Source organism: Sturnus vulgaris, unplaced genomic scaffold, assembly GCF_052056855.1.
Source record: "Sturnus vulgaris isolate bStuVul1 unplaced genomic scaffold, bStuVul1.hap1 Scaffold_195, whole genome shotgun sequence".
In the NCBI taxonomy this organism is placed as follows: domain Eukaryota; kingdom Metazoa; phylum Chordata; class Aves; order Passeriformes; family Sturnidae; genus Sturnus; species Sturnus vulgaris.
This window is the reverse complement of record NW_028276170.1, coordinates 11608807-11679276: the sequence shown is the minus strand read 5'-3', so window position 1 is coordinate 11679276 and position 70470 is coordinate 11608807. Positions and strand designations below refer to the sequence as shown.

The 70470-nt window shown below is 53.4% G+C and overlaps 1 protein-coding gene across 1 annotated transcript; it reads right to left on the bottom strand.

The window, feature by feature from the left end:
* Positions 1–21499: 21499 nt before the first annotated feature.
* LOC148218086 (uncharacterized) lies at positions 21500–69815 on the bottom strand. The gene is made up of 4 exons (XM_088158046.1): positions 69745–69815; positions 65801–66974; positions 41935–41943; positions 21500–22005 (listed from the first exon to the last, which is right to left on the bottom strand). Exons 2-4 carry the CDS (start codon positions 66945–66947, stop codon positions 21500–21502), a joined length of 1662 nt encoding a protein of 553 aa, XP_088014172.1. The 5' UTR covers positions 66948–66974; positions 69745–69815.
* Positions 69816–70470: the final 655 nt, after the last annotated feature.

Sequence of the window (70470 nt, the reverse complement as noted above, 5' to 3'; positions counted from 1 at the left end):
ACTGCTTTCAATCCCTCCTTTTCTCATTTTCTCAAGAATTACCTTTACAAACTTTTAATTTCCATTGACTCAATCTCTTTTCCTGCGTCCTCTTTGGCGCACGGTGTCTTCCATGGTAAAAAGCTGAGAGTTGCTGCAGCACGTCAGAGGAGGAGCAGCCTTCGTTTAAGCCATGGTCTGCCAGGGAACCACGAAAACGTGTCCCATTCCCATCCTTTCTCCGGAATACGAGCTATTTTCATATTTCCTTTGCTATCTGTTTAACCACTTTTCGGTTATCATCTGTTTGCAAACAGCCGTTTGCGTCATTTAATTTTCCACAAACTCCTCCTTCTTCTGTAAGTAGATAATCTGATTCCATCCCATGGTGAAATGTCTCGTTCCTCATTTCAGCGGCTTGGTCAGCAGGAAGGTCAGGAGCTGGAACTGTCTGCTTGGTTATTATTTCAAGGATACTTTTTAACCTAATTATGCCACTCAAATTATGGATGGGTTTTCTGTGTCCTGATATGAATTCGTTAGGGATCCCAGGGGCTGGTCCATGGTGTTGTAGCATTTGTTCTGGTGGCCGTTCATATTTTTCCCTTTTTTGGGTGCTCCCTCCATCCAGGGCTGCATCAATTGACCACTTTTATCTTATGAAATGATAAAATGTTTGGATTCCCAACTCATTTCTCTGGACTAGCAAAAACACCTCAGTGCTTTGGGGAGAGGGATGATCCCCCCCACACACACACTTTTTTCATGAAATTTGCTCAATATTCTCCGTTTGCTGTTTCCCTTTGCAGCTTAACCGATTTCTGTTGCAGTCAGATATCCTCACTATGGGCTCTGCCTTTAGTTGTGCAAATTCCATCTGTGCAAGCAGGCAGAGCTGGGGGTGAGGGGCAGATGGACTCAGGGAAATTCCTCCCCCTGGCAAGAAGTCCCTGGGGCATTGTCCACACATTTCCAGAGCAATGGTAATTTGCATTTCTAAGACTCCTCTCCTGGCTGCCTGGAACTAGGATTTTCTTCCAGAGCAGCCCTTAGGTGATTCACACGTCCACCCTCCCAATCGGCTTTATTTATTTTTTTTTTAAAACTATTTTGTATTAACTATTTATGTGTTAAAGCCTTACGATTAATACTCTTCTAAGTTTGCAAAATGCAACTTAAAGGTGAGCATTGAAAAACCCATTCCGAAATTCTGCCATCATTAAGAGTCAGCCACAAATATATAGAAAAATATTCCAGTGCAAGCAAGTCTTTTCTACATCTTCTCCTACGAGTAAAAATTGCTTGTCACACCCCTGGTCCAAACCTAACTGATAAAATAAAAGTAGGATTAATATGAAAAATTTTCTAATTGTGTAATCTTGTCACTGGAACTGCAGGAAAAACAAAAACTCTTCAATAATGTATTTAGTGTTAGAGTCAAAGCATTACTTGATTCTGGTCAGGATGAGCAACAGAAATAATTTCATCCACACATAGCCCTGGTGTGCAGAGAAAATCATTCCATGAGACGTGAATTTTACTAGAATTTTCCTAAACGTTTTAGAGTCTGGACCCATTGAAATCCATTGGTTTAGTGTTTATTCCTTCCAGGTTGTGTAGTTCTTAGTATTTGGTTTCCTATTGCAGGCGGATTTCTCCTCTTCTGATGTTAATTAGATCCGCATTCCTGGATTTCTTTCTCAGCCTTTTCCAGACCAGGTGTCTCCATCTCGGCCAGGGGCAGTGTCTGGGTGTTCCTTGATGGTTGCTGATGTTTCATTGATGTTCCTTGATGTTTATTATCTTTGTGGATATCTTTTGGGCTATTCCCAGTCTGTTGAGATGTTAAACTCATCTCTGTTGAGTGGTCTGACAGTCCATAAAAAATACCTTTTAAAATTTCTTTCCTAAGACAAAGGCAAACCGAACCTGACTAGTAAAATGGAATATTAAATAAATTTAGAGTTGGTGTATTTTGCAACAATGGAATCGCAGGCAGCCCAGTGTGTGAGTGTAATTGAGAGGCAGAGTCCTGGGTGGATGCTGTGAACAGCAAAGTGCCAAGGCAGGCTCTGTGCCAGCCCAGCTTCCTGTGGCAGAGATTTCACAAGAGACAGGATTCTGGCCACAGACTGCTTGAAATATACATCCCTTATCTCCAGCCCGCACTAGGTGGAGAATTCCCAGGGTAAGGAATTGCAAAGATCAATTCCAAGGGAGAGAATTGAATATCTGCCCTGGCTCTGGCCAAAGGTTATAATGGCCGGATGCTTGGCCTTCAGCCAAGGGCACACACTGACTCAGAAAACACTTCCTAAATGCAGCAACATGTTGCATATTCATAGACCTTCATGCATTATTCAGAATCATTCTCCCCAACCTGTAAATCATTATTTTTTCCCTCCCTGGGGTTCTGCTGTCCCAGAGTCCAAGAATGTGAAGAATTTCCTGATTATCTTTTTTACCATTCTCTGAGTTAGTAACATGAAGAAAACCTTTTTACATCAAAATTTTGTAGTCCAAAAAAATATATTTATCACTATTATTTATAAGTTCTGTTAATAGCAAAGCTAAAAGAAACTGTGTTCATGCTGCAAAGTTTTCCAACATAGAGCATTCATTTTAATATTTTCAAACAGACAATAATATAATATGTACTTATAACGCACTTTGGATTCAGATTTCTGAGTATGGAAGAGCCATAGCTGGTGCACCAATCATTTTATTCTTTTTAATTTTCTCAGGCTTTTTTTCCTTTTCTTCTGTCCATACCACAGCCTTGAGGTTTTTGGGGTTTAGTAAGTAATAAAATGTTATGGGTAGAACAGAGAATCCTCAATCCAGGTCCTCAAATTTCCTATTAATGCTCAGAATTCTTGCACTCCCTTTTCAGTCCTGTTTGACTTCTGAGCTTCTCCAGACCCTCTCTGGGTCAATACACCACAAATCTTCAGTCAAAATATGTCTCAAATATTTTACCTTTTTCTCCAGCATTTGTGCTTTTTTTTTTTTCCAAATACTCAAAAATGCTTTTTAGCCTGAACATTCAGCCATTTCACAGAGGCTTCTTCTGCCACTTCTTGTCCTCCTGATTGCAGCAAGTCATCCACATCCTGCATTAACCCAATCCCTGGGGGTGGAGTAAATTCTTGTGATATTTTCTGCAAGGCTTGCCCCAATAAGGCTGGTGCTTCCGTGCATCCCTGCAGAAGGACCGTCCATGTCTTTTCCATTTTCCCTTCTACTTCTTGTTCTCACTCAAAGGCAAAATCCAGTTTACCATCCTGTGTGAGTGGGCATCCCCAGAAAGCATCTTTGCCATCAAGGACTGAATGGTGTCAGTGTGAGGAGGGCACCTGGTTGAAGATGGTGTAAGGATGTGAGAGCCCCTGGGTGCTGGGGCCCCCTTGGGCCCTGGGGTTCATCCCTCAGGGGCTGTAGAAACTCTGCCATGGCCTTTGCCTTCCCCTTGGCCTTTTCCTCATCCCTTCTTGCATTCCCCTGCTGTGCCTTTGTGACCAAGTGCTCCAGGGGCTTCTTCTGCCCCTCCTGCAGCCCCCTCAGTGCCTGGGGGTGCTCATGCTCTGACAGCTGCTGAGCTTTCTGCTAAATCATTCCTTTCTGCAGTGACCCAAGGAAAATGCTTAAAAGCTGATCTGGATGCTTGCACGTCCAATGCCCATTTCCCAGCTGTTCCTTCGTGCTGCTCCTTGTGCTGTGGCTGCCGTGGCCAGCCCGTATCCCAGAGCCGGTGCCTGTCCTGCCGCAGTGTCCAAACGCGGCCCCCCCGGCGGGCAGGGCCGGCAGCTCCACGGGGCCGGGCAGCGGCCGGGGCGTCCCGCAGCCTCCTGGGGGCCGGGGGCCACTGCCGGGCCTGCAATTGCCGGGGGGTGCTGGGCTCAGGCAGCGCCCGGCGCTGAGCCCCGGCTGCCCCACAGCCCCGGCCCGGCCCCGCAGCTCCCCACAGGCCCCCAGCCCGTGCTCCCGGTGCCGCCCCTCTGCGCCCGCTCCTGCCGCTGCCCAGCACAGAGAAACCCCCTGCAATCCTGACCTCCTTGTGTGCCTGTCCTGGCAACCGGGGATACAAAGGATCTGCAGCAGCTGGCAACTTCTGAGGATAAGAGCCCGCTGACAAGCATCCCCATCCTCAGCATTTTTCTCTTCCTCCTCTTTTCCATCACCCTTTTTTTCCCACATAGATTGCTCCTGCTTCTTCTTGCCTGAACCATATTCCTGCACACTCCCCTTCACACAATCCCTTCCCAGCACACCAACACCATCCATCCCCTGTTGTCTAAATCCCTTCTGGACTTCCCTTATTGCCCCCCTGGGTGTCCATGTCCGTGATACCTCTGGTAGAATGTGCAAACTCCCTCCACATGCTGCCAAGGGACCCTTCAGAGATATTTTGGGATCATCAGCCCTTTTCCAGGGTGCCCTTCCTGGCTTTCCCTTTCTACCCTCCATGGGTGCCCTGCCATGTTTAGTCCCCGAAGATGCCACTGTAGTCACTGCTGAGATTTTCAGTGCTCTCTGGCTGCCGACTCTTCCCAGCCCCCCTGATCTGTCACTCGTCTGTCTCCTGGCCCCAGCGCCCCCCGGCAGGGGAATTTGGGGAGGTGGGAGGGGGGGAGCGCCAAGGCCGGGCCCCCCCGCGCTGTGGTGGCGGCAGCGGCTGCAGTGGGGAGCGAGTGCGGGCGGGAGCGGCCGAGAGCCCAGCGCTGCCCCAGCCCGAGCTGCCCCAGCTCCATCGCTGCCCCTGCGCTGGGATGCTGTGGGTTTGGGGGGAAGAGGGAGCCGGCAGTGGGTGCTGGGCCTGGGGGCAGCAGGAGAAGGAAAGGAGAAACAGGGTTGAAGAACAAAAGGATCAAACGATGTATGTGGGAGGAGCAGGTGGGATTGTGCAGGCGAAAGAGGAATAATGGGAGGAAGAGGAGTGTGAGGAAGAGCAGGGACCCCAGAGGAGGGTCAGAAATGGGAAGCAGCACAATGTTCCACCCCTCCCTGTATCTGTAGCCTCTACCCCAGCCCCAGGAGCCTTGCTCCCACCACGTGCAGCAGGTGACTGAAGAGGGGGATCCATGATTTTCACAGGGGTGAATCTTGGTGTTTGTGAGCTTTATTGGGATAAATGTTGGTGCTTTGATTTTTGCTGGGCGTGAATCTTTATATTTTGGAAGGGATTTGGGCTGAAACTTGCTTTTTGGGGAGATTTTGATCTGTGTCTTGATGTTTGGATAATTTTTGTGCTAAATTATTGTGTTTTGGAGGTTCTTATAGACACAAGATGCCCAATGACTTCCTGAGTTGCACTTTGGCAGGAGAAACCCTCAGCCCATGGTGCTCTCTTGTGTTTTCCTCCAAACCAGGATTTGTCATTCCCAAGTCCTGGATGGATGGAGGAGGAGGACAAGTCCCAGGGATCCCACAGGAAGAGGGGCTGCAAATCCAGCCTGGGGAGCTGCGAGGAGGAAAGACCCTCCCTGAGCCGGGAAGGCGGCCGGAGGTCCAGGGAGAGCTCAGAGCTGATGGAGAAGCCTCATGGAGGGGAGAAGCCCCACAAGTGCTTGGAATGTGGGAAGGGTTTCAGCTACAGGTGCAGGCTGATCGAACACCAGAGGATCCACACTGGGGAAAAGCCCTATGAGTGTGGGAAATGTGGGAAGAGCTTCAGCATGATCTCTGGTCTGATGCAGCACCAGAAGATCCACACAGGGGAGAAGCCCTATGAGTGTGGGAAATGCAGGAAGAGCTTCAGGACTATTTCAAGTCTGATGCAGCACCAGGTGATCCACACAGGGGAACGGCCCTACACCTGCTTGGAATGTGGGAAGAGCTTTGGCTGGAGCTCTGACGTGAAGAAACACCAGCGCATCCACACTGGGGAGAGGCCCTACGAGTGTCCTGAGTGTGGGAAGAGCTTCTCACAGAGCTCTCACTTGACCCAACACCAACGTAGGCACCACTAAGGGAAGCCCTGTGAGTGCCCCGAGTGTGGGAAGAGCTTCTTGCTCTGCTCCAGCTCCGTCCTCCATGGGAGGATCGGTGTTGGATGATCCCCAGTGACCCCCGTTGGGCAGAGCCCTGGTGATCCGTGGTCCTGGTGATCCGTGTTGGGAAGACACCTGGCTGGGGGGGCTCCACATCTTCCTGTCTCCCTGTGTGCACCTGGATGAATGCAGGGACAGGAACGTCCATCAGGATGCAAACCAACCTTGGCAATTCCTTGGGGAGAGTGGATTTGTTGCCATTCAGAAAATCTTCTGTGTTCAATCCTATCTTCTGGTGGTGCCCTGCTGGGCAGGGTGGAGGAAGAACCCCCGGCCCGTGGCTGGAATTGAGTGCAGCGGGCGCCGGAGAACAGCCATGAAACCAGAAACTCATCACGGCTCCTCTGACTAAACCCTACAGTCCTCACCCAGCCCCCAGCGTGGCCTTGAAAGACTCTTTATTATAAATAACTCTGACTGCCCCACCTGGGAAAAACCACAAAAACCTCTGCTGCCCCCTGGGCAAAGTATTAACTCTTTCAATGCCCAGAATGAAGCTTCACAGATGCTTTATTCTGTCTCTCCTTAAAAAAAAACAAACAAAAACCACACAGAAACAATATAAAAACATCAAAATCAAACAAAAAGAAATGTCAAATCCCAAAGAACTATAATTTCTCTTTTTTTATGATATGGCGAAAAACCTCTTGTTTCCTCTATAACACATAAAAATATTACGAACTGAATATGACTGTTCTAACTGTAAATATAATCAAAGGCTGTAATATGAAACTAAACACGTTAAAATTGCTGTAATCTCCTAAGTTTAAATAATGAAAATCTCCCTGGTGTTCCACAGAAAAAAAAAAAAAGAAAAAAACCCCTCTGTTCTGAAAAATAAAGTAAGTTTTTGTTTAATCTGTTATAATCCTTAAAGACTGCGTCATAAATTAATATAGTCCGTAATAAAAGTTGTGAGAAAAACTGTTAGTCTGAAAAAAGGGTTTTTAGATAGTAATCAGATTTCCATTACCTTAATCACTGTAACATCCAAACAACAAGAAAACTGTTTGTTATGAAGAAACCTCCATAGACTGAAAAAAAGTCTCCTCTTTGAATTAAATTAGTAAAAAACTATTTTAAAGATGGTAAACTACCTGAATAGCTTTTGTATGTTTTCAGTATTAAAAAAAAAACTGTGTGGAAGAAAAAAAAGTTGTCTCAAGTTTTATTCTAAGTTTATATTTCTTATAGTTTCTAGTAATAAATTTTCTCTTTATACCATTTAATGTTAAACCTGTTTTTCGTCTACTTCTTAATCCTCTCTCACCACAAAAAAAGTTTCAAATGAATAAACCAAAACCACTACATCAAACCTCAGTGATTCCAGGATTTTGATTTCCTATTACCCAAGGGTGTCTTCTGCAGCCAAATGGTGATGGACTGGGACAAAGACCAAGATTTTGGAGACAGTGGGGTGGAAACACCTCCAAAAATGTTCTTCTCTCCCTCCCTCCCTCCCAAGCACGTGGATCCTCAGCTCACACAGACACAGAAATTCTTTTATTTTGGCCTTGATTTGCTTTTCATTTCTCTTCATCCCTTTAAAACATCCAACACTGTCTAAAAATAAAGACACTGAACTGAGACATGGGTGGGGACATGGGAGGACAATGACATGGGGGGACACAGACATGGAGAGTGACATGGGGACACGTGGACATGGAGGGGGACGTGGCCATTCGTGGGGACATGGGGGGACACGGGCATGGATGGAGATGTGGGGGGCAGTGACAGGGATGGAAACATGGTGGGGACACAGCCATGGGTGAGGACATGGTGGGACATGGCCAGTGACATGTGGGGACACGGCCACGGCCGGTGCCATGGGGGGAACTTGCAGGGGCTGTGGGGGATGCTGGCTTGGAGGGAGTTGAGGGTTCCTGGCAGGGACTTGGGGCTCGCTGAGGCCTTTGGGGACCCCAGGCCGAGCAGCTCCGGCTGCGCTGGGAGACCCTGGCGGAGGTTCTGGGGCAGCTGCTCAAGGACCCCCTGCCCTGGAGCCCCAGCCGGGCATTGGGCTCCTGGAAGGGAATGAACGTCCTTGTCCCCAGCAGGGAAATCCCAGCACCCCCACGTGTTTGTGGCAGCTGAGAGGCCACAACAGGGAGAGGAAAGCCAGACAGAGCTGTCCACCTCCAAAACTGCACACTATAAATTGCAATACTTTGGGATTCCACCAGAAAGAAGATTTCAAGAGGTGCCTGAATTGAAGGAAAGGGGAATGGGACTCCCAGAGATAGCAGGAGGGGCCTGGAAGCCTCAAAAAGAAGCATGAGATCAGGGGTGGTTGAGTGGGGGGCAGTGTAAAAGGGCTGGAAGAGCATGGGAAAAGAGGGGGCTGGTACCCCTAAAGAATTGGTCAGGGCCCTGGGACCGCCAAATTGCATTAATTGATGTCCCACTCCTCCTCCTTTCTAGTCCTGCCTCCTCTCCAGTCCTCCCAGTCCTTCCTCAGCCCTCCTCCATCCCTTTTCTTGCTCCCCCTGGGCCCAGCACCCACCCTTCACCCCCCCGTTTTTCCCAACACCATCACATCCTGTGGTAGGAGCTGGGATGAAGCCAGGGCAGGTCGGGCTGGGGCAGCACTGGGCTCTTGAGCCAGCCTGGGCACCCCCCCCCCCCATGCACCCCCACCCCAAATTCCCCTGTTTGTTTATTGGGGTCCTGGCATCTTTGGGTTTGGCACGGTGTCGTGTTGGGGTTCAGGGTCCACCCAAGGTCCCCCAGAGTAGGGTGAGAATGGGGGGACACCACCATTCCTGGGGGTCCCCATTCCTGATGCATGCTGGGGCCAGTTCTGCGACCCCCCCCAATCATGGCTCCCCCTGCGGGGTCCCTCCAAGTCCTACCCCACTGTTCCCCAATAAAAAGGACCAGGCAAACTGGGAAGCTTTATTGGGAATACTGGGAGCAGCTGTTCGGGGGCAGAGTGACACCGGGCTGGGGGTCCCCGGGGGGAGCACACACGTTCACCCGAGTCCCGCTGGCCCCCAGACAGGTGAGCTCCCAGCAGCACCAGTAGCACCAGTAGGGCCCCAGCTCCCCCGACACGCCCCATGCCCAGCGCCGGGCGGTGCCGCCAGCCCCAAAGCAGCCGCGCTGTGCCCTGGGGGGGTCCCCGCGGCCCCGCCCCACGCGGCACTGGGAGCACCAGTCCGGACCAGTTGGAAGCGTGGGCGGGCGGCACCAGAACCCACGGAAGTGAGTCCACCACAAGGCGTTTAGAACCCCCAAAATTGGCGGAAAGCATCAGGATTCTCCCAAAAAAGGGGTCACATCTGCCCCTAAACTAACCGGGAAATCCCCCAAAGCGTTTATGACCCTCTAAAATTGGTGGAAAGCACCAGGATCTTCCCTAATATCAACTTCTGTGCTAGTTACACCTGGGGAGAAGAAGCTCAAGAGAGAAATTCTCTGTGTGAGAACTCCCTCTGGGAGTTGATGGGACCAATTGGAGGCTGGTTTGGTTATTGACAGCCTGAACAACCAACTGGAGAAAGTTAGTTCGCTCGGTGAGCACACATTTTGAAGGCGGTAACCCAGGAAAAAACTCTCTTTTATTTCCGGTGGCTGAGCAGGCAACAACGGCCCAGCCCGGGCTCCCTCCCATGTGGGGGGAGCTCGGGAGGCCGCTGGGCCCCGTTTGCAAACCAGGGAACCCGATGGCCGGGGGGAGGAAAGGCTCATTGATGAGACCTTAGCCCGGCTTCCTCCCCTACGAGCCCGCGGCTCTGGGGGGGCCCGGCTCCTGCTGCTGGCCCGGAGCAGCTTTGGAGGGGCCGAGCCCGCCCAGCCCCCGCACGGCCTGGGGGAGGCAGCCGGGCCCTGTCTGGAAGCAGGGGTGGCCATGGGCAGTGTGGGGCTGCAGCAAGCTCCAGAAAAGCTGATTAACATCTCAGCCGCCCCCACACCCAGCGCCGTGACTTCTGTGGGAAACTTTAACTCTTTAGTGCTCAGGTAAGATTTTGCAGACCTCCGGCTTTCCTTTGAATATGAGAGGGGGAAAGGAGATGCTCCAAAGTCAGTGAAGCAAGAGCTAAGTTTCTTTAGATGGAAGGAGAATGAGGAGATGCTGTGAAGATGGCTGAAAAATCCTTTTGTAAGATTTTAGGGATGAACTGATGAATATTCCTAGAAACCATGGAGAAAGACACGGGGAGGTTGGACATGATCTATTTGATAGATTGTTAATGAAAAAGCATCTGTGTTGAGAATCCTTTGCCCCGAGGAGAAAAGGGGATCTCTTTTTCTGGAGATGAAACATGAACAGAGAGAAAGAGAGATAAAGAGAATTTTAGTTTGGAACAGTTAATTCTTAAAATTAAATACCTCATGGGTTTAACATGGCCCATAAGCACAGCTTTGGGAAAGCTGTGAAAAGGGGAGGAACTTCACGACTTTGCAAGTTTTTTCCCGGGCAGATGCAAATCGTGAAAGTGAAGCCACGAGAGGACTGTTTTATCCCTTCTTGTGGTGAAGTCCCTATGGCCTGACAAGAGGAAACTTCTCTCTCCAAAGTGAACTGAAAAGGACTATTTAAGTTGGGAACTGACTGAAGTAGTTTTTTGTATGTTTATTTTGTTGTTATAAAGGTTGGGAGAGGGAAGGAAAGGAGTGCTCTACAGATCTTCTTCTGAATTTGCTTTTCTTTCTCTTTCTTTGTGTAGTTAATAAAGTCTTGAATACCCTTTTTAAGTTTTAGTCCTGCCTTGCTCTTTTGCTCCTGGTTCTGTCTCACAACAGAAAAATGAGTATATTTAAATTGGCAAGTCAAAACTATAACAATGGAGGAGAGTGTCAGCAGCTGCAGCTATGGGCTCGTGTCCCATCAGAGTCTCTAACGATGGCACCAACGCTGCTGCCTTGCAACAGCCGACTCTGGAAGGCGAGTGTGCCCTCGAGCAGAGCCGCTGAGGTCAGTCAGGGGGACAGGCTGCAGCTGAAGCTGCCAAGCGTTGCTGTGATTCTGGCAAGTCAAGAGAAAACCATGGTGACCACTTTCCCTTACACCCTTTGCCAAGCCACGAAAAATTGTGCACACAGCATCCCCTCTTTTGGCATCCTGTCTGGTGTGCATGTCTTCCTGAGGAGGTACAAGCCTTCTGGGTGCTGCTGTTCCTGTGCACACTCTGGTCATTTTTCTCTGGTGTCCAGAGCCACGTTGACAGCAGCAGCTCCGCAGGCCAGCTCCAGGAGACATCGTTCTTGCCATGGTGGCAGCAGCTCTGTGGGTCCCGAGCTCAGTGTCAGGGGAGTCTTGGCCACACAGCACAGTGGCCTGGACAGATCTGGGGACCCGGCCTGATCGCCAGCGCTGCCACTTCCCACTGCTCCTCGCCTGCAGCAGCCAGTGGCCGTGCTCCAGCAGGGCCTCCTTGTCCCTCCCTGCCCCTCCTTGTCCCTGGCCAAAGCAGCCAGTGGCCACCTCGGGGCTGTCCCCACCGTCCTGCTGAGGCCAGGCCTCGAGGGCTTCTGCCACAGGCACCAGAGACGCGTCAGGGATGCGCCAGAGCAGCCGGCTGGCAGGAAGAAGGTGGCTGTCTGGGGGCTGCTTATGGCCTCTGCCACCCAGTTCCTCAGGGCTTCCCACCAACCCATCCACACAAGTCCTCCTGGCCCTTCACAGCCTCCCGCCACCCAGCGCCACACGCATCCCCCTCACGCCTTCCCACTGCCTTCTCCGGGCAGGCCTTGGCAGCACCGCAGCCCTTCATGGCCTCCCACTGTCCCGTGCCCTCCAGGCCTCCCCCAGGCCTGCCTGGCTGCTGAAGGAGCTCCAGAGGAGCCGCATCAAGAGGCACCTCAGAGCCCTCAGCAATCCAGCCAGCAACACACGGGCAGGACACAGATGGCGCTTCCAGGCTGGCAGAGGGGTGCTGGCCATCTCCAGGGACCGGTCTCTCAGGGATCCCCGCCGCAGCTCCGGCCTCTGCCCGCCCGCTCTGTCAGAAGCCTTAAGGCTTCCACAGAACCACCAAAGGCCAAGGGCCTTTTGGCCACTTTCCCTTCCACTCCGCACGCTTGGCCAACTTGGCGAGCACAAGCACCCTTTTTGCCCTCTTCCCCATTGGCCTGAAGACTCTGGGCACCAAAAGAAAGCTCCTGGACCTCTGTGTATGACAACAGCAATTTACTAATCCTACGGTGGGGAGAAACAAAGTGCTTGCAGAGCAGAGGTGTTCCCTGCAGGCTCAGGTGGCCCCAGCAGACGCAGCCTCCCAGATCAGTTCTCCACGGTGCTCACACAGGACAACCAGCCCCTGCGACACAGGGAAGGCCACGACTTCCAGAGGCAGCGGAATCCATCTCGCATCTGCTGGAGTCGGGAGGAGGGAATGCTCTGTACAACTCTGTTGATGTACAGAGTCTGAAGAGCCAGGCATGAGATGGCAGGGCTGGTGTCATCTGTCATGTCCTGAAGGGCTGGAAGAGAGAGGAACAGAGCCAGAGTCAGAGCCTGCATCTGCAGGGACCTGGGGAGACCCTCCTGCCCCATCCCTCCCACACGGCAGCTCTTGCCATGGCCTGGAGGAAGCAGGAGACAGCAAGGATCAGCTGGAAGGCGCTGGCCACGAATGTCCCTCCCGCAGGCCCCTGGAAGGTCTCTGTGCTCTGCCCACGCCGCCCCTCGTGCACGCAGGGAGCAGAGCCCTCCCAGCCGGGGCAGGGAACGCAGCTGCCAGCGCCAGCCCCCGCTGACAGCCCGCTGGCCTCACTCACCCCTGCACATGAGCTGCAACTCTCGCTGCTGCTCTCTCAGGAACCGCCCGGCCATCCCTGCCAACACAGAGCCTGTCACGGCCCCAGCCGCACAGCTGCCCCGCAGCGGCGCTGCCAGCCCTGCGGCCACAGCAGCGCCTTCCCCTGCAGGGCTCAGGCCCGGCCCTCGCCGCATCCTGACGCCCAAGGACACGGCTGCGAGAGGGCGGCAGCGGCGCCGAGGGCAGGCGGGGCTCCAGAGCCCCGGCCCGGATGGCGCTGCCGGGGCAGCAGGCGGGGCTGGGGCCGAGCTGCGGCGGGGCGGGGAGGGAGCCGGGCTTGTGGCTCACCAAGAAACCTGAGGGCCGCCTCTCGCAGGGGCTCCTGTGGGCTCCGCAGGTACGGCAGCGCCTGGCGCAGCAGCTCGGCCGCTCGGCTCCTGTCCTGTGCCAGCTGGAGAGAGCGGCAGGGCACGGAGGGAAGGGTTGGCGCGGGCTCTGTCCCTTGGCCCCGGCCTGCCCTGCCCGCACAGCCCTGAGCGGGGCAGAGGGCCCGGCAAGGCGCGGGCTTGATGGAGCTCGGGGCTCCATCAGCTCCGGCCCTGGGGCCAGAGGAGCCTGGAGAAGAGCCCGCGTGGGCAGCCCAGGGAAGGGAGCAGCGTTCTTACCAAGCACTCGCACAACCTCCACATCTGATCCGCCATCAGCAGGTGCTCAAGATCTCTCCTCTTCAGGAAGCTTAGTGCTGAAAGCAGCGTTTCACAAGAGGCCTGCAGAGCAGCAGAGACCCAGAGATGGCACCGCAGCCCAGGGCACAGGACCTGCCTCCCTGTGCCAAGGCCAGGAGGAGGCTGGAGCCCATGAGGTGCCCGGGTGCAGGGAGACAGCTGAGCCCCCTGCCAGGAGGACAGCAGCACCCAGGAGTCCTCACCTCTGCCACACGCATGTTCTCATCGTGGCAGTTGAAGAAGAGTGGCAGCAGGCTCTTGCTCACAAGCATCTTGAGGGGCTTTTTACCCTTGGCCGCTACCAACCTCATCACCTCTTGGAAGAGGCGAATGGAGAGCAGCTGCACATGGCGGTTGTCCTGTTGGAAAGGAAGCAAAAGCCCTCCACATCAGCTGCTCCAGGCCCCTCTGTGCACAGGCCCAAAAATCCACGGGGCACCACACTTGGGGGCAGCACCCAGTGGCCGTGGCTGGGGGCACAGAGCCTTACGTTGTCCAGCAGTGGCCAGAGCGCGCCAGCCAGCCGCAGGGCGATGGGGCTGGGTATTGCGAGGTGTCTGTGCGAGAGCAGAAAGCTGAGCACTGCGACGGTCATCTCAACGATGTCTTCATCTGCATCCCGCAACAGGTCCACAAGGCTTTCTGTCAGGCTGTACATTCTAATGCTCTGCATGGAAGACAAGGCAGGGCAAACCCACGCTGCTGCTGCTGCTGCCGTGGAGCCCAGGGGCCGAAGGCCTGTCCTGAAGCACTCGGGCAGCTGAACAGCAACGCAGGAGAGCTGGGAGCAGCTGCCACAGCTCCCAAAGCCCAGCCAAGCCCAAGGGGCTGCTTTCCCCAGCCCCACGCTGCCCGCACAGCTTCAGCCGCTGCTGTCTTCTCACCATCGAGGGGTCCGTGCTGAGCTGCACGAGGCCTCTGAGCACCAGGCGACGCATCTCCCTGGACGTGCTCTGCAGGCGCCTTGCCATGATCTCCAGGAGGCTGTCACCCCATTCATTGATGTCCAGGAGGTCCAGGACCTGAAAGGCACAAAGCAGTGACCGGGGTGCCCAGCTGGCAGGAGCTCAGAACTGCACAGGGCTGAGCCAAGGCAGCAGCACAGGGCACGGGCACCGTCCCAGGCAGCTGCGGCTGTGAGAGGGCAGAGAGGTGGGAGGCAGCTCAGCTGTGCTGCCCATGGGGCTCACCTCCACAAGGAATGCCATGGCGGGCAGCTGCCAGTCTGAAATGTCTTGGCTGAGGAGCTCCAAGAGGCAGGAGATGAAGCTGCAACACCAGATCATGGAGACACAGCGCATCTCCCTGGTGGGGGGGAAAAGGCATCATTGCCCCTAAGCCGAGAGGGCAAAGCTCTCCCAGGAGTGACCCACGGAGCTCTGGTCTTTTCCCAAGCACCCCGTGGGCGCTTTGGGAGGCGGCTGTTCCCGGGCACCCTCCTGTGCCAGCCTTTTCCAGTCTGCTCGTCCGTCTCTTTGTGACAAAGCCCTCTCACCCATGCCCATGGGAACTGTGTGGGGCACCCAGAGCACAAGTGCCGGGGGCAGCAGGGAGAAGGGGGTCTCACCTGGCCAGGAGTCCCACTGCATAGTGGTGGGTGTCAGTACAGAGCAGCGTGTCCCAGCCAGCCTTGCCTTCCATGGCTACCACAACACGCTCACAGTGCACTCGGCAGAGCAGGACCTTCAGGGTCTGCACCGCAAACCTGTGTGCAGAGCAAAGCCCAGGTGATGCTGGCAGCCCTGGCTCCTGCCTTGGAAGGGATGGGGAGACTGGGAGGACTGGGATGGAGCACCTTTGGGGGTTGGTGGCAAGGCCCAGTTGCTCCTGGCACCCCTTCCAGAAGGTATCAACCTCCTCTGGCGTATCCAGTGCGCTGATGTAAACTTGGAAGAGCAGACACAGAAAGAGATGGGGAAAATACTCCAACACTATAGGTGGGCACCAGGTCAGGTTGAAGACCCTCCACAGTGTCACGGTTGCCTGCAAAAAATGAACCACCCAGAGACAACACTCAGTGCCAAGACATCCGTGTGGCAGGGCCCGAGCATGCCAGGGAGAGGCCGGGGGAGACACCGCGGGGTCACCCAGCCTGGTGCCCCTGAACCTTGCCCCTAAGGCAGGTTTCAGCGCAGTGCCTGAGGCAGAGAGATGCAGCTGGGGGGAGGACAGAGAGCTAGCTGCTGGAGAGGTGGCCTAGGGGCAAGCCAAGGTCAGTTGCAGGAACTCACAGCCAGGGCAAAGACTCCTGTGCTGTCCCCATCGGAGGTGTACACACTGTCCACTGGCCAGGCGTTCAGCACATTGAGGAGTATCTGCAGCGCCGGCTCCGCAGTCCCAGTGGAGGACATGATCACTCCCCACATGGCCGTAGCAGCTCTGTGGGGTCAGAGCTCTGTGTCAGGGGGGTCTGGGCCACAGCACTGTGGCCTGGGCTGCTGCAGGGGCCCGTGCTGGCCGTCAGCCCTGCCTCTGCCCACCGGCCCTCGCTGGCAGCACCCAGCCAGCCCACGGGGGTGCAGGCATCTTGAGGGGCAGGGAGGGAGCGTGGCAGCACGCTCAGGGGCTGACATGGCAGCACTGGCAAACGGAGGAGCCAGAGGCTCCTGGAACTGTCCCCCTGTCTGGCAGTCACCAGGGACAGGCTCTACAGGGTAACGGGCCGGGGAACCCTAAACCCTCAAGGCAGGTGGGGCTGCCGTACCTGTCACCCGATGGGGCCCAGCGCAAGAGAGTCATCAGCACATCGCAGGGGTATTCCCTGGTCAGCTCCAGAAGGGCCTTGTCCAGCCTGTGCCCAGCAGACTCATTGGCCGTGAGCCACTTGTGGATGTACCTCACCATGGCTGGCACCTGCAGAAGGCCCGGGGAGACTTGGACACCTGCCCGAGCAGCAGGTTCCCCAGCTTCCCTTGAGAAGTGCTGCCCTTCCCACCCTATTGGGCTGGGTCTCAAAGACTGAAGGAACCCAGCAGAGCTGGCTTGAGGTGCCACACAATTCCTGGGGTGATCAAGCCCTGGCCACAGGCTGCTTACTTGCTTTGGATTGGAGACACCCTTCTCCACAAGCAAATCCAGCATGGCTGCCCCGGTCTCAGCAGTGAAGAGGTGGAAGTTTGCCAATAGCCCAGTGCCCACACCGGTGGTCTCTTCCCGCCAAATGCACATGATGAATTCATAGATCATCTGCAGGAGAAGGGCAGGAAGAGAGGGAGAATCCATGGAGTGTTCAAAGCACGGTGATGGGCTGAGCAGTGCCAGCAGGCCCAGCCCAGGTGGGGATGGCTGCAGTACCTGCGCTGTTCTGCGGAAGCGGCCACGGGCAGGGTCCTGTTCTTGTGTCGGGTCCATGGCAGCACCTGGCAAAGAGCGAGCACAGCCAGGGCTGAGGGGCTGTGGGAGAGGCCGGAGAACACAGGCCAGCCCTGCATTCCCAGGCAGGGACAGCCCTGGGATGCTCCAGGGATGGGGAGTGGCTGCCAGGGGGTTCAGCCCCAGCCCCTCTTCTGTCCTATCCATGGGCATGTTGGATGGGATGGGATGGGATGGGATGGGATGGGATGGGATGGGATGGGATGGGATGGGATGGGATGGGATGGGATGGGACGGGGCTAAGCTGGCTGCAGGCACCAGCCCTGTGGCCCAGCTCTGCTACTCACCCTCCTGCAGCAGCTGGATCTGCTCCAGCTCTTCAGGCTGCTGTGCTGAGGGAGCTGCAGCCTCCTCCTCCTCCTTCACCCAGGCCAGCTTGGGCACTCTGGGTGGTGTCTGCTCCATGTCCGTGTATGGAGTTGGGACTGCTTGCAGGAGAGATGTCTTGGAAAAGCTCCAGATGAGCAAGTGCTGCAGTTGTGCCTTGTAGGCAGCTGCAACAGAGAAGCCTTGGGAAGGCTACAGGACACCGTGTCCTGCAGTCTGTCCTCGAGGCCACCTGCAGAGGAAACGCTTTGGAAAATCTCCGGGTCAGTAGGGAACAAGCTGGCTGTGTGGGGGCTCCTCACAGCACCGCTCTCTCCGTCCTGTCCCGACGAGTGCACCGAGCACTGTGGTGTGGCCGTGTCACCGCCAGCACCTATGTCACGACGTGTCACAAAGGGTCACCCTTGTACGCTCTGTCCCTTTCCTATTGCACGGTGACCACGGTGCACTGTGTCACAAAGAGCCCTAGGACACACCTCCACGTGCCCTGGGGACACCCACACCCCCCAAAGTGGCCCAGCTTGCAAGGAAGACGTTCCCCCAAGGTTCGAGGACAGCCCAACAGGAATTTTAGGAATGGCTCAAACAACAAGCAGATGCTCCTCTGCTCTGCCTGCTCAGGGCAGCAGAAGGAGCCCCCACGGTTGCCGATGCAGCTGCAGCAGGAAGGGCATCGGGGCCTTCCACAGCAGCTGCCAGGGCCTCTTTGGGACAAGACCCGGTGCTGGGTGGCCGTCACACACACAGGAGTGTGACACAGGCACGGGACGTATGGCCCAGGGCACGAATGCTGCTCTGAGTCCTGGGAGCAGTGAAATCAGCAGGTGTGGCAGAGTCCCTGCCAAAGGAGACCTGCCGCCCCCAAGGCCTGCCAATGCTGGTGCCTGCTCCTGCCACAGAGACCTGTGTCCCCTGGGGACTTCTCTGCCAGAGGACAGCCAAAGCCCGCGTGCATTGGTGTGTGTGCTCCTTTCTGCAGGCGGCTGTTGGCAGGAGCACCTGGTGGCAACACTTGGTCTCTGTCAGAAGCTGTTACTCCTTCCTGGAATGATTTTTGCATGGAAGTGATTATGTGCAGTGTCCACGCATCTCCCCAGCCCATCACTGCCTCACACACGAGGTGACCACCAAGCCACTCTCCGGCCATCTGACCCGCAGCTGAGCCCTTCCCAGAGTGCCCGCACCCGCAGGGAGCGCAGGGCTGGATTTGGCCGCCAGAGAGTTGGTGACCCTCGTGAGATCCTCGGAGCATTTAGTTCCTACAGGAGTGTGGGCACCGCTGGGAAATGATCTGCATGCCTTGTTAATTGGATGTTCTTCCACCGCTAGCCTGGGGCAGGATCTCTCCCGGTCCTCCTCTCAACTCCCGGGCCTCTCCTCAGCCAATGAGAGAAGGCACCAAAATAATTGAGCCAATCAGAGCGTGCGGCGCTGATGACTCCTCAGGCAGTCCCAGAGCGCCCAGAGCTCCTCACCTGGACTCCACCCGCGCCCCGCCCCCAGCGCCCCCCGCCAGGAGAATTTGGGGAGGGGGGTATCGCGTTTAATCTTCTTTTGTGTTCTTCCAGAGTCGGGATTAAATGCTCGAGAGACGGAATTTTGTGTTTGGACTCAGATATTTATTAATTCTTATCTATATTACAGTGAGTTCTACAGCACTTCTAGCTAACAGGCCAAAAATGGACACGTATCTCTCTCTCTCTCTACAAGGCCTTTTAGGAAGGCCAATTAAGAACCGACAGCTGAATTCTTTTTACTTTTAACCCAACAACCAATCACCTGTGACCTGCAATGTGGAATTTTCTATCCAATTACAGAAGTACCACCAAGACCTGTGAAGAAGGTGAAAAAGAAAGAAAACTCCACCCTAAAACCTCCATCTTGTTTTATATATATTAATATAATCTAAAACCACAAATTCTAAATTTTCCACCATGGGTCATTACACACTTCTATTCAAACTACACACCAGTGATCCCAGTTCTATCACAATTCTGGAAAGCTTCTTCACATCCTCAGGTCAAAAGCAGTGTTTTCCTGGGGGTCAGTGCCTGTCAGCAGAGAAAGCCCAAACCCCTCAGTTTCCAGGGTTCCAACAGGGGGAGGTGTCAGACCCTGCCCGGCGCTGGCCATGGGGCGTGTGGGGCAGCTGGGGCCCTACTGGTGCCACTGGGAGCCCCCCGGGCTGGGGGCGCGGAGCTCTCGGGTGAGCGGGAGGGGCGGGAAATGGTGAGATGGTGGCTCTTCCAGTCCGTCCCAGTCTCTTCCAATCCATCCCAGTCTCTCCTAGTGCCTCCCCAGGCCCTGCCAATATCCTCATAGTCCCTCCCAGTGTCACTAGAGTCCCTCCAAATTCCTCTCAGTCCACAGCCATTCCATTCTAAGTCCATTCCCTGTCCTTTCCAAGTCCTTTTTCAGTCCAATTCCAGACCACCACCCTATCACCCATTGCCCCAATCCGTTCCACTCTCTCTCGATGTTTCCCCATTCTCTCCAGCTTCACTCCCAGTCCCTCTCAGTGCCACACCAGTCCTCTCCCATCTCCCCCCCGCTGATCCCAAAGTGTCCTCACTCTCTCCCAGTGACCCCCAGTGTATCCATCTCACTGTGGCCCTCGAGCTCCCAGCCCGGCCCCGGCTGCCTGCTCTGCTCCGTGATGGATTTCTACCCTGCCGACATCCAGCTGAGCTGGTTCCAGGGCCAGCAGGAGCCCTCGGGACACGTGGTGGCCACCGACCTGTTCCTCAACGGGGACTGGATTTGTACCAGCTCCTGGTGCTGCTGGAAACCCCCCCCGGCACGGGGTCAGCTCCAGCTCCAGGTGGAGCACGTCCGCCTGGAGCACCCCCTGAGCCGGCACTGGGGCACGGCCCGGACCCCACAGCAGGGGGTAGTGGGGGAAATACTGGGGGGCTGGTGGGTGAATTGAGGTGTGCTGGGAGTAACTGTGAGGGAGTTTGAGATAGTCTGGCTTAAACTGGGAGTAAGGCTCCGGGGTCTAGAATGGCTAAGAAGGAGTCTGAAGGATGTTGGGGAGGGTGGGATGGGGTTCCGGGTGTCCTTCTGGGCACTGGGAGGGAGTTTGGGGGTACTGGGTGTAACTGGGAGGGATTTGAGTGAGCCTGGAGGGGATGGAAGAAGATCAGGGAGGGAAAAGCAGGGGTTGGAATGAGGTTGGTTGTGCTGGAAAGAAACTGAGACGCGTCTTGGTGTGTCCTGGTGGGGCTTGGAAGTGACTGTGAGAGGGTTGGGAGTCCTGTGCTAGTGGGGGGAAAGTGAGAGGGGAGTTACGGGATCCGGAGAGGGACAAGAGGGGCTTTGGTGGGAGCTGGGGAGGCTGGGAAGAGACTGGGAGGAGATTTTTAAGGGGTCCTGGGTAGGCTGGAGGAAATTGGGAGGGTACTTAGAGGGATTTGGAGTATCTGTGACAGGTTTTGGGAGGGTCCTGACCCTTGTGATCCCCCAGAGATGTTGCCAGACACCGTCCAGAGCAAGGTGCTGATGGGAATTGGGGGCTTCGAGCTGGGCTTCAATCTTCCTAGCACTGGGGCTCGGATTCTACTTGTGCAAGAGGGAGGGGTCCTAGGGAGTCGTGTGCTCCCTCCACCAGCGCGCATGTGCTCCCCCTGAGGCTCCCAGTCCGGTGACATCCCCCTTTTCTCCACCCACAGAACTCCTGACCCAGCAGTGGCGGCAGACCCTGCCCATTGCCTCGAGCCCAGCCAGGACACCCTGCTTTGTCCCCACACTGATATTGGGGGAGGGTCGTGTGTCCTCCCCAGCCCCGCTGTCACTCTGACCCCGCCTGGCTGCTCCCAGTAAAGCTTCTCAGTTAGACCCAGTCCCGTTTATTGTGGGGCGGGACTGGGAAAGGACTTGGGGGGACCCCGCGGGGGGATCGTGACTGGGCGGGGAGGGTGGGGTCCAGGTGGGGAACACTGGGTGCTGCGGGTCTGCCCGGCAACCGGTGAGTCATCACAGCTGATCTCTCTGATTGGCTGAATCTTCTTCATCGCATTCTCTGATTGGCTGAGGAGAGGCCCGGGAGTGAGAGAAGGAACAGGAGAGATCCCGCCCCGAGCACCGGCACGGGAACAACAGAGCCAGCCTGGGCACACCGAGGGAATTTATTATAACCAAATCACAGAGGGACAAGGACAAGGGAGAGAAATCTCTCCAACCAATTCCCTCCACGCAACAGGGATAACCAGGATCACGGATCACCAGGGCTCTGCCCAATGGGGGTCACTGGGGATCATCCAACACCGATCCTCCCATGGGGGATGGAGCTGGAGCAGAACACGAAGCTCTTCCCACACTCGGGGCACTCACAGGGATTCCCTTAGTGGTGACTCCGTTGGTGCTGAGTCAAGTGAGAGCTCCTGGAGAAGCTCTTCCCACACTCAGGACACTCGTAGGGCCTCTCCCCAGTGTGGATGCGCCGGTGCCTGATGAGGTTGTCGTTGCGGTTGAATCTCTTCCGGCAGTCGGGGCAGCGGAAGGGCCTCTCCTCTGTGTGAATCCGCTCATGTAGGAGGAGATTGGAGCTGGTCTGAAACCTCTTCCCACACTTGGGACATTCGTAGGGCCTCTCCCCTGTGTGGATGCGCTGGTGTTTTCTCAGGTCAGAGCTCCATGCGAAGCTCTTCCCACATTCCAAGCAGCTGTAGGGCCGTTCCCCAGTGTGGATCACCTGGTGCCGGATCAGGCTGGAGCTGTTGCTGAAGCCCTTCCCACATTCCCCACACTCGTAGGGCTTTTCCCCAGTGTGGATCCTCTGGTGTAGGATCAGTTTGGACCTGTAGCTAAAACCCTTCCCACATTCCAAGCACTTGTGGGGCTTCTCCCCTCCATGAGGCTTCTCCACCAGCTCTGAGCTCTGCCTGGATCTCCGGCCGCCTTCCCGGCTCAGGGAGGGTCTTTCCTCCTCACAGCTCCCTGGGCTGGGTTTGCAGCCCCTCCTCGCAAGAGATCTCCGGGGCTTTTCTGCCTCCTCCATCCCTGCACACCTGAGGAATGAAAATTCCTGGTTTAGGGGGAAATAAGAAGAAGACAACTCCATAAACTGGGTGTTCCTCCTTGCCCAAGTCCATCTCTGGAAGTCATTGAGCATCTTGTGTCTGTAATAACCTCCCAAACACCAAGATTCCCAACCAAAATCCCCCAAACTTTAAGACAGGGATCAAAAACAACCCCAAATATCAAGATTCAGCCAAAATCCCCTACAAAATTATGCTGGTTTGAAAGCAAAACCAGTGAAAGACTCCAAGTCAGAAATACAATTTCATAAGAAATATATAAGAGAAAAAAATCCATGCAATAGTACAAAAGAAAACAACTGACAGAATCAGAATACAACCTGACACCCCGCTAGTTAGGGTGGTGGTAGCAGTCCCGATGAAGTGGTTTTGTTGTAGTAATGATCCTGTAGAAAGGTCTGGTAGCTCTTGTCCTCTGGAAACCAGTGGGTAAGGGCTGCCTTGGTGTTCCAAATCTCAGATTTTATCTAGGTAGGAAAGGCTTGGCTCCTCCCCCTGGCTGGAGCATCTCCCAATGGGATGATGGAATTTTATCAGTCATGCAGTGGCACTCAATGGCCCATTAACAGAAGATATCTCCCTGGAGGAAGGATGGGTTGTGGAAAAGATAAAGAACACTGCCCCAGCTGGTTTTAACAGATGGCCCATTAGCAGAGGATATCTCCCACAGAGATAAGGATCACTGTTCCATCTGTTTTTATCCACCACTCTTTGTTCTTTTGTTTCTTCCCAGGACCTCCGACTAGTTACTTCATGTTTGCTGCTGATTTCTTCTCCCTTTTGAGGATGAAAATGGTAAAAGTGTCTTTGACCTGCCTTGCTGGATATTGTGAAGAGGAACAGTCATCTACTGCAAGTGGAAGTGTCACAGGTGGAGCAGAGTTCTGTGAGTGCTGTATCAAACCAGACCTCGTCAGACCTGCCAGAACAACTGGTCCATGCTGCCCTTCACTGCTCTGCCTGTTCCCCACTGTTTCATGCCAGAGTAATTTAACTGCTGTTAATTGGGTGTGTGTTTCACTCGAGCCAGTCCAGCAGAACCAGCAGAAAACAGCCCCAGAATGAATGGGGCTCTGCAGAGGAGCCCCAGACTATTCATCAGCCTGCCCGCAGAACTGGCTCCAACTCTGAACCCTTGTGACCACACTCTGAAGAAGACACACTTCTGATATTTCTGAGGCACTTATGACTGAGGCACTGCACGTGCTTGTGCAGGGAAGAATCCCAAAGTTCTTTCTTACTTCAGGAAAAATCCTGCAGCAGTGCATACCCAGCATCTGCTATCAGCACATCCTGGCTACACGTGCAGGAGAAGCAGCAGCAGCATTGTACACGTGGGTTTGTTATGCTGAATTCCCCTACACTTTGAACAGTGCTCATCACAAATATATTTAATGGCACACCGATGCCATACATTTCTCCTAAAAGCCTCCTTTGTAACTAAACTTTGCTAGAAAGTTGATGCCGAGGATGAAGGAGCAACTTCGGTCTCAGTGCGGAGGTGGAGGGGTTCTAAACACTGACTTTGCGAGAGCAGCATCTCTCCTGAAGCGCTCGGGGCCAGCCGAGCCGCCGCCGGGAGCGCGGTGCAGAAGCCGGCCCGGACTCAGCCGCAGCGCCGGGCACCGCGCATCGCTGCTCTGCAGGGCGGCCCGCACGTCCTCCAGCAGCTGCCGCAGGCTGCCCTTCTCCTGCTGCAGCTCGGCCATGCGCTCCTCGGCCCGCTCCAGCGCCACCATCTCCTCGCAGCGCTCTCGGGAGCAGGGCCCCGGCGGCCGCCGCTCGGGCTCGGCGGGGGCTGCGCGGGCGGATGTGGCTCTCGATGTGCTCGCCCTCCCGGCCCAGCGGCAGCCGCGGCCCCGCGCGTGGAGCTGGCGGAAGGTGAGCTCGGCCCAGAGCCCGTCCCACAGCCCCGCGCACTCCTCGGGCTGCGCCGCCTCGTCCGGCGCCAGCGCCCGGCACAGCGTGCGGGACTCCTCGCCGGGGATGCGGCCCGGTCCGGCGCAGTCCCGCTGCTGGAAGATCTCCTGCAGGGACTGCTCCGGGCCGCTGGCCAGCACGACCATCTCGTTCTCCACGCCGCGCTCCAGCCCGTAGCGGTGGGCGAGGGCGCTGAGCAGCCACTGCGTGCGCCGGGCCGGCCGCCCGGAGGGGTCCCAGCCCTCAGGCGGCTCCATCGCGCCCGCCCGGCCCGCGGCGCTGCCCGAGCATCCTGAGCGCCGCCCGCCCGAGCGCTCGGCCCCGGCCCCGGCACGGAGCGCCCGGCTCGCCCCGCACGGAGCCGCGTCCGCCTTTGTCCAGCAGGAGCAGGGACTCGGGCAAAGCGGGCAGGTGCCGCCCTGCTCCCTTTGTCTGCCAAGCCTGAGCCCCAAGTGTGGTTCTTATTTCTTAGCTGATTTCTCCCTGGTTTCTCTCTAACACAAGCAAGACAATAGCATCGCACAATCCAGTTTGACAAGTAAGGCTGGTGAACGTGTGAGTGCTTCCACTAATTAAAAAACTCGATGTGCTTGAATGTCGACCTTCTGTTCGCTCAGGCTCCTGACCTCTGTAAATGCGGTAACTTCCTGGTGTTGGTATGTGAATGTTAAGAGGTCTGTGTTAGAGATGAGTATGCGTTAAACTCGTTGAAACGAGCTGCCCAAAGCAGTGATTTTGGTCTCTCTTTGGCTGGGCAGTAGGACCGGCGTTGTTGAACGCAGGCAGCGGCACGACCAGGGCTCCTCCAGCAGCAGGGACACGCCAGGAGCCAGAGGGGACCGTGGCACCAGAGGGGACCGTGGCACCAGCCGTGCCCGAGGCCTGAACAGGCTGCCAAAGTCAGGCGGTGCTGACAGGCTGCGTTAACAGCCCAGGCAAGGCGTGGTGAGGAGCCAGGGCTGGGGACCACCCAAGGAGTCCTGTCAAGAGCAAATCGTTCTAATATTCTCTCAAGGATAAAAAAAGAGCAAACCAGTCCAGCAGATATGTGAGGAAAACGAATTCAAGTTCGTTTAAAACGCTGCTTAATATAGGGTTGGGTTTCTTTTGGGTGAACTGATGCTAATAAATATTTGCTCCCATATGGTGGGGTTTCTCTGCAAATAGGCCTTGATAGGAAATTTCTGACCACCTTTAGTTTTGCTCTTTTTTAAGTTGAGCACCTGAGTAGCTTTGTTGAGGAATGGAGAATTGTTTGTAGCTCAGTATTTTCTCAGGAGGAGCCTTAAATTTCAGCACAGGAGGAAGGAAAGGCAAAGGTTTGAAAGCCTTCCCCTGCTGAAGTGACACACTTTGAGAGGAGTCTGTGAGGAGAAGTCCCCTCAGGCACTGCCAGGGCTGTTTGCCTCCTCTGCAGGCTCAGTATTCTGGGAGTTCCACAAGTCTCAGCTGCCACTGTATTTTCCCCTGAATATTTTTTGTCGTGCAGTACACAGGGAGAATATTTTGTGCTAGATTCTCCTCTGGGCTGAGAGGAATGTTGAATTTGTCTTTACAAATGAGCTCTGGATCTGCCTGTAGATAAGGTTAAGCACTGAGAGATAAAAGAAACAATGGGATGGATTCCACTGATTGATGAATGGAAAAAGATGTTTGCCTTTACAAACAAACTGTAAGGCTGCTGATAAATCAAATTGGATATCAAAAGATGAAAGAAGCAAGGGGGGAGGGGAAACTATGAATTATATAAAAAATAAAAAGGAAGAGGGAGGGTTATACATTAGAGGGGAATTTCAGGTATCAGGCGTTCCGGGAAGTCTGTGCCTCTCAAGTACTTCAGCCAATGGGGAAAGAGAGAGGGAAATGCGGCCGGGAAAATAGGATAAAAAGGAGGCTGCGTCCTCCAAAAATTTGAGAGATCCCACGGGAATGTCCCATGGCCTCTCCCTTTATTCGAATAAAGCAAAAAGGATTCCTCTGTCTCCTTTTTGGACATAAACCTCTGGTGTTTGTGGATTAATTTTCCTGACAATTTTGGGGGCTCGTCCGGGATCTTACCACCGTCCGGGGCGGCGAGTGGAGCTGAAGGCGCCTCACCCAGTTTGGGTGATCAGCTCCCCTTGGTGCCGGCCGGTACCGGGCGATCCATTGGGTTCCCGAGACTGTCCAGGAGACAGACGAGTGGCAGAGCAGGGGGGTCCGTGAAGAGTCCGCAGGGAAGGACCACTGAAAATCTCACCAGTGAGTAAAATGGGATCTTCGGGAAGCAAACCTGGGAGGGCACTCATGGAGGGTAGCACAGGTAAAACGGGGCACCCAGAGAGGGTTGGAAAGCTGAAGCCGCGAAGGGGCCCCAGCAAAAGGGATGACGATCCCATAATACCCCCGGAGAGTCCCTTGGGGAGAATGCTGAGGTCTTGGGACAGATTGTATATTCACCCAGAAGTAACTGTGAAAATTATGGTAAAATATTGTTATTTTGTTTGGCCAGAGTATAAGCTGGCAAGGGGACTTATATGGCCACCTTATGGAACAGATAAAATTCATTTATGTCGAATTTTGTGGAGGTATCTAGAGGAGAATTGGAAAGGATGGATTGAAAGGGAATGTGGATTAATATGGGTCAGACAAGAAACAAGAGAAATTTATATGTTAAGAAAAAAAGGAGAAGAGGAAAAAGAGGAGGAAGAGGAAAGTAGTGAGGATTGGGATGTTTTTCAGCACCTTCCCCCGTCTTGTTCTCCAGTGTTGCCAGCTGACCCAGGGCCAGCTGCAGGTCGTCTGTATCCTCAACTTTCAGAGCAAAGGGATCAGGAGAATGTTTTTCCTACAGCCCCACCTGAGAAGGATGATGGTGTAGGGGGAGGGGAGCAGCATGTTGTATCACCCCCCAGAACTAGAATTTGAACTCAGTTTAGGGCATCAGAAGCCCCCCAAGAGACAGGGGTACACCAGATGCCACTCTGTCAAGTTCCTTTGGGGAGTCAAGGGGGAGGATTTGGGTTTGTAATTGTACCACTTAATATAAGGATATAAGAGGGTTGAAAAAAGAATTACCCCCATATTTGGATGATCCCATAGGGGTGGGGGAAAAGATAGAGGAATATTTGGGAAATGAGGATTATAAATGGAAGGATTGGGATTTTCTTTTGGGAATTTTGTTTGGGTCATCAGAGAAACGAATGATTTTGCAGAAAGCTCGGCAGCTGTGGGAGGATGAACATCCACAAGCAGCAGGGGGGGCTGGACCCAATGCACCTACGGTGGGTGATGCCATCCCCCAGGCAGACCCCCAGTGGGACTCAAATAACCAGGCCAGTCTGGCTCACCGTGATTGCCGTGCTTATTTGATCAGGGCAATCAAGTCTGCGGCTCCCAGAACGAACAACATAGCTAAGGCTCTGTCGTTAGAACAGGAGAAACAGGAAAGCCCTCATTGGTTGGAGAGGATTAGGGATGCCTTGAGGAAGCACGGGGGGATGGATCCTGAAGGGCCAGCCTTTAACACATTGCTTAAAGTACAATTTGTTACTAAAGCCTGGCCTCATATACGGAAAGGAGTACAGAAAGATGAAGAGTGGCAAAATAAGCCTCTAGAGGAATTGGTTAGAAAACCACAGCAGATATATGTAAGAAGGGATGAGGAAAAGGCAGAAGCTAAAGCAAGGATGATGGCAGAGTTTGTGCAGCCCCGGAGGAATAAACCGCAGGGTCCAAGGGGTCCCCAGGGACAGAGGGGACGGGGTCGGCCACAAGGAAGGGGCAGAGGGATTCCCTCCTCGGCAGGGGACAGCCGACCCAAACAGCGGCTGGGGAAGAACCAGTGTGCTGTCTGCAGGGCAGAAGGGCATTGGAAAAACGAGTGTCCGCAAAAACAACTGGACCCTCAGGAGGAGGAAGTCCAGAGGATAATGGAAATGGATTGTTAGGGGTGTCAGGGGCTCCTATTATACCAAGGACCCACCACTCAGGAACCCTTGATAACTTTTAAGGTGGGTCCCGTTCGAGAGGAGGTGTGTTTTCTGGTAGACACAGGGGCCTCTCCGTCCATCTGAAGTTCTATACCTAAGGGGGGAAAATTGTCAAAAAGATCCTTGGTTATTCAAGGAGTAAGCGGGAAGGATGAGCGAGTGCATTTTATTCAACCTCTGTTAATAGATGTGGGGGACAGATTTGAACTGCATGAATTCTTGTTTGTTCCTAATTGTGATTGTAATTTACTGGGAAGAGATTTGATGGCTAAAATGGGAATGCAAATTAGCATTGTAAAAAAGTGACACGGAGTCCGAAACTGTGATATCTTTGTGTAAAATGTCTGAGAAGGCTTATGCTGAAATAAATTAGGAAATATGGGCAGCCCCAGGGACAAATTGGTTAATGCCCCAGTCTTAGCTCTTCCAGATGCAGAAAAAGAATTTCAACTATATGTGGATGTCACACAGGGTCATGCTAAAGGAATTTTGGTGCAAGAGCATGGGGGAACACGGAGGCCTGTTGCCTGTTTTTCTAAGCTGTTAGACCCGGTGGCCAGAGGCGGCCCCATTGTCTGCAGAACTGTGCAGCCACAGCTCTGATGGTGGCTGAGGCCCGAAAGCTGACAAGGGGAGGGGATCTCATTGTTAAAGTCCCACATCAGATTAAAGCTTTGTTAACTGAGAGAGCCTCTAAGTGGATGACGAGTGCTCGATTATTACAGTATGAATCTTGTTTAATGGAACGGGAGGATTTAGAATTTAAAGGTGGGGAAATTTTTAATCCAGTCTCTTATTTAAATTGCCCTGGAGAAAAGGGGGGCCAGGAAGAAATCCATGATTGTATTCAGGTTATAGACCTCCAGACACGGGCTAGGGAAGATTTACGAGATATTCCCTGGCCTGGGGAGAGAATGTGTTCATTGATGGGTCCTCCAAGGTGGTAGAAGGCAAACGATTTACAGGATACTCTATCGTGAATGGGAAGCAATTAAAGGAAGGGGGGAGGTTACCACACACCTGGTCAGCTCAGACAGCAGAGCTGTACGGGCTTGTGAGAGCCTGTGAATTATACCAGGACAAGACAGTAAATATCTTTACTGATTCTAAATATGCATATGGGGTGATACATGCATTTGGAAAACTATGGAAAGAAAGAGGTTTATTAAGCTGCAGAGGAAAGACATTAGCTCACGAGAACTTAATCTCTCGCCTATTGGAGGCAGTGAATTTACTAAAAAAGGTGGCAATAATGCACATTAAAGGGCATCAGACAGGATGGTCGAAAGAGGCAATAGGAAACCGATTGGCTGATGAAGAAACTCGAAAAGCTGCATTGTTGCCAGAAGTCTCTAAGATCCTGCCTTTGCTCCCAGTAACTGCACCGCTGCCAGAGAAACTCTGTTTTCCAGCAGAGGAACTTGAGATAATTAAAAAGAGTGGGGCAGAGAAAAGAGAAAATAATTGGTTTACAAGGGATGGTAAGCAGTGGATACCAAGAGCTCTAGCCTTACAATTGTTAAAACAACTTCATGAAGGTGCTGCCCGAAACCCCAAGTAAAACACAAACTAACAGAGTGTCAGTTTATGCGGTGCTTTATTCAGGGCCCGGGGACCTGCGGACTCGCGTCCCAAGTCAGGATCCCGCTGGTTCCCTTTTTAGAGGGTTTTTTATACCCTTTTTACAAATGGTTTATGTGCAGAAGTACACATTCTTCTGTAGATACATTCACCTTGAAGATAGCATTTTGGCATCATAAATCCTACATGGTTGCTTATCTTAGGACTATAGTGTTCTCCTCCTCAATCTCTCTCTGGCGCCACTGCCTCAGGACTATAGTGTTCTCCCCCTCAATCTCTCTCTTATGCCACTGCCCACCACCAGTACTTTATTTATGTTTAGACTTTAACCTTATCACTAACGGTTCTGCATGCTCTCAGCACAGCACACTCTTAAGTTAGTTTCCCAGGGCCTACTCTGAGGACTGCAGTCTTCAAGCCTTAGCATTACTACTACTATTATGGTTTATACACTTTATATTCTAATATTCAGGATTTCTAGTCCATACGGTAACAAAGGGAGTCATTGGGGCTCCCGAGGACTGGCAGAAGCCTTCCTCAAAATGAACGCTGCTGTTGGTCTCTTTAGCCTGGCAAAGCGAGCTATTGAATGTTGTTTAACTTGTGCTAAAACCAACAACAAAGTTACAAAGAAACTGGCCAGGGGAGGGAGGCGTTGGGCAGTACGTCCCTTCCAGAGATGCCAGGTGGATTTTACTGAAATGCCTCGAGTGGCAAGATTTAAATATCTTCTGGTAATAGTATGTCAATTAACCGGGTGGCCAGAAGCATTTCCAACTGTTTCAGCAACTACAGGATCAGTTGTTAAAATATTTTTGGAACAAATAATTCCAAGATATGAGATGGTGGAAGCAATAGATTCAGATAGGGAAACTCATTTTACAGGAAAAATTCTTCAAGGAGTTATGACTGCTTTAGGGATACAGTGAAAACTCCATACCCCCTGGCACCCACAGAGTTCGGGTCAGGTTGAGCGGATGAATGGAGAAATAAAGAAACATCTCCTGAAGCTGGTGATAGAAACTAAAATGCCATGGGTACGGCTCCTGCCCCTGGCTTTAACAAGAATAAGAGCCAGACCCAGGGGAGATATTCAATTATCTCCCTTTGAATTTATGTTTGGAATTCCTTACCCTTGTAATTCTCAGCCGAGTGGGGGGATAGAGATAAGCGATGTGTATTTGAAACAATATGTGGCTCGGATAGTGTCTCTTGTGAAATCTCTTCGACAGGAAGCTCAGCTGGCACAGACCCTGCCTTTGGACTTTGCTGTTCACAACATCCAACCGGGACACTGGGTCCTGGTTAAGGAGTGGGAAGAAGCACCACTGGTGGCCAAGTGGCGTGGACCTTTCCAGGTGTTGCTGAGCACAGACACAGCCGTCAAGACAGCTGAACACGGCTGGACCCATCACACTCGGGCCAAGGTCTCTGCAGCCCCAGAGATTTGGACATCTCAGCTGCAGGAGAAGGACGGGAAGCCGCGACTGACACTCGGCAGGAGGGGACTGGAGCAGCAGCCAGGGCGTCGACATCGGGGGAAGCCTCGTGTGCCCACCCACAGAGTGCCTGCTGAAATAGTCTGTGTGGGCATCCCTCCTCTCAGATCTCCAGGCACTGGGGGCCAACCCTTGCTGTCATTGTTTTCTTTATGTTGAGCTGTTTCTGTGCCTTCACTCGCCACAGGTGGTGTGAAAGACAACGTGAAAGTAAAAATTAAGTTAGGAGATTAGATTACACAATCAGAATGTTTCTCTTAATAATGTTACCTTTATATTATTGGTTAGGTTGGGGCCAAGAATGGGAAAATAATTTTTTGACCTTAGGAGAAGAAGTAGCAAAAACCTTTAACCTTAGCAATTGTTGGGTCTGTGGAGGGCCAGGAGAATCTGAAAACTGGCCATGGGTGGCCAGCCCAGTAAAACCTCAATAGTAGATTAACACCCTGAGTAAGGTCTGTAATGGAACAGGATTTTGGGATGAAGAAGGAAGTCCATGGCGGCTTCATTCTTCTGAAAAAGACACTTATTGCCTAAATAGGCAAATAGATGACAATGGAAAAGTGGTGAAACAAATTGCAAAATGAATTTAAAAAATTAGCTCATGTGCCAGTCCAAAGATGAAAAGGATGGGAATGGGACATGTTTTCTTGGCTACCTGGTGGACTATAAGTTAAACAACTGCTTTTTTTTCCTCTTACGTGCTGTAGCAACTCTAATCTTTTTGCCAGGCATGTTCCCTTGCTTAGTACAACTTATTCAACATGTGATCAAAGGGATGCAGGTAAGAGCCACGCCTACTGATCCAGAGATGGTTACAAAAGGACAGAAATTGATGTCACCCCAAATAATTACAAAACCAAAAAAGACTCAGGAACAAGAAATTAAGTCAATGATACCTAAAGTGTGTAAAGACAATTATTAAAAAACAAAAGAGGAGGGGTTGAGAAGAATGTTGAATTAGTCTTTACAAATGAGCTGTGGATCTGCCTGTAGATAAGGCTACCACTGAGAGATAAAAGAAACAATGGGATGGATTCCACTGATTGATGAATGGAAAGAGATATTTGCCTTTACAAACAAACTGTAGGGCTGCTGATAAATGAAATTGGATATTGAAAGATGAAAGAAGCAACGGGGGGAAACTATGAATTCTATAAGAATTAAAAATTAAAAGGGAGGGTTCTACATTAGAGGGGAACTTCAGGTATCAGGCGTTCTGGGAAGTCTGTGCCTCCCAAGTACCTCAGCCAATGGGGAAAGAGAGAGGGAAATGCGGCCGGGAAAATAGGATAAAAAGGAGGCTGTGTCCTCCAAAAATTTGAGAGATCCCAAGGGAGACCCATGGCCTCTCCCTTTATTTGAATAAATCAAAAAGGACTCCTCTGTCTCCTTTTTGGACATAAACATCTGGTATTTGTGGATTAATTTTCCTGACAGAAAGAGCTTTGGGATTCTTACCTGCACAAGCACGTGCAGTGCCTCAGTCATAAGTGCCTCAGAAATATCAGAAGTGTGTCTTCTTCAGAGTGTGGTCACAAGGGTTCAGATTTGGAGCCAGTTCTGCGGGCAGGCTGATGAATAGTCTGGGGCTCCTCTGCAGAGCCCCATTCATTCTGGGGCTGCTTTCTGCTGGTTCTGCTGGACTGGCTCGAGTGAAACACACACCCAATTAACAGCAGTTAAATTACTCTGGCATGAAACAGTGGGGAACAGGCAGAGCAGTGAAGGGCAGCATGGACCAGTTGTTCTGGCTGGTCTGATGAGGTCTGGTTTGATACAGCACTCACAGAACTCTGCTCCACCTGTGACACTTCCACTTGCAGTAGATGACTGTTCCTCTTCACAATATCCAGCAAGGCAGGTCAAAGACACTTTTACCATTTTCATCTTCAAAAGGGAGAGGAAATCAGCAGCAAACATGAAGTCACCAATCAGAGGAAGAAACAAAAGAACAAAGAGTGGTGGAAAAAAACAGGTGGAGCAGTGATCCTTATCTGTGTGGGAGATATCCTCTGCTAATGGGCCATCTGTTAAAACCAGGTGGGGCAGTGTTCTTTATCTTTTCCACAACCCATCCTTCCTCCAGGAAGATATCTTCTGTTAATGGGCCATTGAGTGCCACTGCATGACTGATAAAATTCCATCATCCCATTGGGAGATGCTCCAGCCAGGGGGAGGAGCCAAGCCTTTCCTACCTAGATAAAATCTGAGATTTGGAACACCAAGGCAGCCCTTACCCACTGGTTTGCAGAGGACAAGAGCTACCAGACCTTTCTACAGCATCACAACTTCAACAAGACCACTTCATCGGGACTGCTACCACCACCCTAACTAGCGGGGTGTCAGGTTGTATTCTGATTCTGTCAGTTGCTTTCTTCGGTACTATTTCATGTATTTTATTTCTCTTCTCTTTTTTCCTATCAAATTGTATTTCTGACTTGGAGTCTCTCACTGGTTTTGCTTTTAAACCTGCAAAATTTTGGAGGGGATTTTGGCTGAAGCTTGATATTTGGGGAGATTTGATGCGTGTCTTAAAGTTTGGAGGATTTTGGGTAGGAATCTTGGTGTTTGAGAGGTTATTACAGACACAAGATGCCCAATGACTTCCAGAGATGAACTTGGGCAAGGAGGAACACCCAGTTTATGGAGCTCTCTTCTTGTTATTTCCCCCTAAACCAGGAATTTTCATTCCTCAGGTGTGCGGGGATGGAGGATGCAGAAAAGCCCCAGAGATCCCTCTCGAGGAGAGGCTGCAAACCCATCCCAGGGAGCTGCGAGGAGGAAAGACCCTCCCTGAGCTGGGAAGGCGGCCGGAGATCCAGGCAGAGCTCAGAGCTGGTGGAGAAGCCTCCTGGAGGGGAGAAGCCCCACAAGTGCTTGGAATGTGGGAAGGGTTTCAGCCAGAGCTCCAACCTGATCCGGCACCGGAGGATCCACACTGGGGAGAAACCCTATGAGTGTGGGAAATGCGGGAAAAGCTTCAGGGACAGCAACTACCTAGTGCAGCACCAAGTGATCCACACAGGGGACCGGCCCTACACCTGCTTGGAATGTGGGAAGAGCTTTCAGTGGAGCTGCAACCTGAGAAGCCACCAGCGAATCCACACTGGGGAGAGGCCCTACGAGTGTCCCAAGTGTGGGAAGAGGTTTCAGACCAGCTCCAATCTCCTTCTACATGAGCGGATTCACACAGAGGAGAGGCCCTTCCGCTGCCCCGACTGCGGGAAGGGATTCAACCGCAACTCCCATCTCACTGTCCATCGTCGCATCCACACTGGGGAGAGGCCCTACGAGTGTCCTGAGTGTGGGAAGAGCTTCTCCAGGAGCTCAACCTTGACCCATCACCAACGGAGTCACCACTAAGGGAAGCCCTGTGAGTGCCCCGAGTGTGGGAAGAGCTTCGTGCTTTGCTCCAGCTCCATCCCCCATGGGAGGATCGGTGTTGGATGATCCCCAGTGACCCCCGTTGGGCAGAGCCCTGGTGATCCATGGTCCTGGTTATCCCCGTTGGGTCGGCGAAGGGGTTGGAGAGATTTCTTTCCCTTCTCCTTATCCCGCTGTGATTTGGTTGGTAATAAATTCCCTCGCTGTGCCCAGGCTGGCTCTGTTGTTCCCGTGCAGGTGCTCGGGGCGGGATCTCTCCTGTTCCTTCTCTCAACTCCCGGGCCTCTCCTCAGCCAATCAGAGAATGCGATGAAGAAGATTCAGCCAATGAGAGAGAGCAGCTGTGATGACTCACCGCTTGCCGGGCAGACCCGCAGCACCCAGTGTTCCCCACCTGGACCCCACCCTATCCCCCAGTCACGATCCCCCCGCGGGGTTCCCCCAAGTCCTTTCCCAGTCCCGCCCCCCAGTAAATGGAACTGGGTGTAACTGGGAAGCTTTATTGGGAGGACTGGGAGCAGCTGGGCTTAGGCAGAGTTACAGCAGGGCTGGGGCAGACCCACAACCCTCCCAAAATCAATGTGGGTGCGGAGCGGGGAGTCCTGGCTGTGCCTGAGGTCATGGGGAGGGGCTGCAGCCGCTGCCGGCTCAGGAGCTCTGTGGGCAGAGAAAAGGGGGTGACACCCGGCTGGAGGTCCCCAGGAGGAGCACACACACCCTGGGGGCGGGGGAATATGAACCCCGGGTCCCTCCCTCACCTTCTTGCACAGGTAGAAGCTGAGCCCCAGCACCAGGAAGACGAAGCCCAACACGGAGCCACCAATCTCTGTCAGCACATTGCTGTGAGCGACGTCTGGCGACATCTCTGGGTGATCACAGGGGTCTGGGCCACCCAAAACCTCTCACGGACATTTCAAGCCTCTCCAAGAATCCTCACAATCTCCCCCAGCCCACCTAGGGCTCCCTAAAACATTCTTCTAATTCTTCTAATCTCTTCCTGACTTCCTTGGGATCCACCAAAGCCCCTCCTGTCCTTCTCAAAATGCCATAACTCCCTCCCATTTGCCCCCCACTGCCCCAGGACCCCCAAACCAACTCCCCGTCCCTTCCCAACTCCACCAGGACTCATCAAGACCCCTCCCAGTCTCTTTCCAGCACAACCAACCTCATTCCAACCCCTGCTTTCCAATCCCTGATCTTTTTCCAGCTCCTTCAGGCTCACTCAGATCCTTCCCAGTTATACCCAGCACCCCCAGACTCCCTCCCAGTGCCCTCCAGGACCCCTAGAACCGCATCCCACCCTCCCCAGCATCCTTCAAACTCATTCTCAGCCATTCTAGACACCCAATCCCTTCTCCTGTTTTAATCCAGGCTATCTCAAACTCGCTCCCAGTTACTCCCAGCACACCTCAATCCCTCTCCCAGCTCCCCCAGCGTCTCCCCCACTCCCCTCACACTGTGGGGTCCGGGCCGTGCCCCAGTGCCGGCTCAGGGGGTGCTCCAGGCTGACGAGCTCCACCTGGAGCTGGAGCTGACCCTGTTCCGGGAGGGTTTTCCAGCAGCACCAGGAGCTGGTGGGTCCAGTCCCCATTAGGGACTAGGTTGGTGGCCACCACATGCTCTGAGAGATTCTGCTGGCCCTGGGACCAGCTCAGCTGGATGTCGGCAGGGTAGAAATCCATCACGGAGCAGAGCAGGCAGCCGGGGCCCGGCTGGGAGCTCGAGGGCCATAGTGAGATGGGGACACTGGGGGGCGCTGGGAGAGAGTGAGGACACACTGGGATCAGCTGGGGGGGACTAGGAGAGATGGGAGAGTGCTGGTGTGGCACTGAGAGGGACTGGGAATGAAACTGGAGAAAATGGGAGAACACTGGGAGAGAGTGGAGTGGATTGGGGACCGGGAGAAAGAGTGGAGGCTCGGGATTGGACTGAAAAGGACTTGGAACAGACTGGGAGGGATTGGGAATTCACTGGTAGAGAGGGTGGAGGTCTGGGAGTGGACTGGGAATGGAATGGCTGTGGACTGAGAGGAATTTGGAGGGACTCTGGTGACAAGGGGATGGACTGGGAGAGCCACTGGAGTCACTTGGCGTGAGGGGGCAGGAGGCCCCGGGGATGGGCACAAGAAGGGCTGACGTGTCTCGGGTGATTCCCAGGGAGGTTTTGAGGGGCTCCAGGGTCATTCCCAGGGTAGGGCCCGAGGGGACACGCTCTGCCCCACGCTCACCTCTGTGCTCCACGAGGAACGGGCTGGACAACTCGTAGTTGTGCCGGCAGTGCCTGTCCACCGCAGCCCGTCTGTACTCCATCCATTGCGGGTCGCTGTTCCAGTGCCTGGCAGCCTTGTCCCCAAAGGAGGTGTCCCCACGTGCAGCCCCACATCGCTGCCCAAGTGCAGGAACTGCTCCCGCTTGGAGATGTTCCTCTCCACGAACCTCAGCCAGTCGGTGCCGTGAATGCAGTGACACTCGGACTAAACCATCTCCTGGAACAGCGCTGTGTGTGCAGGACACAGGTCCGGGGGTGTCCTCCCAGCAGCCCCCCAGCAGCCCACAGTAGCCAAGAGCTCCGGGGCAACCCGGACTCCGCACCCCCAGTGCCCCATGGCTGCCATGGGACCCTTCTTCCCGCAGTCCCAGATCCTCTTTTCCACTCTTCTCTGTATTTTCCTCCCCCTTTCCCAACATTCCCCAGTCACCAGCCCTCCCCAACATCTGTTTGGGGGTCCCACCTCCCCATTTCCCTTTCTATCCCCACCGTTCCCACCACTTCCCGTCCCGCCCCTCCCACTCACCCGAGAGCTCCGCGCCCCCAGCCAAGGGGGCTCCCAGTGGCACCAGTAGGGCCCCAGCTGCCCCACACGCCCCATGGCCAGCGCCGGGCAGGGTCTGACACCTCCCCCCTGCTGGAACCCTGGAAACTGAGGGGTTTGGGCTTTCTGTGCTGACAGGCACTGACCCCCAGGAAAACACTGCTTTTTACCAGAGGCCATGAAGACGCTTTCCAGAATTGTGTGATAGAACTGGGATCACTGGTGTGTAGTTTGAATAGAAGTGTGTAATGTCCCATGGTGGAAAATTTAGAATTTGGGGTTTTAGAATATATTAATACATATAAAACAAGATGGAGGTTTTAGGGTGGAGTTTTCTTTCTTTTTCGCCTTTTTCACGGGTCTAGGTGGCACTTTTGTAATTGGATAGATAATTCCCCATTTCAGGTCACAGCTGATTGATTGTTGGGTTAATAGTAAAAAGAATTTAGGTGTCTGTTCTTAATTGGACAGATTGGCCCTTAAAAGGCCTTGTAGAGAGAGAGATACGTGTCCATTTTTAGCCTGTTAGCTAGAAGTGCTGTAGAACTCACTGTAATATAGATAAGAATTAATAAATATTTGAGTCCAAACACTAAATTCCGTCTGTCGAGCATTTAATCCTGACTCTGGAAGAATAAAAAAGAAGATAAAATCCTATATCGCCCTCCCCAAATTCTCCTGGCGGGGGGCGCTGGGGGCGGGGCGCGGGTGGAGTCCAGGTGAGGAGCTCTGGGCGCTCTGGGACTGCCTGAGGAGTCATCAGCGCCGCGCGCTCTGATTGGCTCAATTATTTTGGTGCCTTCTCTGATTGGCTGAGGAGAGGCCCGGGAGTTGAGAGGAGGACCGGGAGAGATCCTGCCCCAGGCTAGCGGTGGAAGAACATCCAATTAACAAGGCATGCAGATCATTTCCCAGCGGTGCCCACACTCCTGTAGGAACTAAATGCACCGAGGATCTCACGAGGGTCACCAACTCTCTGGCGGCCAAATCCAGCCCTGCGCTCCCTGCGGGTGCGGGCACTCTGGGAAGGGCTCAGCTGCGGGTCAGATGGCCGGAGAGTGGCTTGGTGGTCAACTCGTGTGTGAGGCAGTGATGGGCTGGGGAGATGCGTGGACACTGCACATAATCACTTCCAAGCAAAAATCATTCCAGGAAGGAGTAACAGCTTCTGACAGAGACCCCCGAGCTCCATCAAGCCCGCGCCTTGCCGGGCCCTCTGCCCCGCTCAGGGCTGTGCGGGCAGGGCAGGCCGAGGCCAAGGGACAGAGCCCGCGCCAACCCTTCCCTCCGTGCCCTGCCGCTCTCTCCAGCTGGCACAGGACAGGAGCCGAGCGGCCGAGCTGCTGCGCCAGGCGCTGCCGTACCTGCGGAGCCCACAGGAGCCCCTGCGAGAGGCGGCCGTGCAAGCATTTAGTTATGGCCTTCTTAGAGAACCACGTTGAGAGGAATGTTGAATTAGTCTTTACAAATGAGCTGTGGATCTGCTTGTAGATAAGGCTAGCACTGAGAGATAAAAGAAACAATGGGATGGATTCCATTGATTGATGAATGGAAAAAGATATTTGCCTTTACAAACAAACTGTAAGGCTGCTGATAAATGAAATTGGATATCGAAAGATGAAAGAAGCAATGGGGGGGAAAACTATGAATTCTGTAAGAATTAAAAATTAAAAGGGAAGGTTATACATTAGAGGGGAATTTCAGGTATCAGGCGTTCCGGGAAGTCTGTGCCTCTCAAGTACCTCAGCCAATGGGGAAAGAGAGAGGGAAATGCGGCCGGGAAAATAGGATAAAAAGGAGGCTGCGTCCTCCAAAAATTTGAGAGATCCCAGGGGAATGTCCCATGGCCTCTCCCTTTATTCGAATAAAGCAAAAAGGACTCCTCTCTCTCCTTTTTGGACATAAATCTCTGGTGTTTGTGGATTAATTTTCCTGACATAGGTGACCCGGGAGAGGGACCTCGCCCCCAATATCTTGGGCCGTCCTGGCAGGGGTTTTTGAAAGGGGGAGGAATATTTGGAGCTCACCCGAAGTATCTTTGGGTCTCCCTGTTTGTGTATTTCGGGAGGCGTCGGGCGGAGCGATGTTTGCACCTTGCAGGGCTCCAAAGCTGTCCCGAAATCCCCTTTTGGGGGATCCTGCGGGGTCCCCGGGTGGTTTTTTGGGGATGTCTGGGTGGCGGCTGCAGACAGAGCCCCGGCGGTGGGTGGGGGATGGAGGTCCCCGGAGCCCCGTGGCGATCGCCCGGGACTGGCAGGGCGAGGGGAGCAGCCTTGAGGGGGGGAAAGCGAAAAGGGGAGAGCCCCGGGAGTGCCGGAGCCTGGAATGGGGGCCTGGAGAGGGGGGACCCCGAGAGCCGGGAGTGAGGGGAGCCTGGAGAAGGGGCAGCCCGGAGAAGGGATGAGCCTGGAGACGGGGAACCCCTGGGACACCAAAGTGGGGACCCCAGAGAGGGGGGACCCCTGTGAGCCCCGGCAGGCCGGAGCAGGGAGTCAGGGGAGGAGGCGCCCCTGGGAGCCCAGAACTCTCGGCATCCCTTAGTGCCACCCAGAGAGGGGCACCCATGGGACCCTCAGCAGCCCAGAGAGGGGGGAACCCCAGAATCCCAAAGTTGGGAGACCAAAGAGGGGGGACCCCTGAGATTCCCGGGAAGCCTGGAGCAGGTGGACACCCTGCAGAGGAGGGACCACCAAATATATGCAGGATCCAGGGCATTCAGGACAAGGGGACCCCCAGAACCTCATAGACAGCTGTCTTGGGGAGACTGTATGATACTCGTATCTCCAAATCGTCTGTTCTGTTGGTGTTGGATATTGAATTCTGCAGTTTTAAGACTGGTTCCAGGAGTGAAGGGGGGGAAAGAAGAAATGCAGAGTTTGTTATCAGAGACTGCACAGGCTCCCCCACATTCCTGCTCACAGACTGTGTTGTCTGCAGTGGACAGGGAGAGAGAGCTCTCTTTTTTTTGCTTTTGGTTAATTTTTATGGCTAGCTGAGGCAGAGAAGTTCCTTAGACTGTGGGGTTTGTTTTTTATTTCCTTTTTCCTGGAATTGATTGAACCTGCTCTGGACTGAAAACCCAGAAGGGCACCGGGAGCTCACACCTGTGGCCCACCAGGCCTGGCCTGGGCCGTGGCATTTCCCAGCACAGGAGGGACTGAGAACAGACTGAGTGAGCCGGGCAGCCCAGGGAAAGAACTCTTCTAAATCTGTCATCTCTTGGGAACAGCGAGGGGTTTTGCTGTTTGGTTTTGTTCATTTTTGTGCTGGGAGGTGTACTGCCTGTTGAATAAAGTTTTTTCCTTTTCTACTTCTCTCCGAGGGAGTATTTATTCCCGAGACAACTGGGGGAGGGACGGCTTGAATCTCTTTCCTAGAGGGACCCCATTCAGAGGTTTCCTCCCAAGTTTGCCCTAAACCAGGACAAATACTTTTTTGGCGCCCAACGTGTTGCAAGAAAGTGGAAAAGAAAACCTGTTCTGATTGCATTTTGGTTGTACTTACTCTGTATTGGGGTAAAGCAGTCAGTAACCATGTTGTTTGAAGTCATAATGTCTGTCGGGGTGGATGCCTTTATCTGTCTCGGGTCCCTAGGCTTTTCTGAGGTTTTATTACCTTTCTGGTCTCTGGACTTATTTTCTTATCTGGAGATGGCTCCAGTAGTGTCCCTAAGGTGCAGTTTTTTTCAGTAGAGGAATTAGAATAGCTATTTTTCTGGGCTTGGTGATAATGATTTATAGAAAGTTTATAAAGCTACTGGAGTTTGTTCCAGGTATTTGTGGTTTATGGTTTCTTCAATCTACCCTGCATCCCAGTTCCAATAGCATGTTTTGGGAGTTCATTAGTAATTGCATCCAGTTTGTTAGAGGAGGAGCACGGGATGAGGCTTTTTGGCCTTTACTTTCTTCTCCTTTGAATCTGTTAAGTCATTTTTTGAGAATGTTCAGTTTCCCCTGAATGTCAAGGATACCACTGTCCTGGTATTTCATCTGGTAAGCTTCCTCTACACAGTCTGCAGCCTCTCTAGAATGAGGGCTGAGATGTCCAGAGGAGCTGATGGGACCCCTGGCCCAGGAGTAGGCCCAGGCATGGAAAATTCTGAGTGGGATGGGGAATGGGAGAGAATGGGCAGAACCCTGAATAAATTTTCTGATCCCCCAGCCTGGGAACTTTCACGTGAACAAATTCAGAACCCAGATGAGGGGGGGAAATATCTGGAAGAGAAGTGCCATGATGATTCTAATGAGAAAAAGATCATTGCAGTAAGCTGGGCCCTAGCATATGCTTATTGCACACTGCTAGATACTGTAGGGCAGCAGAGAGAGGCAGGGGGGCAGGGAGATAAATCAGCCAATACCCCAGTCACTCAGGCTGTAGCTAAACCAGACAGTGAGCCTAAGCCACTGGCAGTTGCTGTGGGGAGGAAGCACAGCAGCAAAACTGATCGGCCAGTGGGTGATGATGATCCAGGGGAAGGATCCTCAAAGTGAGCTCCTGGTACAAAATCAGAAGTCAGAGCAACTGAGACAGGATCAGGAGCCAATATTGAGTCCTTATCCCTGAAAGACCTTCGTGGCCTGAGAAAGGATCACACCTGATGACCTGATGAATCTATAATTAGCTGGCTGGTCCGTCTTTGGGATGCTGCAGGCGAGGCCACAATTCTGGATGGCACTGAAGCCAGGAATTTGGGATCCCTGTCACATGATCCCGTTATTGACCAAGGAATGATGAGGGGGGCTAATCCTCAGAGTCTCTGGGCACGGGTCCTGGGAAGTGTGGCATAAAGATATCTGTGTGCAGATGATCTCTGTATGCAGCAAACCCAGTGGGAGACCATAGAACAAGGGGCTCAACGCTTGAGAGAAATGGCAGTGGCAGAGATTGTTTTTTCAGATGACCTAACAACTAGGAATCCAGACTTGGTACCGTGTACATCTGTGATGTGGCAAAAACTTGTACGACTTGGGCCACAAGAATACGCTTCTGCTTTAGCAATAATGAAGCTGGAGGAAAGGGAGGAGACCATGCTCGATATGGAGAAGCTCCGAGCATATGCAGATGCCGTGCATGGCCCAACACATGCCAGAATCGCAGCTGTGGAAACACTTCTACAGAAATGAGAAGATAAGATAGAGGAGAACCACAGGAAACTCAGGGAGGAGATGAAAGAGGGATTTCTCCAAATCTTGGCTGTACAGATCAAAAGTTCAGGCCCCAAACGTAAACGTTCCCCAGATGGGGAGAGAAGACCCTTCTCACGAGCTGAGCTGTGGTCTTTGCTGCGTGATTCTGGAGAAAACATGAAGAAGTGGGATGGAAAATCTACTGTTGCTCTGGTAAAACTGGTGCTTGAATTGCAGGACAGTGAGATGCAGAGAGGGATTTCCACAAAAAAAGGTGGAACTTCACCAAACTTCACCAAAAAGGAAGCAGCTCCAGTTGCCCGTAGTCAAACTGCCAGGTATGATGATGATGATGATGATGATGATGATGATGACACGTCCAATCCCCTTGAAGGAACCTCCAAGACATAGCTCAGGAAAGAAGAATAACCAGGCTTAGAGGGGCCCTGCCTCTAGCCAGGTAGAGGCTGGGGAAATCCAGGTTTTTTGAACTGTGTGGATTCATTGGCCTGGCACCTCAGAACCATGAAAATATGAGGCCTTGGTCAACCCTGGCTCACAGTGCACATTAATTCCATCAAGGCAAGTGGGGGCAGAATCTGTTTCTATCGCAAATGAGAGCATGTGTCAAAGTCAATAGTGTGGGTTTAAAGAAGAGTAAATGAGAGGCAGAGAGAATGACAAAGAGAGAAAAATAGAAATGGAATAGAGGTGGGGGATGAGAAAGAGAGTGACAGAGACAGATTAAGTAGAAAACCTCACCACTCTGTGGATCCCAATGGCGTCCTGTGGATGCTCTACATCTCTGTCTTCTTGGTGCTCAGGGTCCCCCACAAACACGGAGTTCAGGGGGTCCATACACACTGGGGGCAGGTGGGAAGGCCCAGGTACCTCCCCTGGCAGGGACAAGTCTGACACAGGCTCTGGCAGCAGCCTCTGGCTCTGCTGCATCCCTTTGCATCAGGAGCAGTGCTCTGCTGCAAGGCCTCAGCAGTGAGTCTGGGCAGCGCTTTGGGGCTCTTGGATGGATTCTGGCACCTCCTCAGCTGCCCCTCACGGCAATGTGCCGTGGATGTGGCCTTCCCGGGCTGGGGATTTTCCAGCGGAGCCAGTTTGTGTGAGGGAGGATGGGTGTTCAGTGCCTGTGGGCAGAGGTTCCCCCACAGCCCCAGAACTCTCCTCCTCCCTGGCTGGCTGTGGGCAGTGTGTGCAAACGTGGCCTCAGCAGATGAGCCTGTGGGCTACGGCCTCCCCCAGCCCCAGCCTGGCCCAAGCTGATTTTCAGGACAGCTGCTGGCTTTGCCTTGCTTTGGATACATTCTCCTGCCTCAGTCTCGTGTCCTTGTCCCTAGACCAGAGGCAATTGATCAATGGTGTCACCTTGATGGTACCTCAGGTGCTGTTAGGCCGCTCAAGTCCCAGGCCAAAGCTGCAGTCAGGTGAAGGAGGGCTGGGCTGGGGTGGTCTCAGCCTCTTTATTCAGTTTCGCCATAATGTGCAAATCTCCTTCCTGGCAGCGTTTAAGCCATTCCCCATAACATTTCAGTGTGTGACACCGCTGCTGTGCCCAGAGCCCTGTGAGGCCCAGTGGCCCAGGACAGACCCCCCCGAGCCCCACAGTGCCAGGCCTGGCTTTGCAGGCTGGGCTGTGCGGGGCCAGAGGAATTGGCCGGATGGACGCAGGCAGGGAGTTGTGGTCAGCGGCTCCATGGGCGGCTGCAGGCCGGGGATGAGGGGTGTCCCTCAGGGAGGGCTCTGCCTCGGCCCCGGGGGGGCCCAATGCGAGGGCGAGGGGCTGGGGGGGCCATGGGGGCGTTCGATCAATGGGGAGGGCCCGGGGAGTGCTGAGAAGGGGGTGGTGAGTGGGGGGGAGGGAGGGGTCCCATGGATTTGGGGGGAGTCTTGATGAGTGTGGGGGGAGTCCCATGGATTTTGGGGTCCTGGTGACGGGGGGGGAGCGGTGAGTGGGGGGGTCCCATGGATGGGGGAGGGGCGGTGAGTGAGTGGGGGGTCCTGGCGCCCTGGGGTGGTCCCAAGTATCCGGGGGGGTCCCAGCGCTTTGGGGCGGTCGGTGAACGGGGGGGGCAGTGAATAGGGGGAGCCCCGGTAAATTGGGGGGGTCCCTGGTGATAACCGGAGGAGGAGAGGGGGGAACGGAGCGAGCCCCAAGGGACGCCCCCCGGTGCTGGGGACACCCCGGTGCCCCCCCAGCGCACGCCCCCCCCCCATTCCCGCTCCTGTTCCCGGGAGAAGTCAAAGGGGAGGGGCGGAATCCCCGGGATGGGCAGGGGGGGCACAAAGGGGGGTCCGGGCCCTGTGCACCGGAGGGTGGTCGGTACACGATGGGGGGGTCCAGTCCCGGTGCCCGAGGGGGCGTCCCGGTGCCCGGTGATTCGTGAGGGGGTGTCCGGTGATTCCTGGGGAGGTCTCCGGTGGTCCTGGTGCATGACGGGGGGGTCCCGGTGACTCATGGAGGGGTCTCCGGTGATCTCGGTGCCCGAGGCTGGCGATGTTTGAGCGGGGGTCCGGCGGTCCCGGTGCACGATGAGGGGGTGTCACTGCTCGATGCGGGGGGGAGTCCCGGTGCACGGTGACGGTGCTGATTGATGGGGGAGGTCCTCTGGTGGTCCCGGTGCCCGGTGATTGATGGAGGGGGTCTCCGGCGATTCCTCGGGAAAGGGGGGGCGGTCCGGTGATGCCGGTGCATGAGGAGGGGAGAGAGGAAACTCGAGGGTCCTGAGGGGGTCCCGGTGCACGAGGACGGTTAAATTCGGGGGTCCTGGTGCTCGGAGGGGGGGTCTGGTGTGTGACACAGAGAGAGACCCCGGTGACACTGGGGACCCTGGCACGGGGCTGGTGACACTCAGGGGCTCCGGGTGGCACAGAGACTCTCCCCAAATTCTCTGGCACGAGGTCCTGGTGGCACGAGGGGCTCTCGGTGACACGAGGAGCTGGTGGCACTCCAGGGGCTCCTGGTGGCACAAGGAGCTGGGGGCACTTGAGGGGCTCTTGGTGCCACAGGGCTCTTGGTGACACTCGCGGGGCTCTCAGTGACACTAGGATCCCCCAGATTCCTCTGGGTGACACAAAGAGCTCCCCAAACTGGTCTGGGTGACACCAGGAGACGGTGGCAGGAGAGGAGCCCTTTGCACGAGGATCCGTCGCACGAGGATCCCCAAAATTCCTCGAGCGAACCCCCCCGAAATCCTCACGCGGGACCCCCCACTCACCGCGAGCCCAACCCCCCGCCCCCCCTCCTGCTCCTCACCCCGGGGGTCTCCGGGTGATCCCGCCCGAGGTCCTCCCCTTTCCCCCTTTTCCCCCAGGACTGGGAAGGTTGGAGGGACTGAAGGGGGGGTGCAGGTGCGGGTTTTTTCGGGGGGGGTCTCGGCGGCCCCCGGGGCGGGGTCAGTGCTCAGCAGCGGGGCCGCGCCGCTCGCACCCGTTGGCCGAGATCGGAGGGGGCGGGGGCGGCCCGGGGACCCTGCTGGGCCCCCAAATCACACCCGGGTCTGCTGCTTTAGTCCTGTGCTCCCAGCGCTGATTTTTCTCCTAATTCAGTCTTTTGGTGTATTTTTTTTTGCTAAGGTTTAATAAACCTTTATAAATTTACAAAGTGAGCGTCGTTTCTCACACCCTGCACTGTCGGGGTAGGAGGTGCAGCTGGAAGGAGGGGGGCGAGTGGAAAGCTGGTTTGAAGGGTCTTCATTTACTTCTCATTATCCTGCTCTGAGTTTTTGGAGTTTTCTGCCAGAAATCTCTCCCCTCTCCCACTCATCCACAGGGGTTTGGGGCAGTTTTCCCTTTTTGGGGGAAATTAAAGCCAAGCACAGACGCTCCTAAATAGGGGGAGCGGCAGCGAAGCTCCAGGGCTTCCCGCTGAGCCGGAGGCAGCGAACACGCAGGGCTGGGAAAGGCGTGCCGGGAGCTGCGGAGAACTTCGTTTGTGTTTCCAGGCCAATGGCGGCTCGGGCCCGGGCCCGTTCCAGGGCTGTTCCTCATCTCCGCCTTTGCCCTCCCACAGCCCGGGGGGCCCTGAGAGCGCGGGCCGAGGCTGGGCCGTGTGCAGAGCCCGGCCCTCGCTGCCATTGGCTGATTGTGCCAATGTCACTCCTGGTTGTCGCGCGCTGATTGGGCAGAGCAGCAAAGGCGCCATTGTGGCAGCGTCAGTGCGGGCCCGGCAGCGGCGGCAGCGGCCGGAGCCCGGGGAGGCGGCGGCGGAGCTCGGAGGCGGCCCCAGCGCAGGTGGGAGCCGCGCTCGGTTGTGCGGGGGCTCGGGGCTCGCTGCGGGCCTCGGGGGTGGCAGGGGGCTCTGGCGGGTTGGTTGTGCCGGTGCCGGCCCGTGTTGGCGCTGGGCTGAGGGCGCTGCGGGAGCGGCTGCCCGCGGTCTCCTTCCCGCTGGGGCCTCGGCAGGAGCCGGTGCCGGAGCAGCGCTGGCTCGTCCCGGTTGCTGTGGGTGGCACAGAGGTGTCTGCCCTGTGCCCGGGGCTGTGCGGGAAAATTCCCGTGGCCAGAGGTTTGTGTGCCCGCAGGAGACAGAGGAGTCCTGTAAAAGTGACTTTATTCCTGAACAAAGGGCGACGCCATGTGGCATTTGCCATGCGGTCTTTATAAAGCGCCGCCTCCTTTTTATCCTCATTTTCTCGTCTGCATCTCCCTCTCCTATTCCCCTCTCGCTGAGGAACTTGGAAGGTTCAGAGTTCCCGATCCACCTGCGGCATGTCCCCTTTAATATGCACCCCTACTACGATATTAATCTTACTGCTTTCAATCCCTCCTTTTCTCATTTTCTTAAAAATTGTCTTTACAAACTTTTAATTTCCATTGACTCAATGTCTTTTCCCGCATCCTCTTTGGCCCAAGGTGTCGTGCATGGTAAAAAGCTGAGAGTTGCTGTAGCACGTCAGAGGAGGAGCAGCATTCGTTTAAGCCATGGTCTGCCAGGGAACCACGAAAACGTGTCCCATTCCCATCCTTTCTCCGGAATACGAGATATTTTCTTATTTCCTTTGTTATCTGTTTCACCACTTTTCGGTTATCATCCATTTGCCAACAGCAGTTTGAGTCATGTAATTTTCCACAAACTCCTTCTCCTTCTGTGAATAGATAACCTGATCCCATCCCATGGGGAAACGTTGCATTCCTCATCTGAGTGGATTGATCGGGAAGAAGGTCAGGAGCTGGAGCTGTGTGGTTGGTTATTATTTCAAGGACACTTTTTAACCTAATTATGCCCCTCAAATTACGGATGGATTTTCTGTGTCCTGATATGAATTCGTTAGGGATCCCAGGGGCTGGTCCATGGTGTTGTAGCATTTGTTCTGGTGTCTGTTCATCTTCTTCCCATTTTTGGGTGCTCCTTCCATCCAGGGCTGCATCAATTGACCACTTTTCTCTAATTAAATCATCAAATGTTTGGATTCCCAAGTGATTTCTCTGGACTAGCAAAAACACCTCAGTGCTCTGGGGAGAGGGATGATTTCCCCCACACACTTTTTTTTTCATGACGTTTTCCCAACATTCATCGTTTGCTGTTTCCCTTTGCAGCTTAACCAATTTCTGTTGCAGTCAGATATCCTCACTATGGGCTCTGCCTTTAGTTGTGCAAATTCCATCTGTGCAAGCAGGCAGAGCTTAAGGTGAGGGGCAGAGGGAATCAGCCCAATTCCTCCCCCAGGCAAGAAGATCCTGGGGCATTGTCCACACTTTGCTTCAGGTAATTTGCATTTCTAAAGCTCCCCCTCACGGCTGCCAGGAACCGATTCTTCTCTTCCAGAGCTGCCGTTTGCTGATTCACATGTGCACCCCCACAACCTGCTTGTTTTGTTTTGTTTTGCTTTGCTTTTTTTCTAAACGATTTTGTATTAACTGGTTATGCATTAAAGTCTCACCATTAATACTTTTCTAGTTTTGCCAAATGCAACCTAAAGATGCGCATCCAAAAATCCATTCCGACATTCTGCCATCATTAAGAGCCTCCTGCAAATATGTACAAAAATATTCCAATGCAATCAAGTTTTTTCTGCTTTTCCTGGGAGTAAAAATTGTCACAACCCTGGCCCAATCCTAACTGATAATATAAATGTAGGATTATTATGAAATGTTTTTCTAATGGAGTAATCTTGTCAGTTAAACTGCAGGAAAAACAAAACTCTCCAATAATATCTTTAGTGTTAGAGAGTCAAGGTTTTACTTGATTCTAGTCGGGGTGTGCAACAGAAATCATTTCATCCACACATAGCCCGGATGTGCCAAGAAAATCATTCCATGACACGTGAGTTTTACTAGATTTTCATAAAGTTTTTACAGCCTGAACCCATAGAAATCCACTCGTCTTTTCCTCATTGCTTCAAAGTTGTGTGGTTCTTAGTATTTTGTTTCTTCGCAGACCCGGATTTCTCCTCTTGTGATGTTAATTAGGTCCGAACTCCTGGATTTCCTTCTCAGCCTTTTCCAGACCAGGTGTCTCCATCTGTGCTCTATGCCGGGGGCAGTGTCTGGGGTGGGTGTTCTTTGATATTTGCTGATGTTTCGTTGAGGTTTTGTTGATGGGCATTCTCTTTGTGGGTATCTTTTGGGCTCTTCCCTGTCTGTTGACATGTTAAACTCATCCCTATTGACTGGTGTAACACCCCTTAAAAAGTTCTTTAAAATTTCTTTCCCCAGTGCAAAGGCAAAACAAGCCTGAGTTGAGAAATAACTTTTAAAAATTAAACAAGGTATATTTTCCAACAGTGGAATCCCGGGCAGGCCAGTGTGTGAGTGTAACTGAGAGGCAGAGTGGAATTCTGCCATTGTCTTCCCCAGCAGCTGTGGGAGTGCAGGCACTCTTTTGGTTATCAAAACTTTATTTTGATGCAAGACCTGACCAACAGGAGATCCTCCTTCCAGCAGTTTTTGGGCCTCAGGTCCCATTAAAGCTGTGGCTGCACAATTCTGCAGACAATGAGGCCACTCTGGCCACTGGGTTAAATATTTTAGCATGAGAATTCCTTTGGCATGGCCCTGTTTAGCATTCTCATACAATTCAAATTCTTTTTCCCTTTGTGGTAGGGCCAGGGCAGGAGGCTCAGTTAATCTGCTTTTTAACACTTGAAAACTCTGCTTTCCTCCTGGTGTCCATCCCTCCAGTTTCTTGACTGGCAAGATAGGAATGTCTTAGGAAGAAATCCCTGGCTCCAAAAGCCCTGCCTTTAGCAGGGACTCAATAAGAGGCTCTAAGCCCTTCCTTCCCTCCCTTGGAATAGGGTATTGCTTTCAGACTCCACTTGTCCTGGTTACTTCAAAGAGCTTTGGAGAGGCTCCATATCTAATTTCCCTATTTTCCTGGAGCTGCCCACACTTCTGGTTTCACTTCAGCATAGGCCTAGCCAGACATTTGACACAAAGGCAAAACAGAACTGGCCTCTGTATCACCTTTTACAATATCAATTTGCATTCCCAATTTAGCCATCAATCCCTTCCCAGCAAATTACAATCACAATTAGGAGGAAATAAAAATTCCTAAATTACAAACCCATCCCCCACAGCTGCTAACAGCGGTTGAATAAAACACACCAGCTCACCTTTCCCATTTATCCCCTGAGTAATTTTTGGCGATTTGTCACCTTAAATCTAAGATTGGGAGTGGATGGAGAGGTCTCTGTGTCCATCAGGAAAGGCCTCCTCTCGATCCAGATCCACCCTGAATGTTCTCAAGGGCCCCAATGCGGTGTGTCCCTGGTGTAATGGGAGCTGTGACACCCCTGACAATGTATGTCCATCAAGGGCTGCACTTGCTCCTCCTGAGGGTGCTCCTGTATCTGCTTCCAGTGTCCTTCTGCCCTGCACATGGAACCCTGATTCCTTCCCAGGGACTGTTTGGGTTGGCTCTCCCCTGGGGAGGAGGGCAATGCCTCTGCCAGGTCCTTGTGGCCGACCCCGTCCCCTGGGTGCTGGGGCCCCCTTGGGCCCTGGGGTTTATCCCTCAGGGGCTGTAGAAACTCTGCCATGGCCTTTGCCTTCCCCTTGGCCTTTTCCTCCTCCCTTCTTGCATTCCCCTGCTGTGCCTTTGTGACCAAGTGCTCCAGGGGCTTCTTCTGCCCCTCCTGCAGCCCCCTCAGAGCCTGGGGGTGCTCATCCTCTGACAGCTGCTGAGCTTTCTGCTAAATCATTCCTTTCTGCACTGACCCAAGGAAAATGCTTAAAAGCTGATTTCGATCCTTGCACGTCCAATGCCCATTTCCCAGCTGTTCCTTCGTGCTGCTCCTTGTGCTGTGGCTGCCGTGGCCAGCCCGTATCCCAGAGCCGGTGCCTGTCCTGCCGCAGTGTCCAAACGCGGCCCCCCCGGCGGGCAGGGCCGGCAGCTCCACGGGGCCGGGCAGCGGCCGGGGCGTCCCGCAGCCTCCTGGGGGCCGGGGGCCACTGCCGGGCCTGCAATTGCCGGGGGGTGCTGGGCTCAGGCAGCGCCCGGCGCTGAGCCCCGGCTGCCCCACAGCCCCGGCCCGGCCCCGCAGCTCCCCACAGGCCCCCAGCCCGTGCTCCCGGTGCCGCCCCTCTGCGCCCGCTCCTGCCGCTGCCCAGCACAGAGAAACCCCCTGCAATCCTGACCTCCTTGTGTGCCTGTCCTGGCAACCGGGGATGGAAAGGATCTGCATCAGCTGGCAACTTCTGAGGATAAGAGCCTGCTGGAAAACATCCCCATCCTCAGTATTTTTCTCTTCTTTGTCTTTGTCATCATCCTTTTTCTTCCCACATAGATTCCTGCTGCTTCTTCTTTCCTGAACCATATTCCTGCACACTGCCCTTCACCCAGTCTCTTCCCAGCACACCAACACCATCCATCCTTTGCTGTCTAAATCCCTTCTGGACTTCCCTTATTGCCCCCCTGGGTGTCCATGTCCTTGATTACCTCTGGGAGAATGTGCAAACTCCCTCAACATGCTCCCAAGGAACCCTTCAGAGATATTGTGGGATCGTCATCTCTTTTGCCAGGATCCCTTCCTGGCTTTCCATTTGTCCCCGAAGATCCCACTGTAGTCACTGCTGAGATTTTCAGTGCTCTCTGGCTGCCGACTCTTCCCAGTCCCCCCGATCTGTCACTCGTCTGTCTCTTGGTCACTCTCGGGTACCCAATCCATGCCCGGTGCCGCAGCCACCCAAGGGAGCCGATCACCCAAACTGGGTGAGGCACCTTCAGCTCCACTCACTGTCCCCGCCCTGGATGGGGGAAGGAATTCGGGCCGAGCCCCAAGGTGTGTGGAAAAATTCACATCACCAGAGGATTCTGTGCACAAAGAAGACAGAGGACTCCTGTAAAAGTAATTTCATTCACAAATAAAGGAAGAGGCCGTGGGCCATTTCCCATGGGGTCTCTGCAATTGTTAGTAGACACAGCATCCTTTTCATCCTAATTTTCCCAGCTGCATCTCCCTCTCCCTTTTCCCATTGGCTGAAGTACTTGAGAGGTACCGACATGCCAATGCACCTGCTGAATTTCCGCCCCCCCCCCCCCGTTAATATTCATCCACTTTTGTATAGCTAACGATATTCATTGCTCTGTTAAGTCCTTCTTCTTTTTCTGGGAGTTCATGAATTGAGCAGGACCTTGGCTGAGCAGCAGTCTGTGTGGTCAATTAATAACATTTTCTGACCCTGATGGCTTCCGCTGCCACTTCCTTATGTCCACGTCGCTGGCCCTGTGTCCAAGCGGATTCGCAGCATGTGTTTGTAGAGACCCTTTGCTGTTGTTCCTTGCATGGGGGTCCCCCGTTTTGGGGCCATCCCCCCTGGAGCAGGGTGTCCCGGCTTGGTGCAGCCCCGCCCCTCGGGCAGCGCTGAGCCAATGAGAGCGCGCGGCGGTGATGACGCAGCAGTGTCCAGGCAGAGCCGCAGCTCCCAGCGTTGCCCACCTGGAGCCACCTGCGCCCGGCCCGGGCCCCAGCGCCCCCCTGGATGGGAATTTGGGGAGGTGGGAGGGGGGGAGCGCCAAGGCCGGGCCCTCCCGCGCTGTGGTGGCGTTTTGGAGGTTTTTCCAGGCACAAGATGCCCAGTGACTTCTTGAGATGAACCTGGGCAAGGAGAAACCCCCAGCCTAAGGCCCTCTTCTCTTTTGTTTTCCTCCAAACCAGGATTTGTCATTCCCAAGTCGTGGATGGATGGAGGAGGAGGACAAGTCCCAGGGATCCCACAGGAAGAGGGGCTGCAAACCCAGCCCAGGGAGCTGCGAGGAGGAAAGACCCTCCCTGAGCCGGGAAGGTGGCCGGAGATCCAGGGAGAGCTCAGAGCTGATGGAGAAGCCTCGTGGAGGGGAGAAGCCCCACAAGTGCTTGGAATGTGGGAAGGGTTTCAGCTACAGGTCCCATCTGACCCAGCACCAGAGGATCCACACTGGGGAAAAGCCCTACAAGTGTGGGGAATGTGGGAAGGGTTTCAACTACAGTTCCAGCCTGATGCATCACCAGGTGGTCCACACAGGGGAACGGCCCTACACCTGCTTGGAATGTGGGAAGAGCTTTCAGTGGAGCACCAACCTGAGATACCACCAGCGCATCCACACTGGGGAGAGGCCCTACGAGTGTCCCAAGTGTGGGAAGAGGTTTCAGAGAAGCTCCGATTGCCTCAAACATGAGCGGATTCACACAGAGGAGAGGCCCTTCCGCTGCCCCGACTGCGGGAAGGGCTTCAAACGCAACTCCCATCTCACTGTCCACCGGTGCATCCACACTGGGGAGAGGCCCTACGAGTGTCCTGAGTGTGGGAAGAGCTTCTCCAGGAGCTCTCACTTGACCAAACACCAACGGAGGCGCCACTAAGGGAAGCCCTGTGAGTGCCCCGAGTGTGGGAAGAGCTTCGTGCTCTGCTCCAGCTCCATCCCCCATGGGAGGATCGGTGTTGGATGATCCCCAGTGACCCCCGTTGGGCAGAGCCCTGGTGATCCGTGGTCCCGGTGATCCGTGTTGGGTGGAGGGAAGGGGTTGGAGAGATTTCTTTCCCTTCTCCTCGTGTTGCTGTGATTTGGTTGATAATAAATTCCCTCGCTGTGCCCAGGCTGGCTCTGTTGTTCCCGTGCCCGTGCTCGGGGCGGGATCTCTCCTGTTCCTTCTCTCAACTCCCGGGCCTCTCCTCAGCCAATCAGAGAATGCGATGAAGAAGATTCAGCCAATGAGAGAGAGCAGCTGTGATGACTCACCGGTTGCCGGGCAGACCCGCAGCACCCAGTGTTCCCCACCTGGACCCCGCCCTCCCCCCCAGCCACGATCCCCCCGCGGGGTTCCCCCAAGTCCTTTCCCAGTCCCTCCCCCCAGTAAACAGAACTGGGTCTAATTGGGAAGCTTTACTGGGGAGGGGGGACATGACCCCTGGGACCCCCCCCCCACCTTCTTGTACAGGTAGAAGCCGAGCCCCAGCTCCAGGAAGACGAAGCCCAACACGGAGCCTCCGATCCCCATCAGCACCTTGCTGCAGGCGGCGTCTGGCAGCATCTCTGGGGATCCACAGGGGTCAGGACCCTCCAGACCTTCCGCAGCCCCTCTAAGCACCTTCCTAGTCAACTCCTGCCCACCCAGGACACCCTGTAACCTCCTCCCAATCTCTTCCCAGCCTCCCCAGGACCCACCAAAGCCCCTCTATTTCCGCTCAGGATCCCATAACTCCCTCCTAGTTACCTCCCCACTGCTCCAGGATCCCCAAACCCTCTCCCATTCCTTTCCAGGACCTGTCAGAACTCACCAAGGCCTTCCCAGTCTCTTCCCATCACAACCAACCTCATTCCAACCCTTGCTTTCCAATCCCTGATCTTGTTCCAGCCCCTCCAGGCTCACTCAGATCCCTCCCAGTTCCCCCCAGCTGATCCCAGTGTGTCCCCACTGTCTGCTAATGTCCCCTAGTTTGTCCATCTCACTGTGGCCTTCGAGCTCCCAGCCCAGCCCCAGCTGCCTGCTCTGCTCCGTGATGGATTTCTACACTGCCAAGATCCAGGTGAGGTTTTTTCCAGGGCCAGCAGGAGCTCTTGGGCCACGTGGTGGCCACCGACCTCAGATGGCCTAGACCTGCTCCCCAACAGCCCAGACTGCTCAAGTTATATCATGACAATAGTTATAGAATTATTTACATTATAAAATTACAATTGGGATTAGTTATAACTGGAAGGCCTCCAGGCCAGCTGTTAGCTACTACAGGTTTAGTGCTGGCCAAATCTTCCACTAGAATTATTTACTCATTTCCTGCTGTGAGACAGGATTAGGAGGAAGGCAAAGCAGGCTCCAATCTTAAAGGGTATAAAGAAAGAACTTTATTAACAGAACTAAAAGAATTACAAGAATCAGAATAAAACCTTCAGAACATTTCTCCTCCCCCACACCCTCTTTTCTTTACACTGACAACATGCAGGAACAATTCAGCCAGTTTGCCATCTCTAAAATAGTCTTTTTCCATTTCACTTAGGGAGAGGAGTCTCTCTTGTGGTGCTATGGAGACTTCTCCACAAGAGACAATTCTCTCGTGGCTTCAAAGTCACAGTGAATCAGCTGCCCAGGAGAATGGAAATCTCATCACTTTGTAAAAGTCCCTTCCCTCGACCTACAGCTTTCCCCACAGTTGTTTTTGAGGGCTCAATCTTTGGCTAATAGGGTACACTTTTAAGGATGAACTGTTCAGAAGCAAAGGTTCTCTTCATCTGTCTCTGAGATCATCTTCATCTCTGGGAACAGAGGTTCTCTTCTTCTTCCCTGGGGTAAAGGGTCTTCATCACTCTCATCTCTCTCTGTTCAAGCTACTTCAATATCTGCTTGTTCAGCATGGATGCTTTTGCTCATGTCTGCAATTTGAACACTTCATCCTCCACGTGCTTTTGTACAAGTTACAGGGAAATAGAGTCTGACATATCAACTTAATCTTTCCCATAGACTTACAAGAGGATTTCAGCCCAAGACTGAGGCATCTCCTCAATCCCTCCCATCTGGGACCTAAATTCTACTTCTCTAACCTTGGGGTCCACATGTTGTTCCTCTACGTGTCTTCACTCTGTCCTGTTGTCTCACTCGAGAGAGAATTGAAGGTCTGCAAGTCTCATCTGTACAGTGAAAGAGATAATATCTTGTTCCAAGGCCTGCAGATAATCATATGATCCCTGCTGGTGGTGGCCAGAGCTGTTTACAGTGGAGAATTCAAGTGCCAGGATTTTCAAGGGCCCCAGCCAGGACAGTGTGGCCACTCTGGCTGCACAGCTTTTTCAGTGGTTTAACAGGTTGTCAGTTCTCAAAACTAATCACTGATTAGATTTTGTCAGACTTAGAGGAAGCTCTTAGCAGCTCCTGTCAAAAAAAATCATTTCTGGGGGTGGCTTCTTCACTCCTCACAAAATGTCAAATGTGCAAAACCAGCACAGAGGGTCCCCCCTTTCTGTTGTGAGGTCTCGTGTTGTCACCCTTGGCTCCATGAGGCCCTGTAAAGTCAAAATGGATCCTTCGTTCCAGGAGACCCCAAAATGTCACAATGATCTCTGGACACCATAAGGCCCTGAGGCATCACAATGGCCCCTTGGTTCCAAAAATCCCCACAGAACCATAGGGGCCTCTGGATTGCATGAGACCCCACAGTGTCACAGAATCCCTTTCATTCCCTGAAGTCCCAAAATGTCACAATGGATTCTTGGTCCCATGAGGTCTTGCAAAACTATAAGGGCCTCTGGATTCCATGAGACCCCAAAGTGTCACAGAGTCACTTTCTTTCCCCAAATCTCGAAAGTGTCACAATGGATTCTTGGATTCAAGAGACTCCACAGTGTCACAGTGTCCCCTCAGTTCCATGAAGTTGCAGAGAATGACAAGGCCTTGTGGGATCACAATGGATCCTTAGTTCCATGAGGCCCCACAGAATCACAGGGGCCTCTGGATTCCACAGGACACTGGAGTGTCACCATGGCCCCACGGTTCCATGGGACCCCTGAGTGTCACAATGGCCCCACAGTCCCACGTGTCCCCTCAATGTCACAATGTCCATTCTGTTCCAGGAGGCCCTGCAGTGTCACAATTGCTCCGTTGTTCCATGTGTCCCCTCAGTGGCACAATAGTGCCAGGGTTCCATGTGACCTCTCAGTGTCACAATGGTCCCACAGTTCCAAGAGGCCCTGAGGTGTCACAACATCTCACCGTTCCATGTGTACCCTGAATGTCACAATGGCCCCATGGTTCCATGTGTCTCCTCAGCATCACAATGTCAGCAGTTCCATCTGTCCACTCAGTGTCACAATGGCCCCATGATTCCATTTGTCCCCTCAAAGTTACAATATCCCCAAAGTTCCATGTGTCCCATTAGTGTTACAATGACCCAGGGTTCCATGTGTCTCTTCACTATCACCATGGTCCCACGGTTCCAAGAGACCCTGCCATGTCACAATGGCCCAATGGTTCCATGTGTCCCTTCCTGTCACAATGGCCTCAGGGTTCCATTTGTTTCCTGAGTATGACAGTGGCCTCAGGATTCCATGTTTCCCCTCAGTGACACAATGGCCCCAGGCTTTCATGTGTCCACCAGTGTCACAATGGCCCCATGGATCCGGGAGGTCCTGCAGTTTCTCTATGGCCCCACAGTTCCAAGTGTCCCCTCAGTGTCACCATGGACCCATGGTTCCAAAAGCCCCTGCCGTGTCATAATTGTCCAATGGTTCCATGTGTCCCCTCATGTCACAGTGGTCTCAGGGTTCCACGTTTCCCCTCAGTGCCACAATGGCCCCAGGCTTTCATGTGTCCCCTCAGTGTCACAATATCCACACGGTTTCATGTGTCCCCTGAGTGTCACTTTGGGCTCAGGGTTCCATGTGTGCTCTTAATGTCACAATAGCCCCACAATTCCATGTGTCTCCTGCATATCACTATGGCCCCACAGTTTCATGTATCCTCTCAATGTCAGAATGGCCCATTTTTCCATTTGTCCCCTCCGTGTCACAATGACGCCACAGTTTCATGTGTCCCCTCAGTGTCACCATGGTCCCATGCTCCAAGAGACCCTGCCATTTTACAATGGCCCGACGGTTCCATGTTTCCCCTCATGTCACAATGGCCTCAGGTTTCCATGTGTCACAATGGAATCATGGTTCCATGTTTCCCCTCAGTGACACAATGGCCCCAGGCTTTCATGTGTCCCTTCAGTGACACAACGTCCCTGGATTCCATGTGTCCCTTCAGTGTTACAATGGCCCCACGCTTCCAGGAGGCTCTGCAGTGGCACAGTGGCCCCGGCGTTCCATGTCCCCTCATGTCACAATGGCATCAGGGTTCCATATGTCCCTCAATGTCACAATGGCCCCAAAGTATCATGTGTGTCCTCAGTGTCACAAGGGACCCAGAGCTCCATGTGTCCCCTCAGTGTAACAATGGCCCTGTAAGTCCAGGAGGCCCTGCAGTGTCACAATGGCCCCAGGGTTCCATCTGTCCCCTCAATGTCACAATTGCCCCACAGTACTATGTCTCCATTCAGTGTCACAATGTCCCCTCATTGTCACAGACGAGCAGCACTGGAGTGGGAGCAGCACCACTGGAGGGGTTGCAGCTGCACTGGAACAGGAGCAGTGGCTGTGGAACAACAGGGGAGAAGCTGTGGAACACAAGTCCTGTGAGGAGCAGCTGAGGGAGCTGGGAATGTTTATCCTGGGGAAGAGGAGGCTCAGGGGAGACCTCATCACTCTCTACAACTCCCTGACAGGAGGGTGCAGCCTGGTGGGGGTCGGGCTCTTCTCTTAGGGAACAGGGACAGGACAAGAGGACACAGCCTTAACTGCACCAAAGGAAGGTTTATCCTGGACATTAGAAAAAATTTATTCACAGGGTGATTGGGCATTGGAATGGGCTGCCCAGGGAAGTGATGGAGTCACTTGTAAATGGGGTAACTGCACCACCTAATTAGTACCATGTCTTCATTTTCTCTTGTTTTTACTCAGAGTCAGGATTAAAAACATGAAGGAGGTGAATTTTCTCGACTTTGGGCTTGGTAGTTTAATAAATCTTAATTAAAGTACAGAGAGTTCTGCAACAAGTCTAGCCACCAGCTAAAAGCCAGCGAAATGGAGGCATATCAAGCTAGTTACAAGGTTTTTTAAAGTTAAAAAGTTCAATAAAGAACTAACACCTGTATTATTTATAGGTTTTCACTCAATAACCAAACTCCTGTGACCCACTGTGCAGCATTAACTGTCAAACCAGAAACTACTACCTGAAACCATGAAGAAGAAGGAAGCAGAAGACAGAAAGAGACAACACTTAAAAACTTCGATCTCGTTCCATACTTTTTACTATATTCTAAAAGCCCCAAATTCCAAACCCTTCACCATGTGAAATCACACACTTTCATTCCAATAAGAAACCCGTGACTCCAATTCTATTATTCAAATTTGGAAGCCTTCTCCAAGGCCTCAAGTCAAAAGCAGTGTTTTCCTGAGGGTCAGTATCAGAAAGTACAAAAAGTTCCAAACTCCCAGGTTTCTGGGATCCAACAGTCACCATCCCTGGAAGTGTTTAAGGAAAGACTGGATGTGGCACTCAGTGCCATGGGCTGGTGACAAGGTGGTGTTGGGTCATTGGTTGGACTGGATGATCTCAAAGGTCTTTTCCAACCTCAATTCTGTGATTCCGTGATTCAGTGGAGCATCAATGGCAAATGGGTGGATAAAGAGTGGAACAGGCCTGGCAGCTGTTCTGGGAGCAGTGCTGGAGATGCCGAAGGGAACGGCGGCGGAGCGGGAATGGAGCGGCGCCGGAGATGCCGAAGCTGCGGGACACAGAGCGGCTCCGAGCGCTGTGTCCTGCAGGAGCCAGCCCTGCACACCAGAGCCGAGCCCGTCAGGCTGACCCAGAGCAGGGGGCAGGGGCAGGAATTGCTGCTGGGCCATGGGAGCTGTGGATCGAGTGCATTTAATGGTGACTTGGGGCTTTGATTCTTGTCACTGCAGCCACATTCTGTGGTGCCAGGACCCTTCCAGTTCATCTGAAGTCACGAACTCAGGACAAACTCAGAACAAAAGGAATCAAACGGCCTTCTCTACTGCAGGGAAACATCTTGGTTTAATGATTTCTGATACAGGAGCCAAACTGGGTCAGTTATTGGCCTGTGGTTTTTTTTAATCCAGGAACAATTTGCAAAGTACTGACATTTGGCATTAAAAACGAGCAATATGCCTCATCATCTGAATATTGCATATGGAGTACAGAGCTATTTCTGGTTGTTAATATTGCATTTTGTCTTCTTTTTCTTCCTCTGCCAGAGTTAGAATTAAAAGCTCAAGAGACAGTATGTTGTGTTTGGACTCAGATGTTTATTAATTCTTATCTATATTACAGTGAGTTCTACAGTACTTCTAGCTAACAGGCTAAAAATGGTGATGTATCTCTGTCTTTACAAGGCCTTTTAAGGCCTAACTGTCCAATTAAGAATGAACACCAAAATTATTTTTACTTTTAAACCAATAACCAATCACCTGTGACCTGCAACGAGGAATTGCCTATCCAATTAAACAAGATCCCACCTAGACCCATGAAGAAGAAGGTGAAAAAGAAAGAAACCTCCCTCTTGCCTTCTACATATTACTATATTCTAAAACCCTAAATTCCAAAATTTCCACCATGTGATATTACACACTTTTATTTAAACTTCACACCAGTGATCCCAGTTCTGTCATTCAATTTTGGAAGCCTTCTCCACAGCCTCAGGTCAAAAACTGTATTTTCTTGTGGGTCAGTGTCTGTCAGCACAGAAAGTCTAAAACTCTCAGTGTCCAGGGTTCCAACAGTTATGATCAAGAAAACAACTGGAATTATTTTCTCTCTGGGTTTTACTCTCTCTCTGGGTTTAAGCCTCCACCACTCCCTGCAGGTCTGCTTTCCATAATCTGCTCCTCGGGAGTTGGGATGTGACAAATGAGCAGTGGAAAGAGGGAGGATAATGGATAATGGACCATTCCAACTGCAAACTCTGCTTTAGTAGCCTCAGAATTTCCAGTGTTTAGAAATTAACTGACCAAATCCCACGTTTCTCACTTTTGCCCTGGCAGAAATCCTTCCTTTGGCCTTGTTTAGGAACTCACCCTCAGAAACACCTCATTGCAGACGCTTTTCTGTTGGTTTTGATAAGAGATGACAAGAAAATCAGCACGAGGGGGAGGGATGAGGGAGAGGGAAGAAACAATTCCTTCCTTGTGTCTTCCTTGTGGAAAGTCTCCTCTAGAGGTTGTGCTGCAGCTGGAGACTTGGCCAGAGGGAAGTGATTGAGCTGAGGCAGCAGAGGCATCTCCTCCCTGGTTTGTAGCCCTGGGGCTGGGAGGGGACACAGGTGCCCCCCTTGCACCCCACAACCCCCTGGAATGGGGGATTCTCCCTGCCTCTGCCAGGTGCTCCTTATCCATGCCTGGCCTGGGTGCTCCTGGACTGAGCTCCCTCCCATGGTCATTCCTGATGGTGGGGAGTGGGAGGGAGGAGTTCAGTGCCAATCTGGGAGGTGCCAGCAGGGTCAGAGATGTGGGGAGGTGACAGTGACAGAGTGACAGGATGTGCAGATGGACACATGGACAAGACAACACCTCTGGGGGAAACCTCTTGGAGATTTGGGCGGTTTTTGTTTGTAAAATACACACGGACACAGAGCAAAGCTTTGCTCAAAGTGTTTATTGATTATTCAGGGGGAATGGCCCAGGGCTCAAAGGGTTCAGGGGGTTCCTCCAGGGATGATCATCTCCTCATGCCACCAGAGGGGATCAGGACAATGGTGTCCCCACAGCTTGCAATCCTAAAAATCAAAACCCAGAAGGTGACCTCTGGTGCCCACTGGGAAATGAGAGGGGCCCTGTCCCCACCCCTCTCCCTGCAGGCACGGCTCACCTAGACACCCAGAGAGGCAGCCAGGCGCTTCTGCCGCAGAACAGCCTCCAGCTTCTCAACAAGAGGGGGCTGGGGACAAACACAGCATTAGAGACACACTGGGGGCACTGGGCTGCACTGGGAGGTGGGGGAAAGCACAGGGGTCATTGGGGAAGGGGCCTGTGGGGGGAAATGGGGGCAGGAGCTGCTGTGCTCCTGCCCAGAAGCCCTGGGGTCCTGCCAAGAGGCACAGCTGGGGCAGGGGCTGCGTCCTGGGTCACCCAGGGGGGTGCTGGGGGAACAGGGATGGGAATGCAATGGGGGCCTGGGAAAGGGGCGCTCTGGGGGGGATCTGTGGAGCAGGGGAGTTGTGTGGGATGTCAGTAGGGGTTCACTGGGCTGTGCTGGGACAAACTGGGATGGTCTGGGGTGTGGTGGCCATGCAAGGGGAGGGTCTGACACTGCCAGAACTCGTGGTACCCACCAGAGGCGTCTCCAGGATCACGACATCTTCTACATCAATCTGCAGAGAGACCAGGAGACCTCGCTGGGCACTGGGATGGCCCCGGTGCCAGCAAAGGATGGGGGGAAACAACTGTCCCCAAATTCCCAGAGGGAATGCCCTCCAATCCCAGCACCCCACTCACCTCCCGCAGATCATCTTGGGTTCCTTCCAGGAGCGCCTGGGAAACAAGAACAAAAGTTTAACCTGGATTAGATCCAGTGGCGCTGTGGGGGGACAGGGAGCAGGGTGGAGGTGATGGGGTGGGAATTCAGGGCCTCCAAGGAGATCTGTTTGAGGTGGGGGGAGACCCAAAGACACTGAACTGGGGTCAATGGAGGGATCAAGGGACTGGGCTGGGTCTGGGGAAGGGGCTCGGTGTGAGGTACAGGGGAGGAGAAAGGAATTGCAGGGTAGGGACATGGGAATGCAAGGGAGGGGCTGGGTGGGGACAGAAGAACGAGGATGGGTGGGGACAAAAGCGACAGGACCGAGTGAGGATTTGGGAAGGGTGGGGGGTGACTCGGGGAACTGTTGAAGGGGACCCCGCTGCAGTGAGCAGGAAGAAAGGCAAAGGATTCACGGGAGGAGACATGGAAGGAAAGGCCTCGGGAATGGTCAGTGGGAGGCGTTTGGGGACCCTGGAGAGGACACAGAGGAGGAAGCAGGGACGGAATTCCTGAAGAAACCGAAAGGGTGGGATGGGAGGGGACAAAGGGCAGGGTGTGGGGACAGCGTTTGTCTGGTGCCTCACCTTGGCCTGTGCCGGGGGGCACAGCACGATGGAGAAGAGCAGGGCCACGCTGAGCACAGCCACCTTCATCTTCCTCTCGCACTGGGCAGCGCTGGCTGAGGCTGCAGCAGGGCAGGAGCACCTTTATCCCTGCCGGGACTCCTCCCTGCGCCCTCCCTGACAGCCCCCAGGCCAAAGCCCGGCTTGGCACAGCCCCCAGCCCTGGCCACAAGCCCAGCCCTGGCACAGAGTCCATCCCGGCTGTGGCACGGATCCAGCCCCGCTCCCCGCATCCCTGCAGCTTCCTGCACGGGGCAGCTGCCCCTGGAGGGGACCGGGCACCCGGGGGGCCGAGGGGGGCAGGCAGGGATCCAAAGGCAGCTGGGGACCCTGTGGGGACACCCCCACTCCAACACAATCCATCCTCCAACAGCCCCCAGCCCCACACCCCCCATCTCCCGGTACCCCTCCCCTCCAAGGGTTTTTCCTTCCAGACACCCCAGAGCTGACCCCAGCCACTCACCCAGTGGGTCTGAGCAGAATTGCCACTGTTCATCCTCCTGCCCCACGGAGAAACAGGAGATGGACTGACCCCCTCTTCTTGGGACAACGAGACTCCGGAATATTGGAAAATTGGGATATGATAGGACAGAGGTGTCATGAACCTGGGAAATAGCCAGGTGATTTGAATCTCCAGGCACTGGAGACACTGGAGAGAACTGGGAAATGATCACCTCAAGACAAGGCTGAAGCTTGAGGAATTGCTCAGGTGTGGCACTTCCCACATCCACACCACCCATTATTTCCACAGCTCTGGGCTGTCCCACGGGGAAAGCTCTGGGAGAAAACAGGCAGCGGGGGAATCACAGCCATGGACAGCTCTCAGGAACCACTTCTCAGGGGATTTTCACTTCTTGGATGCCCAAGATGTCTGAATGTCTTCCTGGTGCTTCAGGCCCTGGGTAAACAGGGCTTATCAGAGATTCTGACAGGACCAACATCCCTCCCCTGACTGGGCACCTCTGTTTGTCCAATTAGATCCCAATGGCTGCTCTAGGAGAAGTGCCAACTTCCCCATATTCCTTGGGATGGGCACATCCTGCTCAGGGCCAGTGCTGGCTTGGGCAAAGGCCAGGGCATTGCAGAGACCCTGTATGGGGACAAGGGCCTTGGGGAGCTGTGGGCAAGTCCCAGGCAGGGACAGAGCTGGAGTGGGAGCTTTGTTGGGGATGGGGTCGCTGGCCCCGGCTGCCTGCTCTGCTCCCTGATGGGTTTCTACCCTGCCGACATCCAGCTGAGCTGGTTCCAGGACCAGCAGGAGCTCTCGGGACACGTGGTGGCCACCGACCTGGTCTCCAACAGAGACTGGATTTCTACCAGCTCCTGGTGCTGCTGGAAAACCCCCCCGGCACGGGGTCAGCTCCAGCTCCAGGTGGAGCACGTCAGCCTGGAGCACCCCCTGAGCCGGCACTGGGGCACGGCCCGGACCCCACAGCGGGGGGGGAGTGAGGGAGGTATTGGGGGGACTGGTAGGGGAATTGAGGTGTGCTGGGAGTAACTGGGAGAGAGTTTAAGATAGCCTGGTTTAAACTGGGAGTAAGGCTGGGCGTTCTAGAATGGCTGAGGAGTCTGAAGGATGTTGGGGAGGGTGGGATGGGGTTCCGGGGGTCCTGGTGGGCACTGGGAGGGAGTCTGGGGATGCTGGGTGTAACTGGGAGGGATTTGAGTGAGCCTGGAGGGGATGGAAGATCAGGAATGGAAAAGCAGGGGTTGGAATGAGGTTGGTCGTGCTGGAAAGAGACTGGGAGGAGATTTTAAGGGGTCCTACGTGGGCTGGAGGCAATTGGGAGGGTGCTTAGAGGGGTTTCGGGTATCTGTGACAGGTCTGGGGGGGTTCTGACCCTTGTGAACCCCCAGAGATGTTGCCAGACACCGTCGACACCAAGGTGCTGATTGGGATTGGGGACTCCGTGCTGGGCTTCATCTTCCTGGCACTGGAGTTCGGCTTCTACCTGTGCAAGAAGGTGAGAGGGGGTCCTAACGAGTCGTGGGCCCCCTCCTCCAGAGCCTGTGTGCTCCCCCTGGGGAACCCTGGCTCAGTGTTACCCCCTTTTCTCTGCCCACAAAGCTCCTGTCCCAGCAGCCGCTGCAGACCCTGCTGTCACCATCCGCTATTAACGCAGAGTGGGGGTCGTGATGGTTCTTTTGATCTCAAAGGTGCAAACAGGCAAAATGCAGGGGACAAAATCAGTTTATTCAACAGCAGAAAATCAGTTTATTCAACAACAGCAATGCATTTCATCAAATGCCAACAATTCAGTTACGGTAAAGGGGAGAGGTATAGGAAACAAAGTATAGGGAAAGGGGAAGGAAAGGAAGGGATGGGAGAATAGCTACCAACAGATGAGACGGGCGTCCTCACGGGTCATCCGATAGACGAGTCTTCGTCCGTGGGGAGATCTCAGGGGTCTTCTCCAGGGGGTCTTCATCAGTGGAGAGATCTCAAAGGGTCTTTCCCAGAGGGTCGCTCTTTTATAGCCCTTCTCCAAAGCGAGTGGCCTCTGGCCAAGAGGTGGGAAGTTTTATGGACCATTGTGTGGTGCTGCAGGAGACAAGTACGGACAAGCAGTCCTCAGTTGGTACAACACAGTCTCTGGTTGGTGCCACGACAGCACGGTCCAGTGAACACAATACACCAGCACACAGTCACGAGCATCCACCTGGCCCAGCCAGTAAACCATTGTCCAGAGTCAGCCTGGGTGGGGTCCTCGAGGTCTCCTTGCGACGGTCGGGAGGCAAAATCGAGGGGAATTTCGGACCGACCCTTACACCTGCCCAGGTGGGGAACACTGGGTGCTGTGAGTCTGCCCGGCAACCGGTGAGTCATCACAGCTGCTCTCTCTCATTGGCTGAATCTTCTTCATCGCATTCTCTGATTGGCTGAGGACAGCCCCGGGAGTTGAGAGAAGGAACAGGAGAGATCCCGCCCCGAGCACCGGCACGGGAACAACAGAGCCAGCCTGGGCACAGCGAGGGAATTTATTATAACCAAATCACAGCAGCACAAGGAGAAGGGAAAGAAATCTCTCCAACCCCTTTCCCCTATCCAACAGGGATCACCAGAGCTCTGCCCAACGGGGGTCACTGGGGATCATCCAACACCGATCCTCCCATGGGGGATGGAGCTGGAGCAGAGCACGAAGCTCTTCCCACACTCGGGGCACTCACAGGGCTTCCCTTAGTGGTGACTCCGTTGGTGTTGGGTCAAGGTTGAGCTCCTGGAGAAGCTCTTCCCACACTCAGGACACTCGTAGGGCCTCTCCCCAGTGTGGATGCGCCGGTGGACAGTGAGGGTGGAGTTGTGCTTGAATCCCTTCCCGCAGTCAGGGCAGGAGAATGGCCTCTCCTCTGTGTGAATCCGCTCATGTACGAGGAGATTAAAGGTGGTCTGAAACCTCTTCCCACACTTGGGACACTTGTAGGGCCTCTCCCCAGTGTGGATGCGCCGGTGGAGAGTGAGGGTGGAGTTGCGGTTGAATCTCTTTCCACAGTCGGGGCAGCGGAAGGGCCTCTCCTCTGTGTGAATCCGCTCATGTCTGACGAGAGTGGAGCTTCTCTGAAACCTCTTCCCACACTTGAGACACTCGTAGGGCCTCTCCCCAGTGTGGGTGCGCCGGTGGTTTATCAGGCTGGAGCTCCACCCAAAGCTCTTCCCACATTCCAAGCAGCTGTAGGGCCCTTCCCCTGTGTGGATCACCTGGTGCCGGATCAGGCTGGAGCTGTAGTTGAAACTCTTCCCACATTGCCCACACTGGTAGGGCTTTTCCCCAGTGTGGATCACCTGGTGCCGGATCAGGCTGGAGTTGTCGGTGAAGCTCTTCCCACATTCCCCACACTCGTAGGGCCCTTCCTCTGTGTGGATCATCTGGTGCCGGATCAGGCAGAAGCTGTCTCTGAATCCCTTCCCACATTCCCCACACTCGTAAGGCTTTTCCCCAGTGTGGATCATCTGGTGCTGGCGCAGGTTGGAGCTGTTCCTGAAGCTCTTCCCACAATCCCCACACTCATAGGGCTTTTCCCCAGTGTGGACTCTCTGGTGCCGGATCAGATGGGAGCTGTTGATGAATCCCTTCCCACATTTCCCACACTCATAGGGCTTTTCGCCAGTGTGGATCCTCTGGTGCTGGATCAGCTGGGAGCTCCACCTGAAACCCTTCCCACATTCCGAGCACTCGTGGGGCTTCTCCCCTCCAGGAGGCTTCTCCACCAGCTCTGAGCTCTGCCTGGATCTCCGGCCGCCTTCCCGGCTCAGGGAGGGTCTTTCCTCCTCGCAGCTCCCTGGGCTGGGTTTGCAGCCCCTCCTTGTGAGGGATCTCCGGGGCTTTTCCTCCTCCATCTGCCAATGCCTTGGGAATGAAAAATCCTGGTTTGGGGAAAAAACAAGAGAAGAGTGTGTTGGGCTGGGTGTTCCTCCTTGTCCAAGTGCAACTCAGGAACTCATTGGGCATCTTGTGTCTGTAAGAACCTCCAAAACACCAAGATTCAAACCAAAAATCCTCCAAACATCATGACGCAGATCAAAACCCCCACAAACACCAAGATTTAGCCAAAACCCTCTCCAAAACAGAAAGATTCAACTGCTGCAAAAAATCAAAGCACCAACATTTAGCCAAATAAAGCTCAGAAATACCAAGATTAACCCATGTGAAAATCATGGATCCCCCTCTCCGGTCACCTGCTGCATGCGATGGGGACAATGCTCCTGAGGCCTGGGGAGAGGCTGCAGATACAGGGAGGGGGGAACCCTGTGCTCCTTCCTGTTTCTTCTCTTCCTACTCCTGTGTCCCTACTCTTCCTCCTATTATTCCTCCTTCTCCTGCACAATCCCACCTGCTCCTCCCACGTGCATCCATGGCTGCTTTAGGAATACAATGGGACCTTCACAAGCCCTTGCACTCCCAGAGCTCAGGTCAGGTTGAAAGAACAAACAGGAAATAAAGAAACACCTTTGGAAGCTGGTGATAGAAGCCAAGATGCCATGGCTACGGCTTTTGCCATTGGCTTTGGCCAGAAAAAGTGCCAGATCCAGGGCAGATATTCCATTATCTCCCTTGGAATTGGTGTGTGAAATTTTTTACCCTGGTAATTCTCCATCTAGTGGAGAATAATCCTACTTTTGTGTTGTCAGTTAGGTTTGGGCCAAGGATGTGACAAGCAATTTTTACTCCTTGGAGAAGAAGTAGGAAAATCTTGATTGCATTGGAATTTTTTTGTGTATATTTTTGAATGGCTCTTAATGATGGCAACATTTCCATATGGGTTTTCCCATGTTCACGTTTAGGGTGGATTTTGCAATACCAGAAAAGCTTTAAAGGTGATGCTTCAATGCATAAACATTTAAGAAATATTGTTAAAAAGGAAAAAAAAATGGCAAAAAATAATGCAGATTGTGGGGGTGCACTTGTGGATCACCCAATGACTGCTCTGGAATAGAAGCATTGGACCCAGGCACAGCCAGGAGAGGAGCTTTAGAAATGCAAATTAACACAGCTAGGGCAAATTGTGCACCATGTACCAGGGTCTTGTTCCCTGGGAGAGGAATTTCGCTGATTTCCTCTGCCCCTCACCCCAAGCTCTGCCTGCTTGCACAGATGGAATTTGCACAACTAAAGGCAGAGCCCATAGTGAGGATATCTGACTGCAACAGAAACTGGTTAAGCTGCAAAGAGAAACAGCAAAGGAAAACGTTGTGAAAACTTCATGAAAAATGTGGGAGGGGGGAATAATCCCTCTCCCCAGTCCAACATGTGCTGTCACTGTTCAGAGAAATCAGTTGGGAATCCAAGTATTTGATGATTATTTAGAGAAAAGTGGTCAATTGATGCAGCCCTGGCTGGAGGGAGCACCCAAAAATGGGAAAACGATGAACGGCCACCAGAACAAATCCTACAACACCACGGACCAGCCCCTGGAAGCCCTAATGATTTCGTACCAGGAGACAAAAAAATCCATCCATAATTTGAGTGGCATAATTAGGTTAAAAACTGTCCTCGAAATAATAACCAACCAGACAGCTCCAGCTCCTGACTTTACTGCCCACCAATCCAAGGAAATGAAGAATGAGACATTTCACCATGGGATAGAATCAGATTATCTATTAAAAGAAGGAGAGGATTTTGTGGAAAATTAAATGATTGAAACTGCTATTTGCAAACAGATGATAACCAAAAAGTGGTGAAACAGATAACAAAGGAAAGAAGAAAATAGCTTATATTCCAATCCAAATGTAGAAAGGATGGGAATGGGACACGTTTTCGTGGTTCCCTGGCACACCATGGGTTAAACGAATGCTGTTCCTCCTCTGAAGTGCTGCAGCAACTCTCATCTTTTTACCATGCACTGAGTGCAGCTCATTCAGCAGGTGAGCAAGGGGACGCAGGTGGCAGCCAGGCCTCCTGATCCAGAAACGGCTACAAAAGGACAGGGAATGAGGTCACTGAGAATAATCCCAAAATCAAAGAGGATCCAGGAAAAGATACTAAGTCAATAGTAATAAAGTTAGTGAAGATAATTATTGAGAAAATGAGAAGAGGGTTTGAACAGAGTAAGATGAATGTGCCTGGAGACAGGGCCAGGAATTTGTACAAAAGGAAGTAACAAGACAAACCATCAGTTTCAGAAAACTAATTGGCACGGACAACTGCTCAGCCAAGATCCTTCTCAATTCCTGAACTTCGAGAAGGAGAAACACTTAACAGAGCCGGGAATATCGGATGTTATACAAAAGGAGGGGTGCATATTAACGAGGGCATGAAGTAGGCGGATCGCGAAGTCTGAACCCTCCAAGTACCTCAGGCAGTGGGGAAAGGGAGAGGGAGATCCGGCCGGGAAAATGAGGATAAAAAGGCGGCTGCGTTTCAGAGACCGCATTACAAATGCCGCATGGCCTCTCCCCTTGTTCATGAAAAAAGTGACTTTTACAGGACTCCTCTGTCTCTTTTGTGCACACAAACCTCTCGCCACGTGAATTATCCCGTAGAGCCCCAGAGACAAGGGCAGCTACTTCTGTGCTACCCACAGCAACCGGGACGAGCCAGCGCTGCTCCGGCACCGGCTCCTGCCGAGGCTGCAGGTGGGTCTGGGCTCCATCCCGGACTCACCCCCAGCTCCCAGCGCCCTCAGCTCCCGCTCACCCCGAGCTCCCGGCGGTTCAGGGCAGCAGCGGTTCCTTGGCCCCTCGCCCGCTCCTCAGGCGAGGTTTCCGAGAAATGGCGGAGCTCGGGCAAAGGGAGCAGAGTCCGTGCCGCGTGCAGAGCCCGCCCCTCGCGGCGATTGGCTGATTCCGCTGTCACTCCTCGAATTCGCGCGCTGATTGGGCAGTGCCGGGGAGAGCCCGGCCCCGGGGCCGCCGCCACCAGGAGACAAAGAGCGAGCGAGGGGGACGGGGCTTGTGTGACTTAGAGCAAAGGATAAATCCATCTCAAACAAAAGATGTTCTTAACAAGCAAAAAGATTTTCACAGACAAACAAGAAAGCTGGTGTGGCAAGTAGAGAAAAGATCTCAGAATTTTCCAATGCAAGAAAACTGAAAAAGTACTTCGAGCTTAAAGTGTGTCATACTAACCTTTGGTGATTGGACAATAGTAACATGAATATGGTAATGTTAGTAGTAAGGATAGGCTATAGGTAACAGTAAAGGATGCTCTGTAATGGAAAGTATAGAATGCAATGTAACCAGAACTAGAGAAGCTTCAGACGAACCTACAGCTGTGGCTGAAAAGGCTCCACGACCTGTGAATTGCGGTATCATCTGGATACAAAAAACAGCATTTTAAAGAGCCGTCTGGAGACCCACATAGCTCGTTTTGGCTCTTACAGACGGGCACACACAGACACACAGACACACACAGACACACAGA

What these genes read in the sequence shown, in the direction of transcription:
- LOC148218086 (XM_088158046.1), bottom strand. Translation starts at nt 66,947, where the DNA reads ATGGAGGAGGAAAAGCCCCGGAGATCCCTCACAAGGAGGGGCTGCAAA.